Here is a 59301-nt window from a genome sequence, read left to right as displayed (position 1 = left end):
GAAATTTCTATTAGTGGGATACCCCTGCCAGTAGACCCCCAAAAAGCCCATCCCCTCATTGACCTAGGTCAGCTCATGAAGTATCCAGTTAAAAACTACCGGGAAAGGATTGGCAGGACTCTACTGTATATGTAAGGGATGGGCATTTCCAGTAATTTCTATTAGTGGGGTCCCCCTGCCAGTAGACCCCCAAAATGCCCATCCCCTCATTTACCTAGGTCGGCTCATAAGGTAACCAGTTGATACCTACTGGAAAATGATAGGTATCACTTCATATGTAAGGGATGGGCATTTCCCGAAATTTATATTAGTGGGGTACCCCTGCCAGTAGACCCCCAAAATGCCAATCCCCCTCATTGACCTAGGTGAGCTCATGATGTATCTAGTTGAAACCTTCTGGAAAATGATAGGTATCACTTCATATGTAAGGTTTGGGCATTTCCAGAAATTTCTATTAGTGGGATACCCCTGCCAGTAGACCCCCAAAAAGCCCATCCCCTCATTGACCTAGGTCAGCTCATGAAGTATCCAGTTAAAAACTACCGGAAAAGGATTGGCAGGACTCTATATGGTCATTTTCACAATCAGTGGTGTAACTTCCAATATTGGCACTTATTGCTTTGTAACTCAGTGACCAAATACCAGAATTCTTAGATTTTTTACCATTTGACCATCCTAAGTGAAGTCTACCTTGGGTAGCTTAACAAACTTTCTCGGTTTCTTCATGTGGATTTGGTGGCCATAAATATGCTTAAAATATGCTAGTTCAGCTGTACACTCTCAACTACACTGTTTTTGTCAGAGCCTGTACTTTTTGGTGGAAGGTATTTTCCAGTTTTAATTTGGTTGATATTATGGACAAGTGTCCAAGCTAAAATGCAATTGTGTTCCCCAGGTTTCCTTCCTTTCCTTCTCCAAGGACCGATGGCTAGATTTTGTCGTTTCGGAGGTGACATTTTCCGTTAACAATTGGTACCTAATGAGCACTTGAAGTACAGCATTCTTAAATGTGAACAAGGCCAAGCTGCTGATAAATGATTTTAGCCCATCATTTATGCAGTTTCTGACATGTGTTAACCTAACTTTTCACTAAAACTTTGATAGACTGTGGTTAGGTCATGTTAATGAAGTGTTTTTTTTTTCCAGAATAATAGACTGAATGTCCTCTTCAAATTTGTAATAGGTTACAGGAATATGACAGTCAGTTTCACTGCCAAAAGTGTAACCAACATAAATGATACTGTAACTAGCAGTCAGAATGGCTAATGGCTACGCAATGTTAATCATTTCTTTGTGGTATAATATTTCATATGCAATTAGCCAAAACAGTGTGAATTTAACCAAATAATTTTGAATGGATATAGTATTGTCTCCAAGTTATCATGAATGGCAGCAAAAGCAGTCACAGTTCTAGTATCATGAATGTCATTAAAGAGGCCATGTCACGAAAAATCCAACTCATCGAGAGTAACTTCCTCTGAATCTATGAGAAAATCTATGTTCAAAACTATCCTCAACACCTTGAAAACCTCAAGGACTAATTAGTAATTAACGTTTTAATATTCGCATCCGAAAATAGATATCTGAGAATGCGATTTCACAACAAGACAATGATGACGTCATGTTAGGAACACACGTGCAAAGCTCAGGCATGTATCGGATGCGCGACGATCATAACGTTCCATATACAGTACACGCACATTTACACTGAGAGAACAACCACTGTATTACGCTATATCGTTAGAAATTTCAAGTTTGTTTTACAACTGTTGTAAACTATCCGAGAGAAATGCCGGTCCGTTGTGTTGTTGGGGCTGCATAAATATCATTACCCATGCAATTAGCCTTCATCCATGGCTGAAGGACGAAAAAAACACGGCGATTATGATCAAGTTTGTGCACAACACCAGCGCCGATTTCACTGGGCCTAGCCAGTATGCAGCTCCGAATGAAGCGAACACTTCACGGAAGCATACTACGATCCCTCCTTTTTGTTATGAAATAAAACAAATGGACTTCAACGGTTCGACATAAAAGAGTCATTCTTCTGTCAAGTAATCCACAAAAAACTACTCTGAAGACCAGATCGGGGAACAGGAAACCTCCAATGGGGCAAGTGGCGATCCTTAGGAGGTAGCGCGCCGAGCACTAGTAGTACTATAGTATTAGCGTTACTACACTGAAGTCGCAATAGACGAAGAGATTTTACTGTATCATCTAAATTAACACCCCCTTCATTGCTCTATTGTATACTAATAAGCTATGAGGTTAGCTTCAGAAGCGATGGGTTACATCTTCTTGTGAACAAATCTCAGTGCCCCAATTTATTTCTGGAATATGCTGGATCAGTTAATTATAGCAATAATTTCTTATTCCTATTCCAGGAAAACCATTTATTATGTTGTGGAGGGCGTGGGGGTAATGGGGATGGGTCAAAATAGGTAGGTAAAAAGATTTTATTCCAAAGGTTGTTTAATTAAATCTCAAAGCGATTTATTTTAAAGTCACAGAGCCAAAAATTCACACAACATAGTTCAAGTGTTAAATCATTGAACAAAATTTATTCAATATCAGTTCTAGACAGTCATTCTGGACAATCTGAACTAACATTAACAACAATCATTGTATTATATGACATAAAAGTAAAACTGTACTTTCCATAAACATTATCATTCTTAAATTACACTAATGTAATTTGTGACATCAAAGGAGGTTAAAAGAAAACAACTTACATGAATTTTTTTGCTTTAAGCCTACAAAGCAGTTGCATGTCCATCGCTATCAATCGTTGTTGTGACAAATTAATTAGAATCATCCAGAAGCAAATACAATACAGGGTTATTTAAACCAAGAAACACTGCACGACGCAACTCACATGCAAAAATGTTACCCACGTACGACGACACGTACAACACTGATGGGCAATGTGAAACACAGCACGCATTAAAACAATCGAAGACCATTAACAGGGTGTACTGCTGAGTTTTTGAAGAAAGACTACAAACTGCTGCTGAAGAAACAGTCTAAACATTCAAGAGTTCTGCTGCCTCCATTGGTCTTTATTATGACTTTTCTGTCAAATATCATTGGTGATATGGATATTTTGGCTTCCAGATTAAAGGTACGAATCAAACGAGGTAAATGCCCCTAAAAAGGTCAATGCCCGTTCCCTTATGCACATATTATATGACATCACGGTCACGCCAATACTTGTGTCCAAATGCTTCAAAACATGCCTTTTCTTTTATTGTTGATGTTGGGTCTGGAAAATAACCTTTTCATCCTGAATTAAAAGTCTTGAATTTCAATATATCAACACTGAGGGAACCCTGACGGATTGATAATCCAACACAATCGTAGTGTAGAAAGGCTTCCTATACAATGAGTTTTCTCCTGGCAACTTGAATCCAGTGTAATGACCATTGGCTGGAAAATCACTTCTGATCCTTTGGACTGCACATGATGGTAGCACAACCCTGACGTGTCTTGCTAGGAACCCCAAGTATCATTGAACCTGTTGACCGTAGGCTTTGTATCTGTACTGCCTGGGAAAAAATTTATGAAAGTTCAAAATGTATTAATGTTGGCCATGATGTCCACAATAACAAGCAGACACACAATGTACTGTTATGGTTACATTTGTTGTGATTTTACACCTTCCATGTATCATGAAACATTCTTTTGTTTCAGAAAATTGATTTGCAAAACTCCAGGCCAAAGTACTAGCCAAGTAATAATGAGTATGAAATAACACATATGCCTACCTAGCATGGCTGCATAATGCAACTTACATCCCCGAGCCAAACTTTCAGTATGCAACCAACCCTACTAGTACTACACACTCTACATATGGGTTGTAAGTTACCGTAACACAACGCACAATACGGTTTAGGGTGTTCCGCGAATTCCAACAACACATGCACAAAATGGACTGGATTTTGTTTTTAAATGCTTCGTTAATAAATTCTTACCACGTTGTATGTTCCTTGCAATGGTTTCGAACGGATTTCTTCGATATGTTGTGGAGCTTCAATTTCGGCTCGTTTAACAGGCTCGAACTGATACGGTTCTAACACCTCCGCTCCACCCTCAGCGTTCGGTTCAATATTGGAATGATCATCGCCTCCACTCTCTGCTTCGAATATGAGAAAGGGCACTCTAATTATAGCCCAATTTCACTGCCTAGTGAAGAACCATTATCACTTTGAACTTCGGTTGCCGCATTTGGCTCTGGATCCGCCATTTCACAGGAAATTTTGATTTGATATCGCACTTGTGATAGGTGTTTTTTTTAGTAACTACTAGTGGTATGTGTACTTGTCTACTGTGTACGTGAATGGTACCGTAGCAGCGACAACAAATATGTGTTCAAAACGTGACGTCACATGACGTCATGCGAATCGGAAAATTTTCGAGTAAACAAAGTTTCAAACGCCGAAAAGGGTAAATTCATTCTCAATTTTCGACTTGAAAAATCAAGTTTTAAACTGGCAGATTGGTTGACACATGTTTTAGAGAACATTCTTTGATTGATCCCAAAAATATAGGACTTTGAAATTTTCGTGTCATGGCCACTTTAAAATATTATCAACATATCCTTCTAATGTTTTTCATACTTTCCAAGGTAAGTTCTATGTGTTTTAGCATGAATCAAGCCTTCTGGGTTGTGTAAACATTTAGCGTCACCTCCGAAACAAAAGAGACTGAAGGCATATGTTGTATGTGAGATAATCATTTGCAATATGTGTGCCACAGTAAGAGACTTCAACCCAATGTTTACAATTGCTCTTTAAATGCCCTTATTTGCTTTACCTGACATTTACCTATCTTTTATAACATAAAAATATTGTATTCTGTGTTCTGTATTCTTTCACTTGTACAGTATCCCTAGTTGTACAGGTAGTTGATGTACATTCTCTGCTACTTGGCAGAGATATTTTTTATTTAAATCAGTGTTTGATTAAAGATGTTATGAATATACATTGAGTTTAAGTGTTTAATTCTTTGTTAATTAGCAAAAAAGCCTTTACAACAACTTGTAAACATTTTTGTCACCTCCGAAACGCATGTAAAATGTTAACGTCACCTCTGAAACGCGTAAGTGGGAAAATTCCAACTTTTGCAAAACTGCATGGATTTTTGGGCAACTTGGATTGGATATTAGCCCTCTGTGAGGAGACATTATTCAGGGTGTTTGACTTGGCCTTACCTTTTTTTTAAATAGTTTAAAGTTAAAATTAAGAAAAACAATCCTTGATTTCCAATAAATTTCCAGTGAACATGGAAATATCTGCAATAGTAATAAAAACTTTCTGCCAAATCCTTTTCATTTTTAAGTAACATATAATGAGAAGCATTTTAAAGTTAACTTGAAACAGAGTACTGTTTTAACACTGTGTAAATATGGTTGCTCAAAAATATATCTTTTTGCTTAAAGTTTCCTACAGTCATACAGTCACCGAAAAATTACACCCATAAACGTGTATGTTTAAGCTCCGAAAAGTTGAAGTTACAAAAATTTGAACCCTTTAATATGTGATGTTAAAATTTCAATATATATGGTGTTTGAAATTTTGGCCCTGAGTGTACAAAAGTTACACAACTGATTTTGAAAATGACCATATGTAAAGGATGGGCATTTCCAGACATTTCTATTAGTGGGGTACCCCTGCTAGTAGACCCCCAAGATGCCCATCCCCTCATTGACCTAGGTCAGCTCATGAAGTATCCAGTTGAAACCTACTGGAAAATGATAGGTATCACTTCATATGTGAAGGATGGGCATTTCCAGAAATTTCTATTAGTGGGATACCCCTGCCAGTAGACCCCCAAAAAGCCCATCCCCTCATTGACCTAGGTCAGCTCATGAAGTATCCAGTTAAAAACTACCGGGAAAGGATTGGCAGGACTCTACTGTATATATGTAAGGGATGGGCATTTCCAGTAATTTCTATTAGTGGGGTCCCCCTGCCAGTAGACCCCCAAAATGCCCATCCCCTCATTTACCTAGGTCGGCTCATAAGGTAACCAGTTGATACCTACTGGAAAATGATAAGTATCACTTCATATGTAAGGGATGGGCATTTCCCGAAATTTATATTAGTGGGGTACCCCTGCCAGTAGACCCCCAAAATGCCAATCCCCCTCATTGACCTAGGTGAGCTCATGATGTATCTAGTTGAAACCTACTGAAAAATGATAGGTATCACTTCATATGTAAGGTTTGGGCATTTCCAGAAATTTCTATTAGTGGGATACCCCTGCCAGTAGACCCCCAAAAAGCCCATCCCCTCTTTGACCTAGGTCAGCTCATGAAGTATCCAGTTAAAAACTACCAGAAAATGATTGGCAGGACTCTATGTAAGGGATGGGCATTTCCAGTAATTTCTATTAGTGGGGGTACCCCTGCCAGTAGACCCCCAAAATGCCCATCCCCTCTCTGACCTAGGTCAGCTCATGAAGTATCCAGTTGAAACCTACTGGAAAATGATAGGTATCACTTCATATGTAAGGGATGGGCATTTCCAGACATTTCTATTAGTGAGGTACCCCTGCCAGTAGACCCCCAAAATGCCCATTCCCAATCATCTCCACCCAAACTACTTTTCTCCCAAAATGTTATATACCGTACAGTATATACAGTACATGCAAGGTATACTAGTTTTGTGCAGCTTCAGCACTTTTGGAAATATATTTTTAAATTCATATCAGAGTCAATACAATGATGTTTGTTAGCCAGTATATCAATATTTATGGTATTACATAATAATAAAAGTCCAAAACCAACATAAACTTTGCTTACAAAGTAATGACCTTCAGTACAATACAATATTTGTGTAATCAGGGCTCTTATATCACTTACTGAAATATTCAACTTGTCTCAATTTTGCCAACCAATAATTCTCCAATTGTGCAGTATCAGCCAATACTGCAATCCTTATCATCCACAAAAGTATGTGACTTTGTGAGCTTCGGAATTATCATCCTGGCATTTTTTAATATTAAAGGTATAATGTCATGAAATTCAAGGCAAAATGCAGTCAAGTATTAGTTGGTTTGTAAACACTGGTGCATACATCAGCATCCTAAACACATGTGTTTGTTGTACCATATGTACTTCGTTCCCCAAGGTCTGTCTCCCCACAACCTAAGCACCGCATTCTACCGTGTCTAGTATGCCCTGGTAATCTTTTAACACAGTGCACCCTTACTGACCCCAAGTGAACCCCTTCATATTCTACCATTCCAAAGTGTCTCACATGTTTTTCGTATGGGGAAAAATTCTCTTCGAAATTCGCCCGGAACACTGGTGCATACATCTGCATCCTTAACACATGTGTTTGTTGTACCATTTATGTTGCATGATCATCTGCAGTGGATCAGATCATGATTGCACAGGAGAATACTTGTCAGCCTGCAGCTGGTTTACAAACACCACTTGTTAAACACTCATACTGGCAAATACTGTTATTGAAAGAAGATGCAATATGGACCACAGAAAATAATGCATATTTTTTTTCATTAGATGCAGACATTGAAGAATTTCATCGATTTCCAATGCATATTTATATACTCTCTTCACAACATGTGAAAACAATATTCTGTATGTATAATTTGTAAAGTTGTTGTAGAACTAGGTGTTTAGCATCAGCAGTACATCAGGTTGGACTGCATTATTCTGGGCTCTGTTTTGGTGTCAACACAATAACAGACTAAAATGTAGCACTTTATCTTCAGGTTTCTAGTGCAATTATGTGGACAACCAGCTAAAAACTTGGGTTCCAAATTAAACTGCAAAAACTGTACATTTAGTTACTTACCCTCAACCATGTACATGCCCCTATGCAGTATTGTGGGTAATGTCAAATTTAATACACATCAACCAGTCACTAGTCAACAACTTCACACATCAACTTCAAGTTGCAGTATTATTGTACTTTCCATAACCTCATTATTCTTTTTGAAATGAGCGCCAAATGCAACAGGGTTCATCAACTCAACCATCCACTCATTAAGTACGATAACAGTCCAACTGACATCAGAAGCAAATGCAAATACTATACTGTACATATGAGATTAACTACTGGCAGTTGTAACACATATATATTAAGAATAGTCAATTATAAACCACTTTGAAAATCTATCTGCTTTACTGTACAATAGAAGATTCCAATTTTGGCTTTTTGTTCAGTGTATAGTAAAGGTTTTGTAATTATAAAAACAGTAAAAGAGTATTAATTCAGTTTTAATATGCAATACATTTTAAATTCAAGTAAAAAATTATTCAAATACAACTCATCAAATTTGTAATATAAAACTGAATGCAAATTGGTATAAAACGGAGTTCCAATGCCCTAATAATTAAGTTTTGTAGATAAAAGGCAATAAGGATCATTAACTTAATATGATCAAATATGAAATATGACATTGTGTTTACAACTTATCTGTATCTGGCTAATTTCTTTCTGGTGCAAACTATTCATAAATTATTATTGAGATGATGCTATCCCCCATATATAAATGGAAAAGTGCAGGATATTGACATTTTATTAATTTGGAACAAGAATTTATAATGATGTGACATGGCTTAATACTCCTTAGCCCGCCAGGTAACTCTCTTTTCTCTGTGATCACATGATATTAGAGGGGTTCAGGTTCAATTCACATACACTTAATGTGGTATAGTTTGTAGTATAGGTAAGTTCTTTTTCATTTGCAAAAAGGGACATCTAGTCAGGGGTAGCATGATCTATGCAGGGATTGCTTGATTTGTAATTTGAAGTTGTAACAACATTCCATAAATTTGTATGCTATTGAAAATGTACAACCTAAGCAAATCAAATATCATTTTGTGTTACTATTCTGTTTTGATAGGAGACCTGTTCAATCATGGCTGGACCAAATTGCTAATAAGCTAATTAATAGTTTTCCAAAACCACAAAGAACATGAATAAAGCTGTTCAATTTGAGAAACAAATAATATACATGAATACAGTGGTTCAGTTTAACCCTTATTACCAAGGGTGTAGGAACCGGGGGCTGGGGGCACCAGCCCCCCAGTGAAAAATATGGTGGGGCGGAAGTATCATTCCGCCCCCCCCCCTTCGCAAGTCAGAAAACCCCTTTTTCATTTCCAAATGAGAAAAAAAAATCTCATTTGGAGCACCAAATTGCATCTAAGGCCAGGTGAAAATGCAAAATTATTTACAAAATGGAATGGGTGTTGAAGTGTGCTATATTGCACCAAATTGCATCTGAGGCCACCTGAAAATGCAAAAAAATTCCAAACATGGATCCACAATTAATGGAAGGTTTGATAAGACTTCCTGAGATTTAAGCAGATTTTTCTACCTGGCATCGTCTTTGAGGTTCCTGGATGTATTTTCTTCTCATGGCTCTTTTCCCATATGGTATACTTCCTTACTGTAAGAAATAATATCATATCACACCAAATAGTAGTAGGTACTCAGTACTAGTAAATCACAGTGAAAACTTACAGTACAAAAAACACAAACTATTTTGAACTGACGTACAAGTGACCCTTGATACAATCTATACTCTCCTGCACTTCCATGAACAGGCATCTCTACACATGGAAGCACTTTCTAAAAATAACTAGTCATGCTTACTATAATTGCCCAAATTCACACAAAAGCATTCAGCTTTGATATTATACAGTATATGATATCACAATGCACAAGTGCTTCATCTGTCCCCTCAAAAGAGAGACACTGAACAGACTGGTACCCAGTGAGATTTGGCCAAATCTTTATCCTTATATCACTATGTGTAGAGAACCATATGATGGTAAACTGTATTTTCACAGTGTTTCAAAATAACAATTTCAGAGCACCAGAGTGGGATTGAATGTCCATACAACAAACAACCACCAGTAATTGCCTATCAGGTGTCAGCAGTGGAAGACTAAAACCTAATGAGCAGCACTGCTAAAATATACTTTGCATGTGCTGAAATGATGTGTGATCTAAAAAAAATTGAGTATACATAAAAGGAATCAACATAAATACTTCTATCCCTCCTATATACAGTATATTGTGGTAGAGATTGCAGTCCATACCATTGTGTGTCACGACGGTTGCAAACAGGGACATTAATCTCCAACACTCTCATTAATTGTTGTGCTAAAATTCAAAGCAGAAGACAGAGCTTGTTTACAGCATTCTATAAAACAATATACTGGCAAGATAGTCAGAATAATGCATGTTATTTGCTCATATATTTTGATCAATATCAATTTTATGTTTTTATTCCAATATTTAGCAAATGTCCAATGCAGCAGATATTTGTCATGTGATTGTTTATCAATTGATATGTCATGTCAAGACCAGCTGTTGCACATAGGTGTAAACAGGTAAATCTTACTTTCCTTAACAATGCATTTGCTGTAACAATTGAGTGGAATATATATGGTATAATTATAATAGCACCCATACTACCTTGATTTGTCTCCACCTCTCTCACAATTTTTTTTCCAACATGGGTTTGCCATATACATAGCATAACATTCTTCATTCAATTCATTTCCAATGAATAAGGACATCTCAAATGCAATGATCATGTCACAAGTTGAAATATTTTAATGAAAAGAATATTGAAAATGTGGATAATTCACATTGGAGCTTCATGGTGGAATGTTGCCTAAAGTCAAAATTAAAGGAATCGATTCCACTGGTCCAATTTAATGAATAATGATGGTACCATTGCTCATACAAATTCAACAAAGCATTACAGTATGTATCATGTACGCAGTAATAGATGCATGTAGACATCTACATACACATGCAAAATGCTTCAGACAAGTGACAGCCTACAGTATAATAAATATCTAACAATCTGAAATGCTCTCATTGGTTCCTTGCTTTTGCAAAGCAAGGAACCTATGCGTTCAACTTTGGGTGTGTGTGTGTGTATGTGACGCTTGGCTTGTGTACACGATATCTCAATAAGGAAATGATGTATCATGATCAAACTTGTTGGGTGGATAGCCCATAGTAAGAGGAAGATCCCTATTTTTTTTTGGTGCCCTCAAAGGTCACCAAAGGTCAGTTAGATGCCAAAAACCAATATATTAAAAACAGCAATAACTCCCATTGACAGGGTCCGACATGGTTGATATTTTGGGAGTAGTTGTGAATGGGATAAGGGATCGTTTCCAAACATAACAGTAATGTGATCGAAGGTCAACAAAGGTCAATAAATGATAAAAAACTAGTATTTTTGCGATAACTTGAGAACGAAATGTCCGTTAGGGTTGGGAGTTGCTTCAATGTAATCCAATTGTCGACCCACATCTGGGTGACCTTTGACCTCAATTTGACCTCTGGTGACCTTTACTTGTTTTGGGGATTTTTACAGTTTCGATGCTATTTTCAGATGTCAAAGGTACCTTCTGATCATAAACGTCAATGGGTTGACCCCTGTGTGACATTCGTGTGCGAAGTTATACAAGGTCAAAGTTAATTTTCAGACATTTAATGCAATAACCCCCATTGCCAAGGTGTGACACGGTTGATATTTTTGGACAAGTTGCAAATGGTAAAGGGGAATATTTTTAAACTAAACGGTCATGTGATCCGAGGTCACCAAAGGTCAATTAATGTTAAAAAATTGTATTTTGGGGGGAGAAAATGGGCAAAGAAAAAATTGTTTGAATTTTTATAGTTTGATGCTATATTCACGTCACATCGATCAAAAATGTCAATGAGTTGACCCAAGGGTGACCTTTGTGGGTTCAGTTATATGAGGTCAAAGTTAATCTTTAGACATTTAGTGCAATAACTCCCAGGGCCAAGTTGTGTCACAGTTGATATTTTGGGACAAGTTGCAAATGGTATAGGGGAATATTTTCAAACTTAACGGTCATGTGATCCGAGGTCACCAAAGGTCAATTAATGATAAAAAACTAGTTTGTTTGCCATAACTTGAGAACAAATTGTCCGTTAGGGTTGGAAGTTGCTTCATTGTAATCCAATTGTTGACCTGCATCTGGGTGACCTTTGACCTCAATTTGACCTCTGGTGACCTTTACTTGTTTTGGGGATTTTTACAGTTTCGATGCTATTTTCAGATGTCAAAGGTACCTTCCGATCATAAATGTCAAAGGGTTGACCCCCATGTGACCTTCGTGTGCGAAGTTATTTATGTTAGAAATTAATTAATTAATGTTTTTAAAAAAAGAGTATTTTGGGGGGAAAAATGGGCAAAGAAAAATAGGTTTGAATTTTTATAGTTTTTGATGCTATATTCACGTCCCACCGATCAAAAATATCAATTGGTTGACCTCCGGGTGACCTTTGTGTGTGAAGTTATGTATACAAGTTCAAAGTTAATTTTTAGACATTTAATGCAATTAAATCCCAATGCCACGGTTGATATTTTGGGACAAGTTGTGAATGGGGTGGTGGAACATTTTCAAACTTAACGGTCATGCATCTGAGGTCACCAATGTTCTCATATCTGTTTATCTGCTTGTAGGTGACCTTATATTTCTTACATTTTCTACGCCATATTCAGATCTCAAAAGTGCCTTTTGATCAAAAATCTGATCACAATTTGTGATCACAAAAGTGTTGGCTATAGTGTTGGTTACTTTATGGGAACATGTAGGACCACAATTACTTGGACTATTTGAGCCCAATCTTGCTTGATAATATTATGTGTATTGTCATATACCCCAAGCAAGGAACCACAGTGCCCTTGGTCTCTTGTTTTTCTCCAAATCGGGGACGGGGTGTGGATTCTAAAGTCATCCGAGACATTGAATTATGGGTCGAATCTTTACTGTATGAAAGGGGAATTATAGTGGCGAAGAAGGACTTTATAAAGGGGATATAACTTGGTCCTGAGATCAGTTTAGCCGACTTCCATGTTGAAGGCAGTGGCGTAGCCTGCAGGGGGGGGGGTGGCAGGGGGGGCAAATCCTCCCAAATTTGCTTTGTGCTACAGTCTTGCCCCACCCCCCGCCCCGCCCGCCCCCACCAAATCAATTCAGTATTGTTTTCAAAATACTTCTTTTTTACTTTATTCGAGTTCTAATCACAAGTATTCATACCTCATGGCTCATGTTCATACTTCATATAAGGTCAGAACTTTGTAATCAGACCGAGATATTACACATTTTGGGTCTTCATCATACCCACATACGGAGTCCGTTGATCAATATCGTCCTACAGAATAAGCGTAAATAATTTGGCTGGTTGTATAACCATTACAAACTAGCGCTAGCAACCAATGTGCATTTTCAGTGACCAATGATGCCACTCGCGGATAATTTTCACTGCACGTATAGGCCCTATAGGCCTTGTGAAACTTGTTTGTGTGGAAATCTGGGCATGTAGTGAATTACAGTAGCTAATTTATTCATTGTAACCTTTTAATAATGTGCGGAATGATTCATTCATTTACACACGCTGCATTACTGTTATTTGTTAAACCATAGGCCCCCTATAGCGTATTTCAAAACGATAGAATTGAAAGATCATTATATTCAATTTCATATATCACAATTCCTACCATCAACCTTCACGAGGTTGTCTCTCCCCCCCCCCCCCCTTAAGAAAAATCTTGCCCCTAATAATAGAATGCTGGCTACTGTACGCCACTGGTTGGAGGGTGGGGGGGGGTGAAGGGGCGAGTGTGGTTGTCCACTCCCAGAAAATAAAATCTAACGATAAATGGTACATCCATATACTTAAGACTATAAATTAGGCCTGCAATTAACACTGAACTTAAGGTTGTGCTTATAAAAATACTGTACTCTTACTTTTGTGTGTGTGGTTAAGAGAGGTTACACTGCTAGCACTGCTGCAATTCTCCCACGGCTAATAATAAACAAAATCCAGGACTGAATCTTCCACCCTCCCCAACTGACCATGGTAAGTTGAAGCCATGCTTCCACGCCCCCCCCCCCCCCACCCCTACTCCTCCTCCGCTCCAGCCGAACCCACCTTTGCGCACGCTACACTACTTCAACCCGAATTTCTATTAATAAATAATAACAATAAATAAAAATCAAACATTAGAAACCTTCAATCCTACTGACTTGTTTAGCTCATTAGTGACTTGACTTAATTTATCCTCCTCTTCTTTCAGCATCCCAAACAAGCCCAAAAAAATGGAAAAAAAAAAAATTATGATTAAGAATTTATGATTCGCTGAAAACAAGCCCAAAGATGTAACTGCCGTAAGTTTCTTTTATAGGTTTTTTTTTTCTTGACAAAAGTTGACCTTAAGTTGACCTTCAAGGGCGGATGTTACACTACTCATATTTCGGTATGTTTCCTTGCAAAGATACGACTTGCAGCAGTGTGGTAGGAAACTCATATCTAATGACTATTAATTACATAAAAGTGGAATAGCGCACTCCTTTGTTTTTGTGTCATAGTTCTTTGTTTTCTACCCGTTGTTGTTGTTGTTGTTGTTTGTTTCCGTTCCATGGAGTTACTAAAAGGCAGTGAAGACTCGCCCAAAACCGCGTGCGGCCATCTGATAAAAAAAATTAACTTTGTGTTGCTTGCAAGTGACGTTTTGGTTCAAGTCGCTACAAAATGCAGACAGTAATGAAACGTGATACCTTAATGTTATATTTTGCTGGACCTGAGATGTCCATCGCTGTATCGTTTGTACACTGTGCTGTGGGCAGGGTTCGCAGGTTTCTTCCGGGGGTGGAAAAAAACGCGGAATAAACCGCGGTTTATTCCACTCGGAAGAAATAGGTTTCTTCCAGTTTCTTCCGGACAAAATGGAAGAAACTCATTTTTGGGGGAAAAACTGTTGATAAAGTTTCATAACAACCTGCAATGATTTCTAACTATGTAATAAATGGACAAGAAGCACTATAGTGTCATCTAGGTAGTCTATATCTAGGTTTGGAGCACATGACCTGCTTCCAGCATATACTGTACACAATATAGTACTATAGGCTACTAGCATCGGACATTTCAGGGAACAACTATGGGCAAGCAATATTTTGCAGACCAGAATGGTCCTCATTATAGCCCACTTCTTAGTTGAAAACTAGTTTCTGAGTGGAGGGGCAAGTGTTCCCTGGAAACTAGTGTAGGCCTACTACAATGCACACTCATTAAGTACATTGACCACTATGACCATATTTTGTGGAGATTGAACTCAAGACATGAGGGGTACAAATTCGACTGGAAGTTGTAGTGTGAAATGAGGGCTGGCACGTGGCCAGCTGTGTTTAATTGTGGATGTTTGATCTTTTGCTGTTGGGATGACAAGTCCTCCTGTTAACTACAAGTTGTAATTTAGGGAGTTGCAGAAACTAAACTGTTGCCTAAATCTAACATATTGTTTGGCTATTTTCTTGGTGTTCATTGTATTAAATCCTCAGTGCATGGGCCAATCCAGGTTCATCATTCATACAGTATGGCCAGTTATGCAATTCTGGTTGATGGGGGGATCGCGAGATGATAAGTAGTCCTTCAATATTGTGATTTATAAGCAAACATCTTTTGGTGTACAAAAGCAACCCAAAATTATAATCAAAACAAAAATATCATATTTTGATGGTTTCATGGTATGCATTTCAGTCAGATGGTGGTAAACTATTTGTCTCTTTATCATGTATGTCGGTTGTGCTGCGTATATGCCAATTTTCACAGTTTCTTCCAGTTTCTTCCGGTTTCTTCCAGTTTCTTCCGGAAGAAACTGGAAGAAACCTGGAAGAAACAGGTTTCTTCCACGTCCCCGGAAGAAATAGGTTTCTTCCGGAAGAAACCGAACCCTGGCTGTGGGTATTGACCGCAGCTGTACAGTATGTACTGACAGTACACTAGTGTCTAATTACCGACTGTAGCAGGCTGTGTGTGTATTTTCTGGAATCGATGGTAGTTTTTAACACTTCTGTTACACCTCATTCGAAACTAGGTCAAATTACCGGCATCAGACGTTTCTTTTTTTGCGCGAGTCTTCACACCCTTGAAAAAAAAAACTTAATCTCCATGTCACGTTTAATTTTTTCTACAGATTGGAGGAAGGTAACTTCACACTCTGGGCCAAGCAAAAATTCCCAAACCGTGGGTCATCGACTGTAACCGATATAAGTGGTCAGGACGACACCATGTTACAGAATGACGTCATCGATGGGAACGGGGCAAGATATTTGGAGCCCGGTGACCCGAACGTGGGCAGTGGGACGTTTGGAATATCAGGAGGACGCAATGACAAACAGTTACAGGAGGGGTACGGAACATCCGATGACTCATCGAGACTTGGTCAATCCCAGGTTCAGATATTAGCAGGAACGTTGACGTCCCATGAAACCGACGACAGAGCCAATGGACAGTGGGGTGGAAGGGACACGTTTACGTTAGAAGAACCTGGTGTCATGGCTAACAACAACCCTGCACCACCAGGTGACCATAATGACGGAAATGCAAATTTCGCAAAGACGACGTCAAATTTAGACCTTACCTCTCTGCTTCCTCTAGGCGGAAATACGCTTCCAAATTATTTCCTCTGTGGAATAGATCGGGGTCTACGACCGGTTGACTATAAAGAGGGCGTCCTGGCTTTTCTTCATCACAATAAGGCGGCCGGTTCGTCTATCAAGATTTGCCTAACGAGTATGCAGAGAAAGGGAATTTTAACAAATCATTCCCTTCTCATCTATTCGTCGAAAGTGATATCGACTTTAAAGCCCAGTGATATCGTCAAACACAATGCATTTGCCGGGGGTTACTCCTTTGGCGTGTGCCAGCTCTATCCGGCTAAGAATTGTTCCTATTTTACCGTCTTGCGGGATCCTTACGATCGAGTTATTTCGTCTTATTATTATTGTCGGGTCCAGTACTGGGACCAGCTGTGTGGACCTTTAAGAGTGGGCAACTTCACTCTGCAAGAATGGGGGATTTATCAAGGCAGTTATTTCTTTTACCAACTGTTGATGCAGAGAGGGTATTGTCGGAATAATGACGCCATACAGCAGATGTTCGATAACGGTGATATTGATTTCATACCGAAGGGATCGATGAAGTATATTAACTATAATGACACCCACCAGTGCTGGTTCAAAGAGAAAGCATATTTAAGCAACGTATTGAATAACACAGGGAAAATGCATTTATTGGAGAACATTTGAGATAATTTAGAGTCTTGGTTTTCAGTCATTGGGCTGACGGAAGATTTTGACTTATCTCTGAAGATGCTGTCTGTTACCTATGAGTTACCTTTCTACCGTCGATGTAGAGGTAAGCAAATCAATAAAAGTCCTTCCAAGCGGTCGAGTACTGATAACAATAAGAATAAGGATAAAAGAATTCTGCAAGCGAGTCCAGAGGTTAAGAAAGCTTTATTTTATGATATACAAATTTATGAGAAAGGCAGGGCAATTTTTGACCGACAAAAGCAACGCCTGAAGAAGTTAAAAGTGAACATTATGGAACATTGATATGAGGTGCAAAACAAAGGTGAAAGAAATAGTTGTGAATCCGCGATAACTCAACAGTTGAGTGATGTATTTCCTCTACTTGCTATGTAGATGTATACTAGAGGGAGAAGGTGTGTCCTATCGTGGTGCTGAACCTATGAATATTAATGAGGTTATGGGGTCAAACGTAAAAAAATCTTTACATTGGAATAAGTCCGCAACCATAAGTCTGATTGTAGCCAAACTTGGGATACAGTTGTTGGTTAATTGCTGGTACTGTACATATAGGCCTCATTTATGTTGTAAGGACCACCTGAGCCCCCCAAAAATTCTGGGCACATTGTTTTTGGTTGGGTGTGTCCCAAAATTTATTTTTAACTCAAATGCCTTTTGGGACACATTCGTTTGGGCCCGAATTTGTGGGCCCAATATTTTTGGGACCCTTTGAGCCCACAATTAATGCTTTACATTGCAATAACTCTGCAGCTGTAAGTTGGATTGTATGCAAAGTAGCTGATACATGTAGGCCTACTTTTGTGGGGTCCATCTAGGCCCAAACAAAACAAGGTTAATTTATTTGGTCCAGGTGCCCCAATTTTTTTTCGACCCCAAATGATGTTGGGACTTAGGACACATTCGTTAGGTCTGAATTTGCGAGACCCAGCATTTTTGGGCCCACTTTATTTGGTGCTCAAGTTTTAGGGGTAAATATAGTTTTGAGCCACTTTGTTTGGGCCCAATATTTTTGGGAGGGGCCAAAATATTCAAATTGCAATAACTCAACAACCTTCAATCAGATTTTATCCAAACTTGGAATACAGTTGTAGGTTAATAGCGGGTATATGTCGGCATTTCTATTCAACGTATTGGGTGATGATATACTGTACAACACTTTAATATATTCGCCGAACAAGGAACCATAGTGGCAGTCTTTATGATTATTATTTAGTAAATATGAAGAAGAACAAAGGAGTTTGAACCAAAGTGAATATTACATTATTGTTTTACTGATTTGTTAAGAATTATCAGTTTCAAGGTAACATTAAATTTTATATTTATATATATTTACAATTTTTTATTTGACGAAATCGGAAAACAAAACCGTACCTTATAATTTTGAAACCTATATACTTTGCTGTCATCATGTTTTGTTCTTGAATGTTGGGCAACTTAGACAGGCCAATCTATTTTCTTGACTGATAAGTTTCGCTAGTCTCGCTATATCTGTCGATTCAGGATTTTAGAAAGGGAGGGTGTGACCCCGGGTTCGAAGCCGACTCCTCACGTAATGGGAGCAACGTCATCCCGGAAACAAAGTAAACATCCGGATTTGTTGGTTTTGTGAGCTCGAAACATTGGATGTATACACCTCTTATCATCTCCCCCCCCCCCCCCCGCAGACTCACCCCTTCTTCCCTTCTAGCCAATCATATATACGCGGCTGTCTACCTTGGCAGGTCTTTTTTTTTATTCGAGAATGTTACGTTGGGTTCTAAACAGAGCAGGCGAATCCAATGCATTGAACCACAGCCGTGAGTAAACTTTGATTTTATGTTAACCCCCTGTACTGGGTTTAGTGAAATATGGAGGGTAAAAATACATTACATAGGTATACCCTCTGAACAGAACCGATGATCTAATTTATATACACGAAATTTATACCGGTGCTGTGGCCAAGTGGAAAAAGGTGGTGGCATTTGAAGCAATGATGCTTAGCAATCGGGCGGGATCCAGGTTCGATTCCCGGCAGGGTCATAATAAGGTGGGTTTTCATCCAAGAGCAATCTACGGTATTCCCATCTGAAATGACTTTCTAAATCGAAAAGTTTCCGAATATAAGTTAAAATGTTGAATCGGAAGCCGACATGTAAAGGCCCTTGCGGGGTTTTCCCACATTTGTGGTCGCTTAAGCATCGTAATAATAACTGATGCTTATTATTATTATTAAATACTCGAGTGTGATTGGGTAATGTATCGCGATCTACTAGTAATATTCACGTCGTACAACAGGGAATTTCCCGAATGGTGTGGATGATGTCGTAATGTTGTAACTGTACACTGCCTGATTTACTTAGAATACTTTAACAGTACAATGCACTCTGTGTCTGATTTACTTCTAATGCCTTTAACTGTACACTGCCTCTGTGCTTGGTTTACTTGCAATGCTTCAACTGTACATTTCCCTCTGTGCCTGGTTTACTTCCAATGCTTACACTGTACAATGCCCTTTGTGCCCAATTTACTTCCAATGCTTTAATGGCCTGATTTAGTTACAATGCTTCAACTGTACAATGCTTTCTGTACCTGATTTACTTAAAAATGTTTTTACTGTACAATGCCCTTTGTGCCTGATTTAACTTGCAATGCTTTATCTGCACAATGCTTTCTGTTTCTGATTTACTTGCAATGCTTTAACTGCAGAGTGCCCTCTGTACCTGATATACTTGCAATGCTTTAACTGCCTGATTACTTACAATGCCTTAACTGCACAATGCCCTCTGCACCTGATTTACTATCAATGCTTTAACTGCCTGATTTACTAACAATGCTTTAACTGTACAAGGCCCTCTGTGCCTGATGTACTCCCAATGCTTTAAATGTACAATGCTCTTTGTGTCTGATTTACTTACAATGCTTTGACTGCTTTATTTATTTGCAATGCTCTGTACCTGAATTAGGCCTACTTGCAAAGCTTTGGCATAAGTAAATTTATTATTAAAGTTAAATTGAATACCCAAAGGAAAGAATAACTGTCCGTAACGCCAAGAACTTTATCCCTAAATATGGTTTTCTTTTAATGTTACCTCTGGAAAATACAACCACTTTTGTCTTATCGATATTGACGGTCATATTCTAATAATCACAGTAGTATGTCTTGACACAGATTAAAGCTAAATTGGTAGTCCTTCTCACTCTCAGTAAAGACTAAAGTGTCATCGCGCGCAACACAGTGAAAGACCTCCACGTCATCTTCATGTGAATGTTATATGAAAGAGCCGCTTAAATCGTTTAGTCCAGGGTTGTCCAACCTTTTGCAGAGGAGGGCCACATGGAATGATTATGATGAAGGAGGGGGCCGCATGAACCCTATGCTCGATTTTTCGATTTTTTGCCCGAAGCCCAAGGCAACAAAATGTGAGCACTGCGCGCGGAGCGCACTGATTTATTTTCCTTCCTGATAAAACAGATGAATAAAGTTCAGCCGTCCCCCCCCCCTCCGCTAAGAGAGTGTCACACAAACTGACCTGTATGCAGTTTTTGGACCCAGAAGGTTCGAATGATTGATTATATAGCTTCAAATTGTTATCAATAAATCTGCTCACTAAAATTTCGCACCGTAGATCATCTCTGGCGGGCCGGACGCAACCCCGTGGCGGACCGGGGCCGTAGGTTGGACAACCCTGGTTTAGTCCCTTAAAGATGATGAATATTTTGTTGAAAATAAGTTTCCCCCCTGTCCAACGCCCAATAATCATCAAATAAATCCTATTCTGTTTACGGTCCCATATCAGACCTGTCAACCTGTTTGACCCCCAAAAAGGGAGAATAACATTTTTCAGGGCCAAAAAAATAGGGAGAACAAGGGGAAAATAGGGAGGTTGGTAATTTTCAACTGAAATGGGATAAATACTCCTAAATAAGTATAGTCTATACTTATGCAATACAGTGAGAGAATCATCTAATCAGTGTTTCTTGTTGTACTTTACAGCAGCTCGCCTCGCTTTCTACAGGGTTTCTTAAGTAGGCTTCCATTTGAAACAGGGAACAGTGGACTCTGGGTACTGTGACTTCATGGCTAGTATGCTAGATAAAGAGTCCCATCAAGCTTGAGACTTGATTACAGTCTACGAGACCGAAGGTCCGCGAGACCGAAATTAAAAAAGGTCCGCGAGACCGAAATTAAAAAAGGTCCGCGAGACCGAAATTAAAAAAAAGGTCCGCGAGACCGAAATTTAAAAAAGGTCCGCGAGATCGAAGTTCCGCGAGACAGAAGTTAATTAGGGGTCAACTTTTAACCTCTAGCCCGTAACAGTTGACACAATTTCCTCATAATAAATTTTAAAATAATTTAACTGTTGGATTCAGTGAGGTTGAGAAAAAGAAAGAAAAAAAGACGCAAAATGCTGCTTTAAAGTCCAGACATTGGACAATAAACAAGAGTCATCCTACTGGAGAAATTATAAAGGAGAACTATGTTTGTCTTTCTGATATAATATGTAAAAGAATATGTAAAAGAATTCAAACAGGAAACAAAATCTGCTGAAAATATGATATCATATTGATAATGATGAAACTGGCAAAATATTGCACCAGATCGCATCTAAGGACTTTCAATTGTTGAAAAAAATCTCAACAGAGACCCCCCCATTTCAATCTCAAAATGTGCCCCGCCTTAAATGTCTGGCTACGTCGATGTCGTGGGGCCTAGTAATAGTTTCGGTCTCGCGGACCTTCGGTCTCGCGGGCCTTTTTTTAATTTCGGTCTCGCGGACCTTTTTTTAATTTCGGTCTCGCGGACCTTTTTAATTTCGGTCTCGCGGACCTTTCTTTAATTTCGGTCTCGCGGACCTTTTTTTAATTTCGGTCTCGCGGACCTTTTTTTAATTTCGGTCTCGCGGACCTTTTTTTAATTTCGGTCTCGCGGACCTTTTTTAAATTTCGGTCTCGCGGACCTTTCTTTAATTTCGGTCTCGCGGACCTTCGGTCTCGCGGACCTTCGGTCTCGCGGAATTCCCCCTGAGACTTGACCGACTGTCTGTCTTGTTCTTGCGAACTACACTGAACAGCCTTTCCTTTTCAGCGTTACTGTGGGACTAATTGTTGGCTATTTTCAGAAATGTCGCAAGTGATGAAACATTAAAAAACCGGGAGAATAGAATATGAAACCGGGAGGCCGGGAGATTCGGGTAAAAACCGGGAGCCTCCCGGTAAAACCGGGAGAGTTGACGGATCTGCCCATATTAACAACACACGATTTAGCATTCCTGTACAATGGCTGCATCACATGAAGAACCATTTCTTCAATGTTATTCACTTAGATCGCAGGAATGTCCTATTTATCAAAACAAACGTTTTCTTGTATTAGACAGGGGCACAAAAAAGACGCATTTTTCTTTTACTGATATAGATATCTATAATTGAAAATAATACGAACATATGATCTAATTTGGGATGATTAGCTCTGACCCCCCCCCCCTCCCCTCCCCGCTTGCTCATATACCGTAAGGTCCCAGTATTATCTAACTAATTCCCAATGCGTTTAAAATAGCGGTAAATAGTTTCCCCAATCATGCAGCTTAAAATGGTAAATTATTACAGAGGGGGAAAGTTAATAACAAGAAAATTTACTAATTAATAATTCGCAATGACACAGGGTATATATAGTTGTTGACCGTTTTTATTAATTTCAGAAGTTCCTCTCCGATTTTTGTTGGATTATGAATGAATGATTTTGTTTTTATAAGAAAGAAATGCTGAAGTACAAAATGTATAAAATATAATTCACTGCAAAGAAATGTACAGTGAACATGAACAGTAAAGAGAAGCAAAATACTGCAAAATATTAATAATAAACTCATATACTCTGAAGGCTGAGTAGTAAACTGAACTCTCAGCTCCCGGATTATGTCCCCTTTTCAAACACTCCTGAAAATAATACTAACATTAGAAAAAAATTGCTAGATTGCTGACCACTCCATGGGAGGTAACCCTGACTACAGCCCAGGCGCGGCGGAACGGGAAAATTATTGGGGGAGGGGGGCTAATGTCTGGAGACTATCTAAGCGGAGCGCCACCATCGGTTGGCGCGGAGCGTACAATATAGTTTTGGGTTTTTCAAACCCCCAGATGGCCGGAAACGGCACTTCCCGAATGTTTAATGCTGCGAATACCTAGCCCTAAAATATGGGTCTCAAACCTGCAATTTCTCAGATTGCACGTAAAAATCTGTAAAAACATTGTAATTTGTTTATTCAATGGTGTTTTAAGAGTGTAGCTATTACTGCTTCCACATTTCACGGGGGGGGGGGGGGGTGAAGACGCGGTCGGGGTGACAATGTGGTCTATAGCCAGGGGACGGGCCGAGGGTCCCCCCAGCATTTACTAAAATTATTACACATATATATAGTATACGTGTGCATCGGACAGATCGACAAGTATGCATTGAAACATGGGCAGATGCACGTTTCGGAGCCTTGGTAAATATTGGGGGGGGGGGCTTATCATGCATTTGCCCCCTCAACTTTTTCATTGGGGGGCTGAGCCCCCCAACCTCCCCTTCCCCAAGCCCCCCGGTTCCGCCGCCACTGTACAGCCAGAGATGAGGCAAGCCTGGTACAGCAAGGCCAGGGGTAAACAATGTAAATACAGTACATGCTGTTACATCAGTGAGTTGTTCCACGCTGAACTCAACGGCACCACTGGAAGTAAACAGTAGCGTTTAGTTCGAAAGAAAGTAATTAACCCTGTGCTGGTTGGATCTGTAGGCTACAGCATACATACTTGACAGGAATCTAGGCCACACATTGCTTACTCATCCAAGGCTGAACAAAGGACTTGTGTATAATATCCACACTGGTTTACAACTGAATAGGTATACAAACACCTGCCATTGTATAGTGCGTGATGAAGGGCCAAGTTAGTCAGTTGTTCATATTCAATGGAGAGGGTTTTTGTTACTGCATCCCTCTTGAATTTTCTTTTCGGTCACGAACTCGAAGCCAGTTCGGCGTTTGGTCCTTTAACGTATAGAAGAAAGCTAGGATTTATTGTGTAATGTTTATAAACAGTTACTCTAGCTAGCAGCATGTACCTGCAATATAAACGAAGAAATGATGACTAAAATCATCACAACCAAACTGTCGATCACGAATCACGCCTGTTTCGAACGTGACAGAGAAAACACAGAGTCCTGGACACTGATTGGTCAAATCGAACAACAGGTAAACGTTGGAAACGTTGTTAACGACAATGTCCCGTGTGCGTATTTTTTTTTCCCAGGACGAACGTGGGCATCGGTCAATCAAATCCCTGGATTCCAAACATGTGACGCTTTTTCAAAAGACATGTTGTGAATCTTTTTTCCTAGTTTTGACCCCAGATTATGAACGACAATCCTTCATTTTCATAAAAATTTGATCCTTACCCACTTTCTTAACCCTAACCCAGATTTCAAACGAATTTGTAAATTCCAGAAAAACCTGAAACCCACGTTCGTCCTGGGAAAAAAAATTACGCGTCCCGTGTCACTTCCAAGATTGAAGGCATTGAAGACTCGCCCTAAACCGCGTGCGGCCATCTGAAAAATATAACTTCCTGTTGCTTAAGTTGCAAGTGAAGTTTTGTCCGCGTCGCTACAAAATGCAGACAGTAATGAAACATGATACCTTAATTGTTATCTTTAGCTGGACCTGAGATGTCCATCGCTGTATCGTTTGTATATACTGTACTGTGGGTATTGACCGCAGCTGTATGTACTGACTGTACACTAGTGTCTCATTACCGACGGTAGCAAGCTGTGTGTGTATTTTCTGGGATCGATGGTGGTGTTTAATAACACTTCTGTTACACCTAATTCGAAACTATGTCAAATTACCGGCATTAGACGTTTCTTTTTGCGCGAGTCTTCACACCCTTTAATTAATGTACGTCGTGCAGTTACAGAGCTGTTGACAATTGACAATTTTTAATCATAGACGTTAAAAATGAATCTAAGAGACTGACTTCGGTCAGCTTGCGGTTTTGATAAGCCAATGATGGTTTCTTAGCGAGTTCTTGCTTGCAGGAGGATCTAAAATACATACATACATACAACGTTAACTGGATTCTCGCCTAGTTAGCGAAATTTTACGAACATACGGTGGTTTGCACAGAAGGCCTAATGGATGATTAATCTAACGAATAAACACACGTTGGTCTATAGTGTATCACTGAGAACATAACACCCTCTGGTCTAATAAAGACTGCTTGATCGATTTCCTGTCCTTGGTTTATCATCACCCAAAACAGTTAATATATGCCATATACGGCTATGGTTGGCCACAGTGGACAAAATTCGGGAATTTATGCCGACATATATTCGAATTAATGCTGACATATATTAGATTTTATGCAGACATTAATTCTGAGCCAATCAGGAGGCAGTTTTATATGTCTACATAAAATCGATTTTATGCCCTCATAAAATCGGTTTGATGCTAACATTATATTCGATTTAATGTCAGCATATATTCGATTTAATGCTGACATATATTCGATTAATGTCAGCATATATTCGATTTAATGCTGACATATATTAGATATAATGCGGACATATATTCGACCAATGAGAGAGCAGGAATATATGTCTGCATATATTCACTTCCGACAACAATTTACCCACATCCGACAATAATTTACCTTCATTCGGACAACAATTCTTCAATAGCCAATCGCTGCTCTTGTAACATACTCTTGACTAAAACGTGGGATAATCCTACTACTATAGCCTACGGTTCCTATAGTTTGAGGTACTGTATCGTACCATGCCAGCGGGTGTATAATACAGTAAATAGTGTAGTATCGTCAAAGATAAGTTGAGTGGTTTCAAAATCATCATGGAAGAATTACTACCAGAGATTCTTCGTACGCAAAATTCGATTAACCAAACATTAGATGAAGCAAGTTCCAGTGGCACAGGACCAGCAAGAGCGCGTTTCGTGTCAAGTTTTGTACAGAGGTAGGTCCATCTTAGCCGCCGCCTAACGTAAGAGATAGGCTATACCCAAAAGTTAGGCCCTAACATGGCCCAGTCCAGGCCTATCCAGATAGTCGTACTAGAACAGGATTATAGGCTAACCTTGACCTAACTTAAAGCCTGTTCTATGCTATCCGATTAAAGATTCTAAATTTTATTGTACTAGACAAGAACTCGACCATGTATTAATTATGCTAATTTATTAAGGATGCACAGTCATAAAACAGGAGTTCTCTACTATGATGACTCGGTATGACACAGGTGGTGAATCTTCCTCTTTCAATCTGTGTAAATATTAATGTAAATGAAAAGAGTAGACCCAGATGTGTGTCTGTCTTTTATGGGCTACCACATTATGCCAAAATATTGTTGCTGTGAGTTGGGCATCCCTTTATATAGTAAGTAATTGTAAAGGGTTTTCAATGCAAACATGAATTTATTAGTAATTTAAGAAAATATGTGTATGTAATATTAATGTCCCCATGCTTCCATATGTTTGAGTTGTACGATATGAAATTATCTCTTTCAATTGGTCAGATTCAAATCAGGACGAACAAGTCAGTCACCACCAGTAACTGGGAAACGGCACAGGGTGAAGAAGGTCACAAGAGGCAGGCCGACAAAAGGATATGTTTTGAAGTTGGTGGCTCTGAAAGAACCAAATCAACAGAAGAGGCCAGGCTCATGGAAAGCTTTGAAAGCTTTAAGGCGGATTGGTCTAGGTACAAAGTGTTATGTTACTGAAAAGTATTTTGCTAACACAGTTAATGAATCTCAGTGTTGATCTAGTATTTACAGTCATACAGTATATGAATAGTACTAACAACATGCCTGTGAGTATCTGAATTTCAAGGGTCTAAAACTCTTGCAACACCACCATGTATGGTAACTCATGAATGGTAATATTAATACTGTACAGTATAAATACCAGTTAAACATCAAAGCTTATTGAATTCAATAATCCATTAATGGATGGTAGTGCAATGAATGAGTCATATTGTGTACAACTGCTCTGGTTGTTTTCAAGGAGTCAAAGGTACAAAATAATGTTAGTAGGTCATGTGTGAAAACTTAGTAATACAATATCAGCAAGAAACTTAACATTGCAAGATGTCATTCTTAGTATACATGTGGATGTACCCATAATATGAAATATGCAAGGAGACCAAATGTTTCATTCAAAGTCAATAGAAGTTGCAATATGAAAAAGGTTGTGTACATGACATCTGGAGGAAATGATGTGATCTGTTATCAGGACATGTGGATGCTTTTATACTGTTATATAATTCATGGAAGTACACTAACAGAACTGCATTCTAGGGGTCAAACTAAGTTTTCCTTAGCCGTTAGCCAACCTAGCTCCTATCTCATGGGATCCAGGGGCCAAAGTGGAAAACGGGGAGCCCAAAAAAATAATAAGTAGCCGAAATTGTCACTTTTATTTTCCTATAAGCCATCTGATTGGATAATATCCAACCCCAATTCAACCTATCGAAACATAACATCTGACACCGAAATTGAGTTTGTTTATTGACCTCACAAATACTGTTGAGGTAATTCTCAAACTTCAATGTTATTTTGCAACCTGTTGCCTAGTTTTACAGTGCATCCTGGTTTTGCATCTTCTTTCATTCAGGAAATCTCACAGAGGATTGCATCGTCCCAGCTGATCTTTCTGCAGCTCAGTTTACCAATTTTATTTGGGGAAAATTTCCAGCCTTAAAGGAAACACCATTCAGACTTGCTCATAGCGGAGCTGATGGGAAGCTGTTAGGTTTGCCTGAGAAAACTACACCAGCCTCCCTAAAAGTCAACAGGGCGCGAAGGTGTATTTACATAGTTCCTTGTGAACCAATCCCACCATCTGCCAGTCTGGTAAGTCACACAGTGAAATCACTGTAATATATTGCCCACTGAACCATTGAAAATGAATTACATAATAAACCTACTACCACCAACATGCATTCTGTTGTCCAATGAGATTAGATGGATATGGAATTACATTATTATGAATCTTTTTTATTTTTGAAAGAAAAAAAACAATTGTCGGTATTCCATATCAGCACCTGCCTATATTCCTCATATTCGTCCTATACAGGGTATCAGTAGCGGTAAAATTTACCTTTAAACTGCCGATACTCCCCAACCAATATTACTAGGCCTATATTTCATACAAAGAATATGTTATTTTATTTTGTCTGACCATTTAAGTACCATTACTTTACCTCATGTATATAATGACCAAGGGTGAACTTAGGTCGGCTGAACCAAGAGCCACTTCCAGTTCGAAAGTGTCTGCTGGTTCCCTGGTTTTTGGGTGGAACCAGGAGCCACCTTAGGTTTACCAGGAGACAGAAATCAGGACAAAGATGAACACAATGAACAAAGTTTTAGCTTCAGTCTACCCATTGGCGTGTGTTACTTTCAGTAAATGGCATGTGTTACTTTGGTAAAAAAGTGGTGCCTGGTAGTGTTCTTTTGGGTCTAACAGGTGCTGTTTGGCAGGTAATAGGCGCCAATCGGCCCTGTAAATTTCACCGTTGGAAATGACACTTCATGCTAATACCAGATCATAACCACAATGTTTCTTGTCTGTCGGGAGTGTGCCCTTCACTCAACTACTGTTTGTTTATACTTGACCTGTATAATAAATGACTTACTGTACTGATCTCTTACATAGTGCACAATAGCCAAGGGTTTTGTGTACAGTGCACATATGTCTTGTTTCTAAAATATCGCTATTTGGCCAATTTTGAAAACGGAAACATCAGATATTGGTAACGTCGGTTCCTGGTGATATCGGTACAACACCAGCTGTTTTTCTCTTGAAAAAGTTATGCATTCAAATTCTCAAAGTTTCCCCATCTATGAGATCACAGAGTAGGTATGCAAAACACATTTTGCAAAGGGCATTTACAGGTAATGTCATGGTTTACCCCTTTCAAGAACCCAGAATGACCCTGAAAGTTGCAAAGTTCTGTCAAACTGTAGAACACACAGAAACTTCAGATCGTTGTCTTTGAATTTTCTATTCAATGCAGAGGCCTGTCTGTAGCACATGCCACAGGACACTGGATTTATCCAGCCCCAACTGCTTGCCCTGCCAACAAGACAGAGAATTTGCATCTACTTCTGCCAAAGACCAGCAAAAGGTATGTTCTGTGTAGCTTAAATAAATAGCAAAAGTGGGTTATTGTGGTGCACATGACAGTGTAGTAAATGTAATGTATTTCTGATGGCTTTGATCAAGAAATAAAGAAACGCACAGCTATATGTCAGTGGACACAGTCAAATGAAATCAATCTTGTATGCAGTTAAAGGAGAAAACATTGCTTGAGATTGCTTGCTTACAGTGTAATGTATGTGCAATTGTCTTTACGTAATGATACTATGCATCACTTTGTTTCTGCTTTCGTTTGTGGTATTAATAGAATGCCTTGTGAGTAAAAAATAAGAAGACAAAAACCCTATGAGAGCATACAGTAGTTCTCAAACCTCCAGACAAATCTGCAATCTGTTTTGTGTGAATTAAGCCTATTGCAGTATGCCTTGATAAAATGTTACTCTCTGCAAGGTTACTGCAAGAATGTCCGTTGAGATTGCTGTTGTATATACTCATGGAGCAATTGCTTGATAGCAGTTTCCCCACTCATTTTGCCATTTTGCAGTCATAATGAGTGTTGATTATGTCAAGCCAGGGCTGTTACAGTTTTGTAATGGTAACATTTTTATCTTTGTCAAAATATACCGATGTTTAACTCTTTTGCAGAGCTGTATGTTAGTCGGCAGGCAAGTATCTTCCAGAATTCACTTTCCCATATTACTTTTTACTTGTAAAACGGTATCCCAAGAAGGGAAATAGGTATGGATTTTATACTTGAATAAAAGATTCTTTTCGTGTTTGAAGGAGGTCAAATGTCGTTTGAAATCAAATTGTGGAAACCTGGTTAACAGGTTATCTCAAGAACAAAATCTGATACTTGGCATGTGGGTGCTCAGTAATTTAGTGGAAAAACTTGTTTTTGATGGAAACCACAAGTCATTTGAGATGTCACCAGATCTCAAATTGTAAAAACCTGGTGAACATGATATCTCATAAGGGAAACTTTGATGATTCATACTGTGAGGCATGGTTCAAAACAATGTTAGTCAGTGCCCATGGGTCTTAAACATTCTGCAATACACCTTAATATAAAGACAGTAGCTTTACCATGAAACTGTCAATTTGAAACTACAGTATGGTACTGAAAAAAGACAGGTCTCGATTTTAATAAAATCTGGTGGTTGTCCGTCCATCAGACAGTCTTTCTTGGTTGTCCAAAAGATATTTAAGTTCTCCAAGAAATTTAAAAGTGAAGAATTTTTAAACTGCTCTGCCAAAGGCAGAAAACCTTTATGAATAAAGATAGGCCATGTTCACAACTTTTTTACATATTAAGTTTCGGTTAGAAAACAGAAAACAAGCTAAGTGGAAAAATTCTTTCCATCAAAGCTGGTCATCCAACGGACGACCAGCCTGATTACTTCTAGTTGTCCTTCAATAATTTTGGTTGTCTCGGACTACTGGACGACTGTTAAAATCGAGCCCTGGAAAATATGTCCAATCTGCAAGGAATCACTAAGCCTTTGGCTTTCTCATTAGAACTTTCAGAACGGTCACTTGTCCTAGGGGACTTGGCAAGTTTTAAAGGACAGCCCTGTTTAGAAGTAAGACCTTTGTGTTAAGTTTTGAAGTGTTCACATGTAGCATTCCATTTGAGATTATTCATATGTGCTTGTTCCTGTGTGCTACACGGAGAAACTTGACTTTCAAACAATCTGGTATACCATGTATGGAATACTGGACTTACTAATGGAATCAATTCAAATTCATGTCTTTTGCAGGACGCGTCAGTGCAACTCCAGCAAAACATAAAGCACAAGTTGGATGAGGTAAGATCCTTTACTTGATTATTGTATTTTTCTCATTGGAGTCTATCACATTGCATGGTTTAACTAGGGAAGTGCTAAAACATTTATAAGGAGATGCAAGCGCTTCCTTTGAAGTTAAATTTGAACTGTAAAGGTCAGGGAGTAACCTGTTGTTTGTCTCGTTCTTGAGAACTATAAGACTTTACAACGGATATGAAAGTTAATACAAATGGGGTTTGTCGTCTTCTATATATGTAGACTACCACTGGTGAATGTATTAACTGCCATGACATTGCCAGTCTATTGAGAAATAAGAATACATAGTTTCTTTAGACATCTAGTGACAGGTATTAAAGTAGTTGGGTTTTATGTCAAGATATGAATGAATTTATGTCTGGTAATTTCAGGAAACTTATGCAAACTTTCCCTTAATTATGTAACAAAATTGAGACTACTTCCTCTTTAGCTCATTTGTAAGCAGTCCCTTGTTAACGGAGGACCTTCATATGTATGATTCATTTCAGTGAGCAGTTATTTCAATTGTTATGAAACATGTCATTAAAGTGTATGCGCCACCAATATACACATGAACGCATTGTTTAGATACGTAAGCCACTTGTTGAAGTGAATTACATCTAGGCAATTGGAATGGATTTAAAACTACCGAATAAATGAAAGAAGCCCATGTAAATCTCAGCAACAGCTTATCATATTTAATCTCCCTGGAAGTGGGTCTTGAAATATAAATACAGTACAAACTTTCTGGCCTTGTAAAAGAGACACTGCAGAACACTAAATGGTGTCCGACTTTAAAAAAAATTAAATATAACTCAATCTCCCCACTTGTAACTACATTTCCATTCCATAGAAGATCATATAGGATACATTTTACATAGTTTCCATGCCTAATGAAGTTGGACATAAATTGTATACATGTACACAAATGTTAGTTTGCTTGCATTTTCATTTATTTAAATATATTAGATCAGACATAACCGGATTGAAGCAATTCAATCTTTGCCAGAGCCAGAGGAAGGATTTAAAGTGAAATGCAGAACTCAAAGTGGGTGCTTTCAACGAAAGTTTTCTTGTGATAATGCTCTTTCAGTAAGTATACTTGGTCGTGTCATAACTGAACTGTGATCAGTGTATTTAGGCCCTTCCATAAACAAATGTCAGCCTAGCATACTTTTACATTCTGCTGTGAAATGTGTACACAATATATAATTTGAAGTAGCAAGTAACATGTAAAAATTTGTCATAAGTGTGACACCAATAAATTTGATAATGTACCAGAAAGATTGTAAATAACTGTATTAGTACGATATACGTGACATGCACACAACTTAACATGTAGGATTAAACTTGAAGGTGCATACAGCTAAGATGCCAGCAGTCTAGTATGTTTGCATCTATTTTCAGTGACTTACACCCTTACATACAGTATAGATCTACTGTAAAAAAATGAAAACTTTATAGTGTGGTGTTATATTGTGTAGATAACACCAGTTGAGAATCCCAGTTCAAACTATTTAAAAATATTAGCAGTAAAACATAGTTCACCCAGTTTAACCCAGCAAAACATAGTTGACCCAGTAAAACATAGTTGACCCAGTTGAACCCAGTAAAACATAGTTGACCCAGTAAAACAAAGTTGAACCAGTTGGACCCAGTAAAACATAGTTGACCCAGTTGAACCCAGTAAAACATAGTTGACCCAGTAAAACAAAGTTGAACCAGTTGGACCCAGTAAAACATAGTTGAACCAGTTGGACGCAGTAAAACATAGTTGAGTTGGACCCAGTAAAACATAGTTGAACCAGTTGGGAACCCCAGTAAAACATAGTTGGACCCAGTAAAACATAGTTGAACCAGTTGGGAACCCCAGTTCACCCATTTCAACCTAGTTCAAATTTGGGCCAATTTTCATATAGAAAATTCCAGTTGAACCGAGTTCAAAAGTTCAACTGGAATTTCCACCAGGGTTACTAGTGTAATGTGTAGCTAAATACCCTGAAACAGCATCCCTACTTTTCGTTACTTGAGTGGCATTTGAGAATTAGTTTAGATAATTATGCTGTATTGTTGTCTTGGAGGTTTTCTCAATGTAATGATGACATGAGGCAGTTCTCCAGAGTTTGAAGACCCAAACAAGTACTCTCATGGACTCATTTGATAAAAGCTTACGAAAATTCATAAAATCAATGAGGTAATTTTACCAGAAAACAGGCAATAGCAAGAAAAAAAAAGATAGCAAAAACCCAATTTTGTAGGTTATTTGACCTGTGACTGTTTACCTATGACATCAATTATGCCCACACAGGTTGTCATGGTTAGGCACCTACCCACCAAGTTTGAACTTGAAAGGATGTATCGTTGAGAAGGAGTTCGCGACAGACATGTTTGCTTACATGCACATACTCACTTACTTAGATATTTACTCACATACATCTTGAATGCACATCCTTGTTGTCTGGTGAATTACAATATCTCATCCCCCTATACATTATACATAAGGAGGTAAGGTATTGCCTTAAATTACATTTTACACAATAAATATGAAACTTACAATGGCTGTTGTATGTTTTGATATTTAATAACATGCTGGTTAAATGAGGTGTGCTGTACTACTAATAACAGTCCTTATTAAAGAAGTTTAAACTTTACTTCATCATTTCAGGTTTTGGTGACTTGGATTGGTTCCCTTGAAGGTGCAACGGAGCATTTTACGTTCAATGCTGTAGGGCAAAGGTCAATTTCATCCACTGAATCTCATTATAAAACATTGCAGGATGTATGAATTACATCAGCATGTGTTGTTAATGTTGCATGGGTAAGTTAACAGGTGTCAATATTAGGAAGTAAAAATTGCAGTAACTTGATGAGATGCACTTTCCATTTCTTAATATTATTATGATTTTTCCTAATCATCTTTCTTAAAGTTATCATTTATTACATTGTGACCAGAATAACAGACAAATATTCTTTCTTTTTAGTGATTACATATAGCCACAAGGTCTTTAACTAAAATAATAAAAGGTGGTGGTAGTCACTGATGAAACCATTTCAGTCATTGAAGTATTCAGAGTCAATAGAACTGCAAAATTCAGAGATACATTTAAAGGAGTCTGGCCATCTTGCAGTTAACCCATCAGTGATTATTTGCTGCAAATGAAAGCAGCATTCAGTCCACATCAATTTTGATCAATCGGCTCATAATGGACATAAGGTACTTGTAGTCTTTACTTTCACATTTTAATAATCCAATGTTTGTATTCCTGCCCTCTAGATACAGCCAGACCAAGCACTAGAAGAACCATGCTCTTCGGGTTCATTCAATGGTGAAAGAGAGAGAAGAAATGCATCTGGTACTCCTTCAGTGCTCTTCAATTTAAACAGGGTAATTGATCCTTTAGCAGGGGTTGCTTTTTCATTTTTTTGTATAGCAGGTAAAATAAGCTAGATAGGTGGAAATAGCATTGGCACCAAAGGTGTCAACAGAGGGCTAGAAAGCTTATAAAATAGAGCTGTATATATTCTGCCCTATGCATGTTTGAGTGATCACTGCATCCTAGTACACATGCAAGAGATTGATGCTGAAGGTTAAGTTGAGTTGCTTTGACAATCATAGAATGTTGGCATGGATCGTTCTATGTTGAACAAGAACATTTAATGCTAGGTACTTCTCACCTGCATATTGGGCGGTTTAAATGGGTGACATTTTGTTTTTGAAATTGGAGATATTTGGAGTGCCTTCCTGATGCACATAGCTGGTAACAAATATGCAATAGGGGGGGGGGGGGAGGGGAATTAACTGATTACCAGCTTTAATGGATCCCTGCCTTTGTACTGTTGGCATAGGTGTAAATTTGTTTGTGGCTTTCTCTTTATATGTAGAACAATGACAGTGACGACGATGATGACTTCGAAGATACTCTGCATATTATGCCATATTTGGATGAGTGTAGTAGTGAGGATATTCCAGAGGTTAGTTTGTTTCACATATTCAAAATACTCCTCAAAGGATTGATTTTCCAGTCTCCTTGGATAGCTGGGAGTAAATGTAGCAGCAAATTAGTGACTGTTTTCAGTTATTGACTTAACAATATTTGCTGCTGTTGCCCTCAAAAGCCCTTTCTTGCTATGTATATGCCTAGCTCATTGTTTCATATATGGTAATTCCAGCATTGCGAGTAAAACTTAGCTGTTATCATGCTCCCTGATAAACAGGATCATAAGTATAATCACACTTCCCTTCTGCATTTTCAGTTGATTCATAGACATTAGCCATTTACACATATCGGTGTAAGAACTAGGCTTGGGGGACTCGCCAATTGCAACATGTAGTCAAGTAACAGCTCTGAGGGTTTTGGCTTTAAATGGAGTTGTTTCTTGGCATGTTTGTTGTTACCACTTACCTACTGTGAGTTTGTTAGGGATTATTATCCTGGGAGGAGGAAAGAGCAATCTCGATATGCGTGTGATGAGTGTAGTAATGAGGTCACATTTGTTGCCTGCTACCTCAGTGTTACATATATTCATGCTTGGTAAACAATGCTTGCTTCGCAAAACGAGGGGAGTATCAATAATGCCACATATTTATATTCTCATATATATATAAATATTTTTCCTCATTTTTAGTTATCTGACTTTGACATTGCTGTCATTGGTGAAACTTCACCTGCAAAGAGCAGTACAGCAAGTAATCAGGTTGGTTCCTCTTGTTACCATTTTTGTTTGGAACTTGAATTGATAGTTTGCACAGGTGATTGTTGTAGTCAGATTCCTCCTGCTATTGCACAGACATATTTAGTTTTGATTATGCACAGTAAAGCATTGGCTGCTGTCTGAGGCCTTTCCATTTTTTGTGAATATCAGAACCTATGCAGTCCTGGTGACAGATAGGAAGCATGGATACTTCTCATACTTGGTATGTGGATGTTTCACAAGAGTAGAATAATCCTGTTGTTTTTGGTAGATGTCAAAGGTTATATGGGTCACCAGATGTCAAGTGCAGAAAACATTGAAACCACAATATCTTTAAGAAGGATGTATGGATGCTTTTTAAACTTGGTATGTGGATGTGTCTTGTTAAGTACATGTTAGCTGTTGTGTTTTGGTATATGTCAAAGGTCATCTTGGGTCACCAGAGGTCAAACTGGAAATCTTGTAAACATGCTATCTCAACATAAGAGGCATATAGATCTCCTCATGCATGGTATGTGGATGTGTTAAATCAAATCTCTGAAGCCTATTGCTTTGGTTGAGATCAAAGTTCACCTAGAGTTACCATAGGGCAAATGCTAAACCTATTAAAATGGTATCCCAAGGTAGGAAACATGGATAACTCTCCTAGATTGTTTGTCAATGTCATTTATTGTGTGCAAGAACACTTCTTTTTGATGGATGTCAGAGCTCATCTGTTGTCACCAGAGTTCAAACTCTGAAAACTAAACATATCTCCAGGTAGGAAGAATGGATACTACATCATATTGAGTACATGCAAGACCCCTTTTGTGTTGGTGGTCTGTACTGCTACAGTAAAATGACCTGCATTGTGTTATCGATCATCATAATAGTGGTTCTGGACATTCATAAGAGCCATTTCTGATCAAAATACAGTCTAAGTCTTGTGTTATGCAGTCTTCAAGACCTCAGTGCATATTTTGCATTCTGTTTTTTCTTTGTAAGTATATTAAAATTGAAAAGAATTCTTTCACTGCATATTTTGCTGAGGTCATGAGTAGTATCTGTATATTATTCAGGGTGCTACAATATAACCAACTGCCTTAGTCAACTTACCTGGGATTTCATTCATACCTGGGGTTTAGTTTATCTTAAGAACATTGATAAATTTAAGCTTTTCAAGATGTAATGTTGCCAGGCATGCAAAAATTGTGAAAAGTTGTCCAGTTTTACATTTTAAGTTCCTACTTCATGGTGAGTTGAAATATAATTGCTTATATTTCTTTTTTGGTCTTTTACAGGAACATTCACTTTATGGTAGCAGTACTGAAGGTCAAGGATCAAGTTTTTCTTCTTCACAACACTCACTACCACCAGTGCTGCCACAGTCAGTACTTTCTTCATCCATGCGACCTCAGCCGTTTTCAAGGTCACCGTCGCCACAGATGGGAGAGTTACTGCATCCGCCTTCAGGGCAACCGCAGTTAGATCTTACATTGCCACAAAGGTCACTTTCATCACCTCTGCAAGTGTCAGTACATCCTCCACCTACCCTACAGACACAACCGCCACAGTCACCAAGATCACCATCACCCCCACCTCCCATGGATGATGTGAGAGAAGTAAAAATACATCGACTGCAAGTACTGGAGGATATGATAGTTGCCTTCCAGTCTGAAGGAATAATTCACCAACAGCTGACATTCAGCTTTGTGGGCGAGTCTGCTGTTGACCAGTCAGGGGTGTCTCGGGATGCATATAGCTCATTCTGGGATGCTTTTTATGACAGGCGTACTTCTGGGAGTAACACAGTTGTGCCTTGTATCACGGTTCAGTATTGTAGGGAAGAATGGCTGGCAGTGGGTCACATTTTAGTGAAAGGATATAAAGACCACAAGATCTTTCCAATAAGACTTAACATTACTTTTTTAACAGCAATGCTGCTTGGAGAAGAAATGGTTACAGACGACATGCTACTCTCAAGTTTGTATAGCTATTCGCCTGAAGACGTGAAGGATATGCTTGTTAGGGCAAGAGATAATCCTCTCGATGATGATGACCAAACTGACTTGATTGAATTTCTTGCAGACAGTGGGTGGAATTCAGCCATTCCCAACAGTGGCAACCACGCTCACTTTGATAAATGCTTGCTCCAAATAGCACACAAGATATTAATTCAAACTTCGAAGTATCCTCTTGTGTGCATGGCTGATGTGACTAGAAGGTACCTGCGACCCGACTTCACCGATGTGAGTTCAATCCAGTCACTGGTAAAGGAAATAGCTCCTACCAATAGAAAAGTGATTAAACTCCTCAAAGCAAATGTAAATTCTGCAAGAGAGCAAAAAGTATTTCAACTTCTAAAAATGTATGTTCGAGGTCTTGAAAGGGACATGCTCTCAAGGTTTCTTAAGTTCTGCACTGGCTCCTCTGTCATGTCCGTAGCTTCAATAGAAGTTACGTTCAATAGTATTGCTGGACTGCAAAGAAGGCCAGTTGCCAGGACATGTGGTCCTGTCCTGGAATTGTCAGTCATGTATGCAGACATCACAGACCTGCGATATGAATTCAATTCTATTTTGAGTGGAGGGCATGAGGGCTATTTGTTTTCTATTTCATGAGTGCCATGGAACTTAAAAGTTTTTAAGCAAGCTCTACTAACACTAACCACCTATGGGGAGGGGGAGGGGTAGGGGGTGTAAACTCACTTCAGATTTGTGTTAGTAGTCAGTCTTATTCAAGGAACAAGTAACAAGACTTCAGTTTTTTTCTATGGTCTTGTCTGAGTAAGACCCCTTCATCAGACAGACATAAATGGATAACAACATTGTTAAGATAAGTGTACACTTGATGGCAATGTTAGCATGCCCTATTGAACGATAGTTCTTGCCACAATGAGTGTAATAGAAATTCCCTCCAACTCTTTCATGTCATCCTTAGTTGCAAGCATAAAGCAATGTTCATTGCCTACATATTTTTACATATCATTTTACAAACTTTTTGACTGCTTTCAAATGTATTTATGTTTTAACTAACTTTACACTGCCAAGGCTGTCTTCATTTTTTCTTCTTTTTTTGTTGTTAAATGTATTACTTGTGTGCTACTTTTTGCTACATTGGAAGATGATTAGCTACTCTATATAACTAGATCATAAATGTGTTTTTTTCTATGGTCTTGTCTGAGTGAGACCCCTTCATCAGACAGACATAAATGGATAACAACATAAAGATAAGTGTACACTTGATGGCAATGTTAGCATGCCCTATTGGACGATAGTTCTTGCCACAATGAGTGTAATAGATATTCCCTCCAACTCTTTCATGCCGTCCTTAGTTGCAAGCATAAAGCAATGTAAATTGCCTACGTATTTTTACATATCATTTTACAAACTTTTTGACTGCTTTCAAATGTATTTATGTTTTAACTAACTTTACACTGCCAAGGCTGTCTTCATTTTTTCATCTTTTTTTGTTGTTAAATGTATTACTTGTGTGCTACTTTTTGCTACATTGGAAGATGATTAGCTACTCTATATAACTAGATCATAAATGTGTTTTTTTCTATGGTCTTGTCTGAGTAAGACCCCTTCATCAGACAGACATAAATGGATAACAACATTGTTAAGATAAGTGTACACTTGATGGCAATGTTAGCATGCCCTATTGAACGATAGTTCTTGCCACAATGAGTGTAATAGATATTCCCTCCAACTCTTTCATGCCGTCCTCAGTTGCCAGCATAAAGCAATGTAAATTGCCTATATATTTCTTCATATCATTTTAAAAACTTTTTGACTGCTTTCAAATGTATTTATGTTTTAACTAACTACACACTGCCAAGGCTGTCTTCATTTTTTCTTCTTTTTTTGTTGTTAAATGTATTACTTGTTTGCTACTTTTTGCTACATTGGAAGATGATTAGCTACTCTATATAACTAGATCATAAATGTGTTTTTTTTCTATGGTCTTGTCTGAGTGAGACCCCTTCATCAGACAGACATAAATGGATAACAACATTGTTAAGATAAGTGTACACTTGATGGCAATGTTAGCATGCCCTATTGAACGATAGTTCTTGCCACAATGAGTGTAATAGATATTCCCTCCAACTCTTTCATGCCGTCCTCAGTTGCCAGCATAAAGCAATGTAAATTGCCTATATATTTCTACATATCATTTTACAAACTTTTTGACTGCTTTCAAATGTATTTATGTTTTAACTAACTACACACTGCCAAGGCTGTCTTCATTTTTTCTTCTTTTTTTGTTGTTAAATGTATTACTTGTGTGCTACTTTTTGCTACATTGGAAGATGATTAGCTACTCTATATAACTAGATCATAAATGTGTTTTTTTCTATGGTCTTGTCTGAGTAAGACCCCTTCATCAGACAGACATAAATGAATAACAACATTGTTAAGATAAGTGTACACTTGATGGCAATGTTAGCATGCCCTATTGGACGATAGTTCTTGCCACAATGGGTGTAATAGATATTCCCTCCAACTCTTTCATGCCGTCCTCAGTTGTCAGCATAAAGCAATGTACATTGCCTATATATTTCTACATATCATTTTACAAACTTTTTGACTGCTTTCAAATTTACTTATGTTACTATAAATGTTTCATTAAACTAACTTTATACTGCCAAGGCTGTCTTCATTATTTCATTTTTTTTTTGGTTAAATGTATTAATTGTGTGCTACCTTTTGGAAGAGGATTAGCTATTGTACTAGATTTGTTAAGCATTGCTACCAAGTAATCATTCATTAGAAATGGGCAGAGCTTGTTTGCAATATTAATGTCCTTACTGTAACTGGAATAGAGGTCACATGATATTGAAGCAGGGTTCCCACACTTTCCCCTACTGCATGGGAACCAAGTTGAAGGCTCTCACAGTACTACCAGTTTTTCCCAAAGATTACTGTCAGTGACACATCATAAGACTAAAGATACATAAATTATTCAAACATAAGCAGATGTAAGTTTTGAAGGGCTGATGTTTAATAACCAAATGTAATGACAACTCGATAGACTGAAAACTACTCAAACACGACATTTGTCTTAATAAAATTAAATAAACACATGTTCAGCTCAAAGTACTTGTCTGATATTAGTTTAACTCTCATCGAGACCAAACCTCTCTAATGTCTATACTCTTTGTTCTGAGGGATACGTAATATCATTTGATGTTTGTCACATGGCTTAAATATTTCACTGAGCCTCCCTTAACATTTGAATTAAGTAATTAAGAAAAACAGTTGTCCAACTGGTCCCACTTGTTCTATCCTTTAGGGTCACAGGTCTCCCTTACAACCCCCCCCCCCCCATTCTGACACCATAAATTTGACAAAACCCCTCAAACATGCACAGATAATGAGGGTGCATAGCCAATGAAAAATGACATTTCACATTACTGATTGGCTGATGCAATTTCTTCAAATATATTACTGCAGCATCAATATACCTCTTTGTTCAGATTACACAATGATTTTGTTCAACATAAAGCTGAGCAAACATACATAATTTGTGAAGTGTACAGTTTGCATATGATTACACTGTCTCATATCATTGTTACAACTTTTTGAGAGGGGTTTCAGTTGTGACACTACCAGTTCCATCCACTGACTAGGATGAAATGTCAAAATAAGAATTTCTACATTGCTGGGCTTCTACATTGCCATCAGGTTTACATGAACGTTATTACTCAATGCAGAAAGGTTCAAATTACTGGCAGCAGCCACTGAATGTAGTTGTGAATATGCTGCTATATACAGATTAATTAAGTTGAGGTTGAGCCTTGGCCAGTCATATTGTAACTGTTGCAGTGGTCTCATGAATGAACCTGAATACTAATTACTAACTAGCAGTACCAACTATCCATAGGTTTCTCTAGACTCCTGTACTGCTATCAATCTGACATATTAAATGCACAAAAGTACCAGTACAAAGCCTTGCATAAGAGTAAAAGTACAAAGCCATCAGTATGATAACAGAAAAATGTACTAGAGCACAAGGTTTATAGTGTAGAAACAAAGTTCCAAAGTAACTGTTCTGGAGAACAATGATCTTCTGAACATAAATGGAAGTGCAGGAAGCATGTTGGAAATGAATATTACAGTATATATTACAAAACTCTAAAAATATTACACTTTGATTCCTTGCCAAAGGCAAAAAGGATCTATGTGATGTGCATGTGAACACAATATCTCTGGAATGGCAGGGTCTCCTACTTAGCATTCCGTATGTAAGTGTAAACAAAGAAACTTCATGATGAAGTCATGTCAATTTGAAACCACCATAAACTTAAAGAATATTTCCTATAGGCTATGAATCACTAAACTTTCTAGTTTTCAAAAAGGAGTGGCTAAAATTAACTGGCACAATAGGTGAATGCATATGCTACAATGTATTTTCTATGCTATGAAAACCTCTTTTCTGCCGCAACTTTGTGTCTGAGTTAAAAGCAATGATAATGACTTGAGTTTTGAAGCAAAACCACTACTAACAAAGATGGCTGGATATAATGTACAAAGCAAAATTTGCCAGGAGCTTTGGTGTTGAATACTGTATGTGGCACTTTGCAAGCTTCACCAGTGGTACAAGGGAAGTTAGGAATAGTTAAGTTGTTCCTACAAAAGAGTGTATAAGACTAAAAATTATTTACAAAGCCCAACAAAGTGTTTTAGGATGTGCATACTCCCAATGAAACTTGTTAGCAGGAAGACAATCTAGTGCAAAAGCATAAAAAAGGTTTTTCAAATTCTGTTGAAGGGACAAAATCTTGTATTTACCAACAAAATAAAGTATTGCACCTTTCTTTTCAAACAGTGGTTATTGTTTCTGTAGGGCTTTCAGAATTACTGGAGTTTGCATTGACCTAGGCTATCGTACATTCCTGTGCTAAGGTATGAAATATTGAAGTTTATTCACTCAATAGAAAATTGCACAATAATTTGAAATATCACTATTTTACTACTACTCAGATTACTGGTTTTGTTTTTACAAAGGCCACTACACCTTTTGCCAAAATGTGATCACTGTCTAATATTTATAGTGACCTGACTTTGCAGACCCTATCCACACAAAATGCTATGCAAGAAAGGGGTCATTTTGCAAGGTAATGTAAACATATTCATTTCAATAGTAGTACAAGAAAGTAGTAATAGTAGTACAAGAAGGACATCACACAATATCAGCAATCCACTATTTCATGTAAAGTGAATAAATAAATTAAGCAACTGAATTAGCTATGAAGATGGGAAATAGACAAATGAGCTTCATTTTTTAACCTTTTTAATATATATTCTTGCAATATTGTACTATAGGTACATTATTAAGCTAACAGTCAATGAAATTCACTTATAACATGTAAAGCTTGCAGATACATGTCAACAGCAAAATTCTCAGACGTTTCCATAGGGTTGACATGTTGCCTGAGTTGTTCTAATTGTGTGTCTGTTATTGGTGCTACAGTAGTTGGTACATCCACATAAGTGAGCGATGCATCATCTTCTTCATCACTATGCCTTGATGCTGTATCTATGGATGTGTCTTGATGGGTTGCATTCTCCCACATATCCACAACTGCTGTTGATAAAGAACCCTGAACCTCTAGCGATCTCATAACAAACATTTGCAGAGGTGATGAAGAGTGCTCTGTTCGCATTTTATGGTGGTTCCATTGAAGAACAAACTTTTTCAATGCATGATTAATAGACGGTAAATAAACATAATGAAGGGCAAATAATTGTTCTTCGCTGTTAGGGTTAAGGAGTCTGTCTTCTTCAAGCTTTGTGAAAAGGTCATAATATACATTGATGCAACCATTCCACATTTCCAACCAGTTTCTTTCAACACGCTGATTGTGCACGCTCCTCCCTCTAATGGCACTGCCACGCCCTGTACCATGGTATTCCTCCATAAATTGGCAAACAGCTGTATTTTCACCTCCGTTGTCACACCTTATACGTGATGGTGTCCCATACTGTTTTGTGGCTTCTTTAAACAGCTCAAACACAGTTGAAGCTCTGTTGTCAGTGCTTGCCTTCATGAAGGTTATTAGTCTTGAGAACCCATCAACACCAGCATGCACAACAATCCGCCATCTGCAAATAAAATATGGCAACATCTTGCATCATTCACTCTGTCATATTTTTTTGTATATCGGCTAACACTAATCAAGACGATACATAGTAATTATGTTTTCATTATTTGACCTCTATTGACAACAACATAACCTTTCACATGCAAAAGCCTAGATGTGAGTTTTAATACGAGGGGTAGCTTGTACCTGTTACCACAAAAAAAATGTAATGTGTAAGTCAATGTTATGTTCAGTAACGTGTGCTGCACGTGCAGTACACTTCCCTCAAGTGACTATTAAAAGTAAATGTTTAATGGTTACTGTACAAACCTTATTAATTTATGGTTGCCATCCAAATGCCAAAGTGAGTTTGGGCAATGAACTTTGTAAGCCCTTCGTTTCAACACACGTCTAGAACGGCATGCAACGCCAGCAGGATCTACTCTGCGGACAGACTCTCTCACTCTTTCTCTTTGTACTTTAATTCCTTCATTGTGGAGGAGAGTGACAACAGTATTGGCACCAATTCTGTGGTTCCCAGCAAGGAGTCTCTGCACAGTTTCATCCAAGCTTTCAGTGCTCATGTCACTGTAATCTTCTGTGTCAAGATTGAATTCTCTGAAAGGATAATATGATGCATTACTATCTTGATTGCTTATCATCATGTAATGGCATTCTATAATTATTTGTAGCATGGTAATGCATGACAAACACAATTTGGACATGCAGTTTACAACAGAGTAAATTTCTTGCCTTGTCCAGGCTTTTCAAGGTTCTACTAAGAAGTCTACCAGACTCTTCCTTACGACAATTTAAGGCATATATCTGAACACAGCATACCTACCCTAATTGTTGGCACGCTGCCGATCAAAACTATTGAGAGTCTAAAGGGAGGATCACAAATATTGTAGTAAGGAACTTTCATTTACGATACAGAAAGATCTTTCCACACTCTTTCCCAATTTCCATGCCAATGTTCCAGGATTTTAATGTGTGGAAAGTGGATAACCTCAACTCCCTGTTTCTGTGTCTCGCATGTACACTGTGAACGACAAATGCATGCAAGTAATGTACGGTTTTGTGGATACTATCAACATAACACACTTGTATGCACAATAATTCTTGGAAGGTCATCTTTGCTTCAGTGTCTAGAGAGGCATTGAAATTCATAACAAATAATGGCTCATTAGTAAAACATGAACACTGGAGTGTCAACCATCATGCACATATAACATAGTACGCTCACATTTTATGCCCCCACCCACTCCACCGCTGTAAATAAATGTCTGTCAAGTGCCACATTACTGTATAAAATCAAGTCTGCATACCTACAGTATACAGTATGATGCAATGAGCTTGATGATGAAAAGTGAAGTCAAAAAATATTTGACCCCTGGAACCTTACAATTAAAAGCAGTGATTCTTGAACTTTGTAAGAGCCAGGGCCAAACAGAGCTGTAGGGCTGAGGTTAAAGGCCACTGGCTATTCATAAGGCCATCAAAGGAGTCACATGCCAAGCAGTCTAGACATCAATTTCGAGCTAGTTAAGGGGAGTAAAGTGGATGGGAAGGAATCAGTGGCTCTCAAAAATATAATTAAAATACTAGTCAACGATTTTTGTTGTTTATCCCAAGTCTGTTATGATTTTTCCCTACTTTTTTTTTGTTTTCTTTAAATGTAAATTCAGTTCCGGGCCACACTGAGAGGGCCACGGTTGACAATCACTGGTTAGAGCATGATCTGACAAAATCCGACAAAACCAACTGAAGTACGTACAATACAGACTTACTTGAAACGCCTTGATACTGTTCTTGATGAAACATGTAGTATTTCAGCAATTTTTTTTTTGGAAAACCGGCACGCTATTAAGAACTCCAGTTGAGCACGTGTTATGTTAAACTTTGGAGAGCCTCTCTGCCTGCTGGAGACACGAGTACTGGCAAAACTTTCGGTTACATCTGTAGTTGACAGCCAGAAGATGCAAAAGAAAAGATACCAGAATATAGTTAGTTAAACAGCATTGCAACCACCTCACGGTGCGATGACATACTGTAGGAAGAATTCAAAGGTTTCATTATAGAAAGGTACTTCATGTACCCTTCGAAAAAAACTGAAATTATATTTTCTCCTGTTTGTAATAAAACAACATATTATATGCACAGACTGCAGTACAGCATCTTTACCTCTCCAGCATTGGTCTGTTTTCTAAATATGACCCTTTCTCATGATATACATGTTGGCTGGCCCATGCATACTGTGACTTATATAAAATGTCCACTTTGTGGTATTCTTACTCTGTACTGTACAAATTGTTATTTTTTTAAGCCTTATGCCGTATGTCCGTACTGCACAGAAATAGGGGACGCGTAAGCACGAAAATAGGGGAAGCAGGAAAATATGGGAATGCAACTAGGCCTACAGCAATTAATATAATGATATGCGCTGATCGACTACAGGAAGGTATCCTAATATAGGGTAGGGCGGTAGTTAATAAAACTAATAAATGCCTCTGGCTACATGACTATGATGCACTGTATGCTATAGGCCTAGGCTTGGTCTACTGACTAGGTTAGAGCCTAACCAATACCTTCATTGAATTCAATATTGCAAAAGGTGTTTTGATACTTCCATTCAAGTCACTCTGGGGGGAAAAATGCCTACCTGCGTTTGATTCTTCAACTTCAGCTTGTCGAGACACAAGTTCAACCAATCGGTTTAGTGAACTCAGCAGGGAGTCGTATGCGCTCGCACTAACGATGTCTCCTGTCCGAGAGTGGAGCAAATCTCGTTTAAGGGCAGAAAGTCTCTCCAAAACATCACCAAGAACCTGTTGATTGTCGAGTTGGGTGGTAACTACTCGTACACAATCGTTAACCTCCCTTCGAAAATCCCGAAGGAATTGATCTCGGTCGTCCAAACGGGTCATAATAAGGGTAAAGGCAAACAAGCTTACAACAGGCTCAGGCTTACACGCTTTGCCATGGATATAGTCAAACAATGCTCGGGGCTAACCCTATACTATAGTCTATCCTATGGACCCTGAGTAACTGGTGACGATTGGTATTTAAAAACCAGCGCCGTGATTCATTTCTAACAAACGCAGCGATTGGCTGTTGAAGAATTGTTGTCGGATGTGGGTAATTTGTTGTCGGATGTGGCCGGAATTGTAGTCGGAAGTGAATATATGCAGACATATATTCCTACTCTCTCATTGGTCAAATATATGTCAGCATTAAATCGAATATATGCTGACATTAAATCGAATATATGTCCGCATTATATCTAATATATGTCAGCATTAAATCGAATATATGTCAGCATTAAATCGAATATATGTCAGCATTAAATCGAATATATGCCATCATAAAACCGATTTTATGAGGGCATATAATCGATTTTATGTAGACATATAAAACTGCCTCCTGATTGGCTCAGAATTAATGTCTGCATAAAATCTAATTTATGTCAGCATTTAATCGAATATATGTCGGCATAAATTCCCGAATTTTGTCCACTGTGGCCAACCATATACGGCCATAGTATATAATGCATGCATGCTTCAATGAATAATAACGTTACAAGTGTCTATGTTGCAAGAGCTGTAGTAGTACAGATAACGCCGAGTCGTTGCGGATGAATACAGTTAACATTCGTTGCTTTCAACTTTTTGGAAGGATGTTGTTAACTCAAATGCGTTCAAATGCAGGCGCGGATCCGGGGGGGGGGGGGGGTCCAGGGGGTCCGGACCCCCCTGCTCTCGGCCCAAAAAAAAAGAAAAAAAAGGAGTAAGAAGAGAGAAAAAATGAGAGAGAGAAAAAATAATTAAATTAAACACCAATTTTAAACATGTAGGACGTCAGAAGGGCGGTTATCCTTACAAGTCAGCCAGGTGTGTCTTTTCTGTCAAATGAACTATAGTGTGCACGCGTGCTACACGTGCATAAAATGCCTAAAAATCTCAATTTTCAGACCGAAAAGTTTCAAAATTGAGGTGGTGTTCGAATTGTTTGGGCAGTGAGGTGGCAGAGCGGTAGGCTGCATAGGATGCGCCGAAGAATTCTTCATGAGAGATCGTTTTCTGCGGTGAGAAGGCATAAAACTGTTCTCCGATCAACAATGGGCAAGGAACGTCTCACAGCTCTTGTTCTCATGAACACGTATTATAACACTCCTATCGACACTGACGAAGTGGTCCGAAAGTTCATTGAGAAACATCCACGGCGTTTGTTCTCTCCAATCTACCATGAATAGATCATCAATAAAACTAGCTAACTCGTACTGATGCAGATACATTTCGAGTGAGTTTTTGCAGTGGCGGAGCGTCCATACAGTCAGGGGGGCGGATGCCCCCCCCCCCCCTCATGGACTCAAATGGACTGCTGGCGCCCTTTTCAGCTCTTTACCACTTTTTACTTATTCGCGATTATTGACTTTTTTATTGCGCTCTCATCTACTTATTGACATTTGTCACATTTTGTTGGTGTAATTTGGCGATGACACCTATTTATTCTTCGTTTATCTGCAAATTAGCCAGGCCCGGAAAGGGTCATTTCCGGCGATCTAGGGAGTATCTTTACTCAAAAAATGTCTGTACGCTATCCGCTTAGATAGTGTCGAAAGCGCCCACTGACCATTCTGGCCCCTCCTGACCAATACCCCTAGCTAAGCCACTGAGGCCCTGCATCAAACAGTGGTACGGAACGGGAGGGGGATTGGTGGCATTATGATTTTTGTATCATCTCAACTCATCTGATATGTATTACCATATTTCATAGATTGTTTTTTCTCATCAATTGAGAAATTGCAGACATGAGATACATTTTTTCAGGCTAGGTACATGCAGCTTAGAATACTCGGGAAGTGCCGTTTCCGGCCATCTGGGGGGGTTTGTAAAGCCAAAAATTTTCTGGTACGCTCCGCGCCAACCGATGGTGGCGCTCCGCTTAGATAGTCTTTCGATCAGGCGCGGCTGGACCAGTCAGACCTCCCTGTTAAAAATCCTGCATCCGCCCCTGAAATGTTACGTGTCTTGTTCAATTAGAGAATAACCAACGAACGTAGAGAATTGAAGAAATTGTAGAAGTTTTCTACTCAAGCAGGGGGTCAATCCGATTTGAAATGTGTGTGGGGGGGGGGGGGGACGTAATCGATTCAAGTATTTCGGCCGTAAGTACTAATTACTATGTAAGCGGAGCGCCACCATCAGTTGGCGCGCAGCGTACCAAGAAAATTTCAGATTTCAATACCTGGAGATGGATCGCTGGAGATGGCACTTTCCAGGCTGGGTAGCAGCCATCTAGTTGCGTGATTTCGAGAGTAAATTACAAACTCGTCACTCAGGAAATCTGCAATAAAGAACTGGAACCTCAGCCCCATTTTGCCCTATGTTTTAGGATAGAATACCCCTCATTTGTTCAAACCCATGGCAACTAACAATATGTGAATAAATTTACTTCGCAATGGGCACATTGAATTGCACCAAGTCGGTCAAGGAATGACCCCAGGGCCTCAGATATAGGCCTATAGGAACGATGTCCCAAAACGTCCCGGACATTATAGGCGAAGGAAGCTAACCGCCGCGACTGCCCGTATTAATTCTATTTAATGCCCGTATTAATTCTATTTAATGCCCGTGTTAATTCATTTTTATGTTTTTGATACCGGCATAAAATATATTTATTGCGGGCACGAAATGTATTTATGAAGGACATAAATTCGTTTTATGTCCGCATATATATTAGAATTAATACCGTTCTTTAATTTGTTTAGGCCTAATAATGGCATATGAAGCTGCATGGTGATTGGCTGAGAATTAATGTCGGTATTAAATAGAATTAATACAGGTCATAATTTTAATTCGTACGGACATTAAATCAGCAATTATTTCACGTATGGCCTACCATAACCGTCTACTCGGAGATCTCCGCGCAAACACAGCCAACCTTTCGGGAACTATCCATTCAGAAATGGTCTTGACTTAGAAACCGTCGCGTATGGCAAGCCATATGTGACAAACAGCACATTATATATCATCGTATTAATATGAATATATAGGCGTATTAAATCCAACAATAATTGGCATGTCTTATAGCTTTCACAAACGAGTTTCGAGAGTTATCACATTGTAGCCTCGCCAGTGCAATAAAGAAAGAGATTACAACGTTAATATCTATTGACGCGTACACCTAGGCCAAACTTACTTGATCTAGAACATGATTTAATACGTGTTATATATTTGAATTAATAAGTGCGTATATTCGAATTAATCTTCATATGTATTAGAATTAATACGTGCTTCTATCCGAATTACTACACGTATATATTTAAGCCTCATTGTAACGGTCGTAAATAAGGACGAAAATAAGACGAAAAAAAAAGACGAAAATAAGGACGATTTGTATACAAAAGTCGGAGTCACCGCAATTTTTTCTGCTCACAGACGCACATGGCTACGTAAAACTCGTTTATCCCTTTAACACCGAGAACATCAAAAAACCACTGGTCCCTATTACAAACAGCATTATTTTACGAACAGCATTACTTTCTAACCATTTCGCATGTAATTTCAGATGGCTGAATATCTGGCATGTAAAATACTGTATACGACTGTAGTAGACGCAACCAACGCCAGTAGTCCTTTTTTTTTATGTATATATACCAAATGGACATTGAAAGGGAGTAATTACGTATCACAAAATCACGGGGGTTCAACAAGCCAATCACGCAAGGACTTCGTTCAAACGTTGACAAATAATTAAGCGGCTGAATCTGAACATTTTGAAGTGTGGTCAAACAAAGTTACACCAAATATTACGTAACAGACAACACTACGGAAACTCACAAAATACATTGCACTACACTTATGATTGGCTAATCGAATAATCGAATTAATACGCGTATATATCCAAATTAATACGCGGATATATTATGCGGTGTTTGTCCCACATTGCTTGCCATAGTCGCGACTTAGAAATCGTCGTGATTCAGAAATCGTCCTTGCAGAGATCATCCACTCAGAGATGGACGTCTCAGGGTTATTATTGTATTTGTGGCTCGGATGGTTTCGATTCGGGTGAAGTTTCCCCGAAGCGCGCCATCACTTTGTTGCATGATATTACGTTGTCACATGAATTTATGCCGTTGTATTAAAAGTTGTTGTTTGAAAAGCTGTCATCGTAGTGATCTACTACGCCTATGTATATATAACTTTATTACGTTAAGTGAAATAGCGCCCTCATTTTCTGTTCTCAGCTTGTTATCAGTGCAGTTTACGCAGGCTTCACGTGTGTTTATGTTGTTATTATATGAGTAATATAAATAAATAACGATGACATTACAGACAAAAATGACGTTCTCATACTGAAATATGATGTTAATGTATATTTTTGCGTCGTTGTTATACTATTTTACGTAGCTGATGTATACATTCATGTTGTTATTGCATATAAGTATAACACCATTACATCAAATCACGTCGTTCTCATATGAATTCATAAGGTCATCAATGTAATAAACGTTGATGTTGTTTGATTTTGCTCTTTTTGCGTTCCATAGATAATGGTGTATTTTATAGTCGGAATATTCCAACATAGCTTAAAACCGAATTGGTACTGCTTGTCACACAAACAGCTATGTGTATTGGTAGAGATGAACTGTCATTGCAATTGGTGCATGCATGTATTGATAGTACACATTTATGGAACAATCGGGTGCAGAACGGTCCTGCTTTGACATATACAAATATTGAGGACCAGCTGTGCCAGCTGAGAGGGGCAGTGATTAAACGTTTATGGCAAGCCATGTGGGACAAACACCGCATAATATATCCGCGTATTAATTCGAATATATACGCGTATTAATTCCAATATATATGTGTTGTACATGTGTAAAGTTTCGCATTATGAAGCGATCTCGCGAGCCCGCCAAAACATTTATCGTTGGTATATGTACTCAGCAAGACCGAAAATGTGTTTTCGTGTATATTCTAATTAATCCGTGCATATATTGGATTTAATCCCCATATGTATTCTATTTAATACGTGTATATATTCGAATTAATACGTGTATATATTCGAATTAATACGTGTATTATATTCGAATTAATACGCGGATATATTGGATATATTTGGCCCATATGATTGGCTAATACTATATACGCGTATATATTCCAATAAATACGCGTATAAATAACGATTAATACGCTGATATATTATGCAGTGTTTGTCCCAAATGGCTTGCCATAAACGTTGGTAGTGAAGGAGCTGATGTGTGTGTGGGTGTGGGTGTGTGTGTTTTGTTTGTTTTGATGGGTTGGCTATATGAGTACCAAGTTAAATCTTGGGTTTGGTCGCTCTAATTCGGAATGCTTCACATACCAATACCGTATATCAATATGTTTAATTCACGCATTGCCCCATATCGACATGTGTGGTTTCATATTTTAATTACAAAATTGAAATTAAGCCTGATCTGACATTTCTTCAATCCACCATCCACAAAATCCACCAATCTTGACACTGATGTACCTATGTTTATTTCAGTTTCATCAGAATGTTACAGAAAGGACCATTTATCTGCCAAATTACATCAGTTACAGAGATCACAGGCTCATATGTTGGACTTCTGAAATTAATAATTTCAACAATTTCACATATTTCTGACACAAACTTTAGTTAAATTCACATATTCTAGTAAATATAGCTCTCTCGAAAGTTTCAGATCCTTAATTTAAATTAAGAATTTGCAACATACGTCATTTACTCAGCATGAATTTCAGAATGCCTTAGCATAGAAACCAGTATAGAAATATTGTTATGTTATAACAACTCGCATTTGAAGGTTAAGTTCTCCGCAATGGCTTCTCTTAATTGTTTTCCATTGGACAAAACAAAGACCAATTATTAAAGGGGCTCCTACCTTCTCCTTTCTCCAAGCTGTCAAATAACAATAACAATATCAATTGTAAATCAGTGTCTAAAATATCCTTTTTATAACATCGCTAATAAACAGCAATCATACCGAATTACTACAGACTGAGGAATTTCCGATATATCCCTCTATATTTCTTTGTATGTCTCTTGGTTCACCTTTACTGGCCTCGTTAACATTAACGCTTTCAACAGATTATCAGTCGACATACAGGAGGTTTTAATAAACTGCATTATTGCAAATGGTAAAAAAAAATAAAACAAATCATGAGAAGATACTCAATTATTCAAATTTTCTAATTACCTACATTAAGTACATGATCCTCGCTTAGGATACTGGCAAATAGCTCATATAATCTTGTTTATCTCTTCCTCATTTTGTAAGTTGTTCGACACTGTTTTGTTTCCTATGCTGTACCTACAACACTGTTAGAAATTAGGGCTTAGGATTCACCAGTCCAGCTTCTCCTTTGAATACATATATTGACAAATGTGTGTCGGGTAATTATAATGTGACTTTTTTTAAAGATATGTTAGGGTAGATTTATAGTATATTTCATACAATTGCAGACATTTTGTTTATATTATTGTGCTGTCCAGTTATATGTTCTCAATACTTCTTTATAACATCTTCAAATAAACTCCATTTTGTCATTCTTAGATGTCTTCATTGCAACATGGTGACACGGATATGTGCATACGCCAAGTTTCATGTAATACAAATTATCACTTCATAACCTTAAAAAGGATGCATTTCCCCCCAAAATTATTCAAATCTTACAAGTTTCATCAGTCTGAGAGCAGATCTTGTCACTCTCTTCCTGATTTAGTCCATTTAATCTAGAAATCCACACACAAATCCAAATGTCTTGCAATATGGGGTAGCTCCAAATGTCAGTGGGATGTTAAAGTGTACAAAAATGCGTCCGCTGATATTAAACTCTTGAACTAGTGACACTTATCAAATTTGTTGTCACGATCGCTTTAGTTATATCCTACTTTAATAGCCCCAGCTCCAACCATTAAACACAATTTACCTAAACACTAATGTCGCAAACTTTAAACTATTATGTTATAAGCCAGACAAGTGTTAATAGTCTTAATAGGTATCCTTTAGAGCTTCAGTGTCAACTAATACAAGTCAGTTACAGGTCAAGAGAGGTGTTTACGGGGACTTCATTAATAGCGACAATGCTTGACCGTTCGATAAACAATACAATACTGTGAAGATACTGTTATCACGTCCCTGGAGCAGTGCAACTCAAGCAGGCACAATTCTGTCTCTCGGAAACAATGTTTGTCTTGTTAAAAATTTGTTTAAGACACATATTCTTTGTGTATGTATCCATTATTATACACATTGTTTAAAGACGGCCGATACTAAATATATAACTTACTATATTTAACTTTTTCAGAATGTCTGGAAACGAAATGCCTAATGTCAAGATATGTGTAGGTTGATGCTTATGGGTAAGCTGTATGTCTTCAAATTGCTGCAATCTACAAGCTGGAACTTCGAAGTATAGTTTTACCATATATGCTGGTAATTGATCTTCATAATAATTGATGGGGTTTCCTTAAGTTTTGGATGAATACCGTGACTTACGGCGGTTTAATGGTTTACAGATAACTTTGAAGGGTAGTTTAACTTGTAACGTTTATCAACGTGAGTGAACTAACATTCTCGGAGAGCGCCATCTTTTTAGTTCAACTTTACGGATTTACTACGGCTTCCGTGTAACGTTAGTGAGACTCATTCCAGTGTATGTATCGAGGGATTGTATAATTAGTTGACTGAGGACTGTTCTTATAATTGGATTGTAGCTCAAAGAAGTCACATGCTGTTTACTTTGAGTTTATATTCTATTGCTTCTCAAATGATCTTTATTTTATCAGCAGTCTTGTTTCATGTGCTGTTCAGAGACACACTGGCTTTATGATTGCTGATTTAGTCTTTAATGGATAATGTGTTTATAATTGCAAAAAAATATTAACCTTTTCTTTCACCAACTTCGATTATCTGCAGTAATTGCACCATGCATTGTGTCAGTCGTGTACTACGGTTTTAGAAGTTGCAGCTTAAAACGATATAGTACAATACAAACTTACCAAACTCACCGAAATCGGGATTTGGAATATGTCGATGAGCGAAATCGATGGTATGCCGATATATGTCAATTTAAGCTGCTAGAAACTGGTATAAGTCCAAGGAAGTTGACTTCTACCTATTTAATTCGACATATCATCGATTTAAACTGGTAGATTTCAATTTATATTGACATATACCGATTTACTTTACATATCATCAATATAAATTGGTATATGTGAATTTAAATCGGTATATGTCGATTTAAACTGGTATGTCGAATTAAATTGGTATATGTCGATGTAAAATGACATATACCGATTTAATTTGACATATCATCGATTTTAACTGGTATATATCAACTAAAATTGGTATGTGTCGATTTAAACTGGTATATGTCGATTTAAATCGGTAGAAGTCAATTAAAGCTGCTGCAAACTGGTATAAGTCGAAGGAATTGGTATATGTCGATTTAAATCGGTATATGTCGATTCCCCACGATTTGAGACTGATGGCCCGCCATGTACGACTGGACAATGAGTCTATGAAGATGGGAATGTCTAAGAATTAAAGTAAATGAGTTACGGTACCGATTGATTCCAGTTCACACATCTCTTCAATTACGTCAGTTAGTCATGCCGAGAGCGAAGAAAGGTCATATACAGTTATGTCGACAACACTTTTGTGATCACAAATTGTGATCAGATTTTTTATCAAAAGGCACTTTTTAGATCTCAATATGGCGTAGAAAATGTAAGAAATATAAGATCACCTACAAGCGGGTCAACAGATATGATAACATTGGTGACCTAAGATGACATGACTGTTAAGTTTGAAACGGTTCCACCACCCCATTCACAACTTGTCCCAAAATATCAATCGTGTCACACCTTGGCATTGGGTTTTAATTGCATCAAATGTCTAAAAATTAACTTTGAACTTGTATACATAACTTCACACACAAAGGTCACCCGGAGGTCAACCAATTGATATTTTTGATCGGTGGGACGTGAATATAGCATCAAAAACTATAAAAATTCAAACATTTTTCTCTGCCCATTTTCTCCCCCCAAAATACTAGTTTTTTAACATTAATTGACCTTCGGTGACCTCGGATCACATGACCGTTAAGTTTGAAAATATTCCCCTATACCATTTGCAACCGTGTCACACCTTGGAACTGGGAGTTATTGCATTAAAATGTCCGAAAATTAACTTTGACCTCGTATAACTTCGCACACGAAGGTCACATGGGTGTCAACCTATTGACATTTATGATCAGAAGGTACCTTTGACATCTGAAAATATCATTGAAACTGTAAATATCACCAAAACACGTAAAGGTCATCAGAGGTCAAATTGAGGTCAAGGGTCACCCAGATGCAGGTCGACAATTGGATTACATTGAAGCAACTCCCAACCCTAACTGACAATTCGTTCTCCAGTTATAGCAAAAATACTTGTTTTATATCATTAATTGACCTTTGGTGACGTTGGATCACATGACCGTTAAGTGTGAAAATATTCTCCTACACCATTTGCAACTTGTCCAATAATATCAACCCTGTCACACTTTGGAACTGGGAGTTATTGTACTAAATATCTGAAGATTAACTTTGACCTCATGTAAATTAACACACAAAGGTCACCTGGGGTCAACATATTGACATTTTTGATTCATGAGACGTGGATATAGCATCAACATATACAAATTCAAACATTTTTTCTTTTCCCATTTTCTCCCCCCAAAATACTAGTTTTTTTTAACATTAATTGACCTTTGGTGACCTTGGATCACATGACCGTTAAGTTTGAAAATATTCCCCTATATCATTTACAACTTATCCAAAAATATCACTTGTGTCACATCTTGGAACTGAGAGTTATTGCATTAAATGTCTCAAAATTAACTTTGACCTCGTATAACTTCGCACACGAAGGTCACATGGGTGTCAACCCATTGACATTTTCGACCGGAAGGTACCTTTGATATCCAAATCTAGCATCAAAACCAAACATTTTCTTTTTTGCTCGTTTCCTCCCAAAATAAGCACATTTTTTCTAATGTGACCTTTGACCCTTTGACCTTGGTTTCAGATGTAGTTTTATCTCCTGATTCCAAAAAAACAAAACGACAAGTCTGTACAGCCATCCTTACTCCGACCGAAAAACTTTGACCCCATATAACTTTGCACAAAAAGGTCACACAGGGTCAACCTATTGACAGTTATGATCAGAAGGTACCTTTGACATTTGAAAAAGGCATCAAAACTGTAAAAATCCCCCAAAACACGTAAAGGTCACCAGAGGTCAAATTGAGGTCAAGGGTCAACCAGATGCGGGTCGACAATTGGATTACATTGAAGCAACTCCCAACCCTAACGGACATTTCCTTCTCAAGTTATCGCAAAAATACTAGTTTTTTTTTTATCATTTATTGACCTTTGTTGACCTTCGATCACAAAGCAAGGAACCAAAAAGACTTGGTGCAACCTAATTTTATATTCGCGTATGAATGAACTCGCTCTAAATGTTTCGTACAGCAACTGTTGTTCATTGTCCATCTACCGTGCATCAGTAATCACTACTTTGTGTTCTTAACACTGTAACATGTTTCACAGGACATGAACAGTAGTTACTGTAGTCTGTACCAGCTATGAGTATCGAGTGCAGCCTCTTCTTTGTAGTAATTTCTGTGATATTTTATTTCGTCAGGGAACTGTTGAACTCGTTGGGTCGCTACACGCGATTACACAAAATCTGTCAAAATGACGATATATACGTTCACTTCGGCACAGCTTGAAAGCTGACTAGTCTACACCATTCCTGTCACTGTTACCGCTACGATTTTTTTTTAGCTGGGTGACGACACACAGATCCCGTTAGACGCTTGCTGTGCAGTGTGAACGAAATTTATTGCACACTTACATGCATACTGACATATGACATGACCTTTCTTATTACCGTTATTAGATAAACTTTTTTTTAAGTTTGGCGAACTGCTCCCTGGCAATTGTTTCCCAAGGCAGATGTGACAAGGGATATCCCCTGTAGTAGCCGGCTGAGATTCTTTCTACGAACAAGAGCCCAAGGGCACTGTGGTTCCTTGCTTGGGGTATATGACAATACACATAATATTATCAAGCAAGATTGGGCTCAAATAGTCCTAGTAATTGTGGTCCTACATGTTCCCATAAAGTAACCAAGACTATAGCCAACACTTTTGTGATCACAAAATGTGATCGGATTTTTTATCAAAAGGCACTTTTTAGATCTAAATATGGCATCGAAAATGTAAGAAATATATGAGACCTACAAGCGTGTCAACAGATATGATAACATTGGTGACCTCAGATGACATGACCTTTAAGTTTCAAAATGTTCCACCACCCCATTCACAACTTGTCCCAAAATATCACCCATGTCACACCTTGGCATTGAGATTTAATTGCATTAAATGTCTAAAAATTTGAACTTGTATACATAACTTCACACACAAAGGTCACCCGGAGGTCAACCAATTGACATTTTTGATCGGTGAGACCTAAAAAGAGCATGACTGTAAAAATTCAAACATTTTTTCTTTGCCCATTTTCTCCCCCCAAAATACTGCTTTTTTAACATTAGCTGACCTTTGGTGACATTGGATCACGTGACCATTAAGTTTGAAAATATTCCCCTATACCATTTGCAACTTGTCCAAAAAAATCAACCTTGTCACACCTTGGCACTGGGAGTTATTGCATTAAATGCATGAAAATTAACTTCGCGGTGTATAACTTACACCTAGCCTACATTTGTAGGTGTTAATTGTGTTAGGCTGAGCAATAACGATCACACATAAAGGTAAACTAATGACCGTTGTTTGTATAATAGCTAGGTTATGCAATGTTATGCCGAAAATTTGTTTGCTCACTGTATTAGAAGAAAAATGTTATCTGCAGAAGGTTAACACTGTAAATATTACTAGATGACTATGGATGGCTTCCCCCTAATTTTAAATATCATATTCTGAAATATATATTACAATACTAGTTACTAAGTAGTAGTAGTACACTAGTACTACTAGGCTAGGCCTAGTTTTGAATAATTTGGTATGTTACAGTATTGAAAAATCATGGTCATCCATAACTTTTAAGAAATAATGTACTGTTTTATTTGTTTATAGCTAGGCCCCTGGGCCTACTTAAGAAGGTAAAGACTCAGTGTTAAAACCTTATTAATAATAATAATATAAGTAGACCTATGGTTGTTTTCAAATATCAGGAATGGGGTGGTGGTTAAATCTTTTTGGATTTCATGTTTAGTGCTTAGGCTTCAAAGTTTATGTAACAAATTAAGCATTTTGGAGAACAATAGATCATCGTCATTATAGTTTATGAGTACTCCTGTGGAGTATAATGGTACCAACCAACATGATAATGAAAAATATTTCATATCTATAGCCTCTAGGCTTCTAA

The 59301-nt window shown here is 38.1% G+C and overlaps 4 protein-coding genes across 4 annotated transcripts; 3 read left to right on the top strand and 1 right to left on the bottom strand.

The window, feature by feature from the left end:
- Positions 1–10292: 10292 nt before the first annotated feature.
- Positions 10293–18536, top strand: LOC139983114 (uncharacterized). The gene is made up of 2 exons (XM_071996475.1): positions 10293–10372; positions 16009–18536. The coding sequence occupies exons 1-2, from the start codon at positions 10332–10334 to the stop codon at positions 17120–17122; spliced, it is 1155 nt and encodes a 384-aa protein (XP_071852576.1). The 5' UTR covers positions 10293–10331; the 3' UTR covers positions 17123–18536.
- A 7032-nt stretch (positions 18537–25568) lies between these two features.
- Positions 25569–34455, top strand: LOC139983095 (uncharacterized). Its single transcript, XM_071996444.1, has 8 exons — positions 25569–26126; positions 26682–26866; positions 27781–28019; positions 29186–29296; positions 31029–31076; positions 32040–32162; positions 33736–33888; positions 34345–34455. The coding sequence occupies exons 1-7, from the start codon at positions 26005–26007 to the stop codon at positions 33853–33855; spliced, it is 948 nt and encodes a 315-aa protein (XP_071852545.1). The 5' UTR covers positions 25569–26004; the 3' UTR covers positions 33856–33888; positions 34345–34455.
- LOC139983094 (uncharacterized) lies at positions 34350–40379 on the top strand. The gene is made up of 4 exons (XM_071996443.1): positions 34350–34455; positions 34953–35042; positions 35697–35765; positions 37043–40379. Exons 2-4 carry the CDS (start codon positions 35001–35003, stop codon positions 38360–38362), a joined length of 1431 nt encoding a protein of 476 aa, XP_071852544.1. The 5' UTR covers positions 34350–34455; positions 34953–35000; the 3' UTR covers positions 38363–40379.
- Positions 40380–40741: 362 nt separating this feature from the next.
- LOC139983083 (uncharacterized) lies at positions 40742–47082 on the bottom strand. Its single transcript, XM_071996426.1, has 4 exons — positions 46490–47082; positions 45618–45786; positions 44158–44445; positions 40742–43849 (listed from the first exon to the last, which is right to left on the bottom strand). The coding sequence occupies exons 1-4, from the start codon at positions 46752–46754 to the stop codon at positions 43090–43092; spliced, it is 1482 nt and encodes a 493-aa protein (XP_071852527.1). The 5' UTR covers positions 46755–47082; the 3' UTR covers positions 40742–43089.
- Between the last annotated feature and the right edge of the window lie 12219 nt (positions 47083–59301).

This window comes from Apostichopus japonicus, chromosome 16 (genome assembly GCF_037975245.1).
Source record: "Apostichopus japonicus isolate 1M-3 chromosome 16, ASM3797524v1, whole genome shotgun sequence".
Lineage (NCBI taxonomy): Eukaryota > Metazoa > Echinodermata > Holothuroidea > Aspidochirotida > Stichopodidae > Apostichopus > Apostichopus japonicus.
Note: the sequence above shows the minus strand (reverse complement) of the source record. Positions and strands in the feature narration are given on the sequence as shown.

What these genes read in the sequence shown, in the direction of transcription:
- LOC139983114 (XM_071996475.1), top strand. Translation starts at nt 10,332, where the DNA reads ATGTCATGTCAAGACCAGCTGTTGCACATAGGTGTAAACAG. An exon ending in TTGCACATAGGTGTAAACAG is followed by an intron (nt 10,373 to 16,008) that starts GTAAATCTTACT and finishes TTTTTTCTACAG; the next exon opens with ATTGGAGGAAGGTAACTTCA.
- LOC139983095 (XM_071996444.1), top strand. Translation starts at nt 26,005, where the DNA reads ATGGAAGAATTACTACCAGAGATTCTTCGTACGCAAAATTCGATTAAC. An exon ending in CTGCCAAAGACCAGCAAAAG is followed by an intron (nt 29,297 to 31,028) that starts GTATGTTCTGTG and finishes TGTCTTTTGCAG; the next exon opens with GACGCGTCAGTGCAACTCCA. An exon ending in TAAAGCACAAGTTGGATGAG is followed by an intron (nt 31,077 to 32,039) that starts GTAAGATCCTTT and finishes TAAATATATTAG; the next exon opens with ATCAGACATAACCGGATTGA.
- LOC139983094 (XM_071996443.1), top strand. Translation starts at nt 35,001, where the DNA reads ATGCCATATTTGGATGAGTGTAGTAGTGAGGATATTCCAGAG. An exon ending in GTAGTGAGGATATTCCAGAG is followed by an intron (nt 35,043 to 35,696) that starts GTTAGTTTGTTT and finishes CCTCATTTTTAG; the next exon opens with TTATCTGACTTTGACATTGC. An exon ending in GCAGTACAGCAAGTAATCAG is followed by an intron (nt 35,766 to 37,042) that starts GTTGGTTCCTCT and finishes GGTCTTTTACAG; the next exon opens with GAACATTCACTTTATGGTAG.
- LOC139983083 (XM_071996426.1), bottom strand. Translation starts at nt 46,754, where the DNA reads ATGACCCGTTTGGACGACCGAGATCAATTCCTTCGGGATTTTCGAAGG. An exon ending in AGTTGAAGAATCAAACGCAG is followed by an intron (nt 45,787 to 46,489) that starts GTAGGCATTTTT and finishes TGTCAACTACAG; the next exon opens with ATGTAACCGAAAGTTTTGCC. An exon ending in ACAGTATCAAGGCGTTTCAA is followed by an intron (nt 44,446 to 45,617) that starts GTAAGTCTGTAT and finishes TTATCCTTTCAG; the next exon opens with AGAATTCAATCTTGACACAG.